The sequence below is a fragment of the Quercus robur genome, chromosome 6, assembly GCF_932294415.1.
Source record: "Quercus robur chromosome 6, dhQueRobu3.1, whole genome shotgun sequence".
In the NCBI taxonomy this organism is placed as follows: domain Eukaryota; kingdom Viridiplantae; phylum Streptophyta; class Magnoliopsida; order Fagales; family Fagaceae; genus Quercus; species Quercus robur.
Genome location: NC_065539.1, coordinates 50,759,167 through 50,831,255, shown reverse-complemented (window position 1 = coordinate 50,831,255; position 72,089 = coordinate 50,759,167). Strand labels below are relative to the sequence as shown.

Below are 72,089 nucleotides of genomic sequence, written 5' to 3'. Positions count from 1 at the left end.
AAATGAAAGATAACCTCCGGATCTTGTTTAATGTGGCTAAGGTGTGGCATGGAATCTAGTTAAGTCTATCCTTTAAGCAGAGAAGCATTATAAAAAAAAATTTGTAAATATCTATATACATGCATGTGTAGTGCAGAAAAATGAAAATGGTTGATGAATTGATGTATGCGTTTGGTATTAACTTATTTAGGTTTTTGCTGTCCGTGATTTGGCTGAAAGTTTGGTAAAATATACTTATATTTTAAAGCGAGAAAAAAATAAAATTTTAAAAAACTGTACATAAAATTTAAAAGTTGAGAACTAACTAAATAAGGTTGGACTCAAACGGACACGGATGTTGAGTACCCATAATTTTACTCTCACTATTCAATGTTATACACACTAGTGTTTAGGTCTTTAAGCAAATTCCTTTGGTTGCATGGCAACAACATCCAAATGTATTTTGGTAATTCAATGGTTATAATGGAGAAGAAGGAATTCGAACCTTGAAGTTAGCTGACTCATGACACTTGTAGTGTCAGATGTACTACAAGGCTCATGGCAACAAAGCCTAGATGCTAGGTTACTCTAGGTTTTAGCTATTATATGCACTTAGAGCATTCCCATCGGGCATTGTAAGAGAATATTATTTTGACACATCAAAAAGTTACTTTTTTCTATTTTAACACACCACTTTACAATACACCATACACCAGATGTTCTATTTTTTTACCACTTGATTTAAATATTCTTTCTTTATTATTTGTTCGCAACGGTCATATTTACTGTTAAAATATTAGCATTGATACACTATGTTGAATATGCTAGTATGGATGCGGAAGCGAAAGCATAAAATATAAAACACAATAACACACAAGAGTTACGTGGTTCAGCCTAACGGCTTACATCCACGGAGGAAACCCTAAAGGGCTACATCAATAATATATTATAGTGTAGTACAAATCCTGTATTACAATGAATTATAACATGTGTATATATAGTAGACTAAACCTTAGACTAATAGACTTCTAGTACAAGTAGGAGACTTGGCTTTCACACAAAGTAGAATTAGGCTTGGGCCTATGTTAATGGGCTAATATATCTCTAACACCCCCTCTCAAACTCAAGATGGAAGCTTGATGAAATCTTGAGATTTGATAAGGTTGAGAAGATCCCTTGAATGAAGTTTGGCTCTGTGACGGTAGTTTGAGGAAGGCAATGGTCTTGCAGTGTTGATGCGACTTCTAACGGTGGCTTGACTATACCATAGAGTTTTGACGGCAGCAGTAGAAAGCCAAAGAAGATGAACGCAGCGAAAAAAACACCGAGGAAGACAAAGATTGCTCTTAAATATACCGTAAGGATAGAAAACCATGGCCACAAGAAGGTGGCTCTGATACCATGTTAAAATATTAGCATTGATACACTATGTTGAATATGCTAGTATGGATGCGGAAGCGAAAGCATAAAATATAAAACACAATAACACACAAGAGTTACGTGGTTCAGCTTAACGGCTTACATCCACGGAGGAAACCCTAAAGGGCTACATCAATAATATATTATAGTGTAGTACAAATCCTGTATTACAATGAATTATAACATGTGTATATATAGTAGACTAAACCTTAGACTAATAGACTTCTAGTACAAGTAGGAGACTTGGCTTGCACACAAAGTAGAATTAGGCTTGGGCCTATGTTAATGGGCTAATATATCTCTAACATTTACAAACTCAATAAGCTAAGATGCTAGATGAAACGGTAATGCTTTGCTCTGAGATGAACTAAACTGAACCAAGTAGCTTCCGTGTATGAGATAGAAAAAAGAGGAGAGAGTGAAAAAATAGGAAAAAATAAAACGGTGAAGGAGATTTTATAGTGATGATGGAATTTGTGAGATAGTAGAGAGGAAATTGGTGGTGGCTTATGAATGGGAAGAGAAGAGAGCAAAAGGGTAAAGGGGAGAATAAAAGAGTCTATGAGAGTGGAGAGGGTGAAGTAGTGAACGTGTACCTCAAAGTAAAGATAAGAAAATATATTTTATTTGAGATGAGAGAAAGATAAATAAAAAATAATAAAAATTAAAGGGCATTTCCTTCCATATCGTTTCAAAGATAAGATTCTACTGTAGCAAATGCCAAAACTTTTTGGCATTTAACACACCTCATGATAGTCTATTTTTGGGGTTTGGTATGACAAATACTAAATATTTGGTATTTGGCACACTTGAAGGAAATGATCTAAATAATGGAAAACTCGTCATCCTGAGTACTTATCTCGATTCTTGTCTCATCCGACATGACACTTAGAGGGAGGCTTTTGAAGATGTTATCTATTAACATGGCGTTCCATATTGCATTTCCTGATTCTATAAATTTGCTCACACTGGCATCCTCAAGAAGGATTATTTAGAATGAGACGATTTTATGCATACCAAAGGTTTGCACACATTTGTCACTCCAAATTATCAAACCATAACCAACTATGAACTATCCATACATAATACATTCCTTCATTTATGACGTGTCTTGCCTTTATCATACTTTGTCTTGGCCTCTATATATATGGAATAATTTTCCCTATATGTGATGGACCCTCAAGGAAAGAATGTTGTCCCAATTGGACCTTGTATATTCCTTTGGTCATTTGGATGTCCCCACCAAAATCTATTTATTATAGGTTTTATGACTTTATCTTGTGACACAAACAAATCAGCCACAATTTGGGGCATTGTTAATTAAAATATTTTATTTTTAATCTCCTAACCTTTTGATGTCAAAATTATTAACGGAAAAATTATCGGATGTTATAAGGGTATTGGTTTATGAAATATTTAAAAAAAAATTATAAAAAAGTAGAATTGATTTTTTTTCATAATTTTTTATACTTCTTATAAAAGTGATATCAAAAATTTTCTAAATATTTCATTAATAAATGCATTAAGGGCACCCTTTAATATGACCCAATTACTAATTATGTTTTATTTTGTTTTTAATTTCATTTTACTTACCTCCAATTAATAATTATGTTTTATTTTTATTTTATTTGCCTCTAATCCCTTGTTCCTCCCCCTTAAAAAAAATCCAAACAAAGTTCAACGGATGCTACACTTCTTTCCCCTGCTCTCCTCTCCTCCTCCTCCTCCAAGTTAAAAAGAAATGCCTAACAACTTGTGACCATATCATTGAGGATGCACAAGGGCAAGCTAGGAAGGTACTACGGTGGAGCTTTGAACATGTCAAAGAAACAAGGCAACTCTATGGCTCATGCATTAGCTGAGAAAACACAACATGTTAACAGACTTCAAGATTTGGATGGAAACCAAGCTAGGCTTCATTATACCGAGTCAAAAAAATAAAGTTTGGCTACAACAAAGGGACATGCGATAAGAACACATGTTCACTCCGTTTGTTCTAATGGAAAATATTTTCTTATTTTCAGGTGTTTGTTTGTAGGTACTATATAGTGAAACTTGTAAATATTTTATGTTGACCATAAAATCTTTTATAAAAAATTGTAAAATTTAATACTTTTGAAAATTTGGTAAAACATTTTCTAAAAACACACAATGACTTTTCTTCCCCCATCTGGTCACTAGGTCATCGATCTGGTGGCCGAAGACACCACTACGGTGACTGGTGCCAGCGGTTTGGTGGTCAGAGACTCCACTTTAGTGACTGATGCCAACAATTCAATGGTAGAAGACACCTCACTAGCGATCAATGCCAGTAGTTCGATATTTGGAGACACCGAACCGTTAACTAATGTCAGCAGTCCAGTGGCCAAAGACACTACATCATAAACGGTGCCAAATAGGGGTGTTCACCAAACCGCAAAAACCACACCAAAACTGCCCGCAAAATAACATAATCGCACCGCACCGCACCGCAAGTAATAGTGCACCGCACCCTCTCTATATATTAATATTTTTAATTATTTTTAATATTAAATATATTATTAATAGTTTAATAAACCTAGTTTTCCAAAAAAAAAAAGTTTGATAACCCTAGCAAGTGTTGATTAAGAAAGCCTGCCCAAAATAAAGAAAAACTAACTCAATAGTTTAAAACTTGGACCAAAATAAAGGGAAAAATTAGTTTTATGCTGGGTAGAAAAAGCCTAAAATTTGAAATATATACCAATTTCAAATCATTCAAACCGCAACTTATACACTGCACCGCATATGTGACCGCAAAAATGAGGTGCAATGCGATTATGATTTTGGCTAAATTTAAAACCACACCACACCGCATATGTGACCGCTGTTGAGGGGAAAATTTCTGGTGTTCCCAAATAGAATATGGGGTAGCCAAGCCGAAACTCAATGATGGGCCCTTGAAATAAAACCCAATGGCTATCGGTGTGGTGTAAGTCCGCCCAGGCAAGAGATAGAGGCTGCACCCTAACAAGAAGACAATAATAAAGCCCAATAAACACGTTAGTATTGTTAGTTTGTTATATTATTAGTCTTTTTACGGCTTCATAGTTCAAATCAGTCCTCTAGCGGTACAGTATTATCTCCAACGGTAGGGGTGAAATTATACTTAGAGTCCAGTAGTCAATGATTAAATAAATTTAGGAAAATGTTCACTCCTGGGGGTCCTTGTGTGTCTTGGTCAAGGGAATTTATAGTACTTTCAACCATCATTACATCAATTGTGAGGGAAAAATTCAATTACAAATACATTATATTCTTCATCATAATAATAAACAATGATTAAAGGCTCCATAGCTACAAATAAAAGAGGAAAAATAGGATGGAATGAAGGGAGAGAAAAATCCCCAGCTTAGTGCAGCAAGTATTAAACTAAGATTTTGGTGAGTGTATAATTATAAGGCATGAATGAGGTGAATGTGGGCTATTTTGAGTGAGTGAGATGAGATTAACACTGAGATTGAAGCTTTTTGTGAGTAATGGGCTATTTGTGTCTAGTTGGAGGACATTTTTGAGCTGTGGTTGTGTAGAAGGGTGGGAAGAATATCTGGGATTAGATGAGTGTAGGCTGAAGATGATGAGTGGCGAGCTTAAGGAAAGCTAAACCACGAGCAAAGTAGTAAAAAGACCAAGGGTTTTAGAGGGAGTGGCTGTCCTGGTCAGTTATGGGACGTTTATGGAGTAGGAAGATGTAAGCAAGGTGGTGAATGTTGATGTTATGGTGACTATAGGCTGAGAAAGGTTGTGAGTGAGCTCAAGAGAGCTTGGGGAGCTTAAAGAAAGCTTAATAGGGGTTGAATTTCTGCAAAATGTAGTCAATGACAGAAGTTCTTAGAAAGGCTTCTTCCTCAATGGGCTAAGGTGTGTATGTTTTTATAATGGAGCTTTGGAGAAGCATTGATTGGCAAGAATCCAAAAATGCATGACTCATCAAGGGTGACAAAATCAAGGTTTAACTTTCTTGAGATTTTTGATCAGAAGTAGGAAAATCCACTTTGAGGGGTTGTCTTGCTTCTTTTGGTAATGATGGAATTTTAGAGTTTTTTGCATTAAGTGCCAAGATTTTCAGGGCTGAGCTTAATTATTGTGTATCAAGAGTGAATCCTAATGCTGCAAACTGAGATTTGGTCCCCCAAGAAGTAAGATTTCAACACCCCAAGCCAGGTGTGAAGCTTTAGTCTACTTTGGGGGGTTTCGCTGGAGATCCCTTTATGCCCTCCAAACCACATGTTCCCAATTTTTCTCCTTTAGGATTCATGGGCCTGGTACATGAATCATGTCTTGATTGTTTTTAACATTTATAGCATCAATTTGTTAAAGTTTGGATAATTTGCTTTCAGCTCCCCTTCCGCTGGAGGTACAGTCTTGAGGAAGATGATGGAATCCCTTCATCCTTTTGATTTCAGCTGATGTGACAACCCTTAGGCACTGTTCACGTCAGGCAAAGGGTGGCAGAAAACTGATGGGACAGCCCTTAGTCCATTCTCAAAGGCTTGGTTCCCTTGTATGAGTCTTTAGTTGCCTTTTGGTTAGTTGCTTGTGTTTTTTGCTTGGGCTAGCTCACATGGGCTGGGTTGTGTGCACATGTTGCCATGGGCTTTCATTCCTCATGGACTTTTATTAGTAAATGTTTTTGGGTTTTTCATAAATACTTGCAATGGGCTTTTGAGCAATTAGTTGTAATGTTTGAAACAATAGGACAAGTTTCAAAATACTTTTGTAAATACTATTTACTTTGATGAATTCCATGTTGCAATAATGTTCATGGTTTCTAATAATCGCATCATAACTTAAATGATGAGCTTGTGGGTTTGAATGTTTACCATGAGTGTCAAAGGCATATATTATGGATGTCGCGATGCAAATGATGTCCATGTATTTCATATGTTTATAACAATAAATATGTGTCATGGGTCTAACAATCATAACTTTCCATGGGCTTTTACAAGATGATTGTCATGGGTTTTGAGAATAGATAATTCATAAATTCCATGAGCTTGTAATATTGTAATAATATGTTTAAAAATTTAAAGTATTGTTTATTATCGGACTTTTAAGTGAAATAATTATGATAAAGTATTTTGCCGAGTATTTAATAACCTTGGGCTTTTGATAGAATAGTGCCAAGTAGTTAGCTTGGGCTTTTAATAGTGCCAACACAAGTTGGGCTTTTGATATTGCCAATGAGAATTGGGCTTTAAATAGTGCCAACGTAAGTTGGGCTTTTGATTTTGCCAATGAGAATTAGACTTTGATGTTGCCAATGAAAATGGGGTTTTGATGTTGCCAATGAGAATTGGGCTTTGGATAAACAAATTGTTATGGGTTTAAATCATGGGTTTTGATCATGGATTTGAATTCTATTGATAAAATTGTTTTGCCATAGACTTGAATCATGAGCTTCTCAAATATTGCCAAGTATAAGTATTCTTAGACTTTAAATAGAATATGATAATAAAATCGGATAAAATATGAGTTTTGGGGCTTTTTTGTAATAGTTTATATCATAACCCAATTTAGATAATGAGATATGAAACATTTGTGATTAACATAATAATAGAGCAAAAAAAATTATATATTTGGGAAAACTCAATAACTTATTAGTGGTGTTTGAAAATAAATAGGTTGTCCCCAAATAAAATTAGGTGTAAAAAAAAGTACCCTAACATTTAGCCCCCCGAGTCAGGTGTGATCAAGTTATTAGCAATACTATATTTTTTGAAAGAAAAATATTAGGATCACACGTGCGAGTTTTTTTTTTTGAAAAATGGTGGCCTATTACAGATAATGAGATAGGAAATATTTGTGGTTCAATGAGAAATATTCATGGAGGCCCAAAATAATATGTGGGTGATATTTTGGTATTTTTGGTGAATAAATAAAAGTGATTAAATAGGATTAGAGCATGTGGCTTGAGTGAAAAAATTGTACCTCAACCTTTAGCCCCCTAAGTATGTGTGATCAGCTTGCCTTTGGTCACATATTGAGTTTGAATGAGTCCATAAGCCTGTGTTGCATGGGTTGAAAGAGAGAGAGAGATGGTGAGCTCGAAAGAGAGAGCTTCTTCCTTTTTTCTAAGACTATAAGAACCCTTTTATCTTAGTCCAAACTTCTTCCATCCTCCTTTTCTAGTTCAACTCTTCTTGATTGAGTTTTTTCTTTTGCATTTGTAGTTGATAAAGAGATTTTAGTTGTTGGTGGAATTAGAGCCGTTGGCAAGGTGATACGAGTCCTTCAATAGTAATTGAGAAGGATAATCCAATTAGTGCACCTCTGAAGTGGGTGCTATGAAGAGATATTCTAGTGACGAAACTGTATGGGCTCCAGCCGCTACTGATGTTTTGTATCCAGTGATAAGAGCTTCTACCAGCTCCCATTCAATTTATGGGTCTTTGGGGGCCCATTATTGATTGGCTTAATTGAATAAGTTGAAAGATTGATAATAAAGTGTTTTGTTAACCTCTTCATAAAGCCAATATCATTGGTGATGTGATATTGTTCCGCTATAAGATTGTATTCCATAATCTGATGTGTCGCTGGAGTCTAGAGATGCTGAATTCAATAGTTGTTTTGTTCATGGAGGAGATATCCAAACACTGGATTAAGAGAATAACACTGTGGTGGAAGCCCCCAAGTTTAATCTAGTGAGAATTCCAGCCGTGATGAATCTAAACCCTCCGATGATGGTTATTTAGATCAAACTGTTACTTTTGTTAACCGAACTATTGGTTCCATAGGTCCGACTGTCATGATGAAGCAATTTAGGGGAAGACCATTGCCGGTAGGATGAAGATTTATGAACCTATGGAAGAGGTTTCTTCAAGAACTCCTTATCTTCTTACATCCTTTCTTTCCTTTCTATTCCTTGTCTTCATTCACGGCCTTGCATTTCTCTGCCCTTATGGTTCCAGTAGCTTGGTGATAATAACAAGACATAGCCGAGGAAGTATTATGATGAATTTGAGGATACGGATACACACTTTATGCCCCTTCCCTTTTTCTTATCATGAATATATACTGTTGATGCATTTTCACTTTAGGTTTTGCCGTTGAAGTCATAATGGCAATTGACAAAAGCCTTAATGATTCTGTTATGGCTTGAGAGACTGCTTTTGAAGAGTTCCAACCATGATTCTACCATATCTTCACGATGTTCCTTATAATAAAAGAATCTCCAAGTATGATCTGAAATTGCTTATACTGCTAGAAGGAATTATGTCTTGATACTGTTCATTTGCTCTTTTATTGTTATTATTGTGATAGGCCATAAACTGAATGACCCCTTGTGATAAAAATTAATTAATTAATTAGCCAAGTTATTAATTAATCAATTTATCATGCAAACGCGTGGTAGCACAAATAAATCACCAATAAACTAATAATGCAGTGAAAAATAAATAACACGGTGATTTGTTTACGAATGGAGAAAACCTAACGGCAAAAACCCCACCGGGTGATTTTCAGGTCACCACTCCCGAAACTCCACTATTATCACAACAAGCGGTTACAAGTAAAGGAATCCAAGTACCTTACCAACCTACAGTTGAACCCTTACCCTAATACCCAATTGGACTTGTTCTGTAGTGACAGTTCCCCTTTCAGATGCACGACTCCCAGTACATGACTAACCAATTGCGCGGATCCCAGTACGCGACTTCAATCACCAACTAAGAAGGTTGTTGGTTGCAAAGTTCTTCAATTCATCCAAACGATGAAGATCAAGAAGATGCTTGGTCACAAAACCCTACGGTGCACATACACAGCAACTTCTTCAAGAGAAAGAGATGAACTAGGGCAAGAACTTCGTCCCTGGTCACAATTTACTTGAACAGAGTTTGCTCAAAACTTGTGCAACTTGTGAACTCTTTGACGGCCCTTAAACTGATTATTTTATATGTCTAGGGTTATGAGAAAAGAAAGCCCAAAAACACATTCACGGATCCCAAGAAAATCATATTGAAATTTTGAAAATCTTAAACCTTGACAAATAGCAGGTGTCGAGCAGCTGTCGAAAAGGTGTTAAGCACACCGAATGAAGAACAGCTTCCTTAAGCTCGATAGATGCAGCTGTCGAGCCAGCTGTTGAGCTTTAATGATTTTGCACTCTGAACTTGTTTTCTTGAACAGACTTGAAAGTTTCAATACTTGATTTTGAAACAAGGTTTCTTGAAGTATTTAAAACATCCTAAATCTACCCAAATACAAGTAAAGTGCGTTTTGTCAAAGGATAAACCAATTACATAAAATCATGACATATGTTCTTAACAAGTGAAACACATATGTCCTAACAATCTCCCCCTTTGGCAATCCGTGACAAAACCACAACAAACAAATGAACATATGAGAGAAGTCATAAATCACTCAACTCATATTCACTTGTTGAATACAATAAAATCTATCCTAACACAAACTCTTGAAAAACTTTGCAAGAAGAAAGTTTATGGCAAGTAGACTTTGACAACCTGTATTTCTGAAACACTTTAAACAAAACTCATCAAGGCATCTTTGTGTGAAACAGAAATAATAAATTGCATACAAGTATAAGAAACATGTGTATAAAGAGAGAAAAGAAACAACACATGAAAGGATAGGTGAAAGAAAAAACATACATCAATATAAATAAAGAGATAAGTACAATGTATGTCTATAAATGATCACAAAACCTCATGTACAAGAGTAATGTATCTAAAAGGAAAGAAAAGAAAAGATACATACTATCCTCACTACATCCCTCAAAATGTATCAACACTCCCCCTAACAAAATGATCCTATACTAACTCTCCCCCTAAGATAGACTACTCTCATACCAAAACTACTTCTCCTTTTTGTCACGAATGACAAAGGGCAAGAGTGTCAAGTAGACATCTCATCGGCAGAGCTAGCATCTCCATCAGCATCATCTGAAGCATCATCGTCATCACCATCATCATCATCCTCATCCTCAGAAGCAAAAGCCACGGGAGAAGGTGGTGAAGAAGTAGCCTCAGGAGCAAAGCCACCCATAGACGCCTGCCGTCGTGCAATACGACCGACATGAACGTTCACCTAATACAACTCTGTAGAGAGTGTATCAAGGCGAGCATCCATGCGCTGCAGCTGTGCCATGATATCTCCTAGAGACACATCGCCCGAAGAAGAAGAAGGAGCCGATGTGGATGGAGCCGAATGGGATGGAGCGGAACGGAAGGAAGGAGTTGCTGAATTTGACTACCGTGACTGGGCCTCGCTACGTTTAACGGTAGCGTAATCTATGGCACACATGACGGTAAAGTGGTCGGAAAAGGGAAAAGGAACAGAAAAATGGCGTAGAATCCTCATGATAGCGGAAGGAAAGATGAGCTTATCACGGGACGCCGAATCTAGATGAACATCTATAATAAACAGAATGAAATGAGAAGAGAAGTCTATGGTAAGATGCTCAAGAAAAGACAACAAAAATCGAGCACGAGACTCTATGATGGAGTTATAGTGAGAGAGGGGATGCAAAACAAAAGTCATAACCATGTTCATGAATCTAAGACCTTTAGCAAAAGGTCGACATGGTGTAAAAAGACGCTCACCCCAAGAAGAGAGGCGCTCACAAAAAGCAGACATGAGCTCATCCCTAGACACAGTCCTCAGACACTCACAACTAGGATAGTCAGGAAACTCTATCCTAGGGACCCGAAGCACAACCACAACCAGCTGCGGTGTGATAGGAATGCGCGTACCTCGAACGTGAGTGAAGAAAAGAGGTACAGACCGATCAATCCCGTGCATGTTGGAGTAGAACTCTTAGATAAGCACGAAAGGACAGGTGACCGAGACGTCACACAGTGACTCCCATCCCCTACTGTGAATGACAGAGGAAGGTCGGTGTCGGCAAAGTCCGTCAGAATGACTTGGCATTCTGAATGAATGCCTCGTCTAGAAAAGTTCTCCGAAAATGCCTTAAAGGCATCATCATCACGGAACCAGATATGAGATAGGGTAGGATCAGACGAAGAAGAAGCACCAGAACGAAGAGGGTTCCGGGCTAGAGTGGATTTACGTTTAGGTGCCATAGACACGACTAACGTAAACAAACAGAGAGGGAGAGAAAGAAAGACAATCAGAAAAGTCCCAAACATTTTCAAATATATCAAATATATTGAAAAGAAGTACGTATACATGGGAAATGCATGAACATGTGACACGCAAAGGAAATAGCATCATGGGCTCAGCCCAATCCAAACCTATCAGCACACAAACATCTAGCACACATCTAAATGCATGGCAATACCATTATAATGCTAATGTGATGCAATGTATAAGGTTTTAAACACATTTAAGTGAAAACCCAACCCAAAATTTCAATGAAATCTCATCAATTTTCAAAAACCCCAAAAACTAGGTTTCAAAACATGAAATGCATGAATGAGAAAGGATTAGAAGCTTACCAAGTGAAGAAAAACTTGAAAAACCTTGTAAAATCCTTGAGAACCAAGATAGAAGTGAGATTGGAGTGTTTTTGGGAGAGAAACAGAGAAGTACCGAGAGAGAGATCGATGGAAATGAGATTCGGATCGCGTATAGGCTTTATATAGGAAAGCCAGTAAATCTTGACAAATGCAGGTATCGAGAGGTATCGAGCTAAGGTGTCAAGGAAATACTCATCGACAGCTAAGGTGTCGAGGAGGTATCGAGGATCAACACACCAGAATTAAGAACAGAAGCTCGATCGATCCACCAGGTATTGAGAAGCTATCGAGCATACATACCCAATCTCGATAGATCCACCAGGTATCGAGGTACAGGCGAGATTGTGATAAGAAAAAGCTTAAGGAAGCTCGACAGATAGCTAGCTATCGAGGAGATATCGAGGAGGTGTCGAGCCAGCTTTTAAAAATAGTTTTTCGAGATGTGAAAAACACAAACATGAATGCAATCCAACATGCAACTCAACCAACGATCCAATCAACATATTAAGCTCTCAAAAACATCTCTCAAATGAAAAAATTAAGCACATGGATCTTCAAAAACACACACACACACACACACTAAACACGTCTAACCAATTTTATATTTCAAAATAAGTTCAGACAGTTTAGTGAGCATACATCAACACATGTAAAACCTTGTGATGGCCAAATCACCTTGTACCTGCACATGTATCAAGAATAGCAAATAATATTGCGTGTTGTGTGTGAAAAACATCGCAAGATTGCATAAGTGTATGCATGTTATGATGATTTGAGATATGAGAAAATCACTTTAACTCACACACAATCATAACTGCTTGATGGGAACTATCACCTTTAAGGTACATTCTATAACTCCCACATCTCCTAGAATACACGCTTGCAATCATGTTTAAAGCATTTTTGATCTTTTTGCTTTTGATTCTATGCATATTTTTCTTTTAAGCATATCATGCATGGGCATATTAGAGAAAGAAAAGAAATACCCAATGATATTTGACATTCTAATTTTGCTATGCCTAAGCACACAAATGTCATTGACACTGCACTTTTGCTATGCCGAAGCATACAGGTGTCAAATTATGATTGGCGGGCAACAGTGATGAGATGGTTATTTATGCCTTTCTCTCAGGATTTTTTAGTCATTCTCGTCAAAAAGAGTGATATGTGTGTTAAGATTAAGAGACAACTTAACCGTACTCATCACAAACACGAGCCACAAAGGTCACATGCTTAGTTGTGCATAGAGATGCTCATCTAAGCTACAAATGATACAAAGTTTAGAAGACTTTGTTTCAATGGCCATCCAAGGTACACAAGTACCAAAGTACACAAAACACATACTATTTTTGTATTTTTTTTTTTTTTATAAAGAAAAACAAAACAAAGCAAAAACAGAAAACTAACCAAACAAAAACATGTTAAAAAAACAAATCATAAAAACTAGACTGACTCAAAACATGAAAGCAAAACCCATAAGTAATGCACACATAAAAACAAGAAGAGAGAGAGAAAAGTGACAAAATCACTTGGAGCCCTTTTCCTTCCACACCTTGGAAGAACCTTTCCGTCTAGCAAACCCTTGAACCAGCGGTGAAGGGGAAGAATTAAAACCGTTCAAGTTCGAAAGAAACATGAGGACTTTGAGAAGATCACCAAGGGGAGTGAGAGAGGATTGAAGTTGATTCTGGTTCCCAGATGCTATCATGCCGTTGCTCTGTTGAGTGGCAAGCCACTTGTAGCAATTTGGTCGAGTATGACTGGCAGCTCCACAATGATGATAGAGATACTGCTTCTTTTGTTTAGGCTTTTGAGAGTTAGCCTTCTTAGCCCTAGGGTTTTTAACATCTTTCTTCTCAAGCTTAGGGGGTGCTCCTAAGATAGATTTACCCTTGTCTAATTTCTCACTAGCTAATTCAGTTTTAATCACATTGTTCTCAGTTTTAACATTATTAGCAAGAGGAACAAAAACAGTAGTACTAGAAGAAGCAGTATTAGAGGAAGAAAGACCATACCTTAAGCCTGTTCAATCTGAAGCAGATTTCTAAATGCTTAGCATCTCATCCATCTTTGCGCTTGAAGTCCTCTCCAATTGAGCTCTGACTTGTAACAGCTCCGCTTCAAGCTTCTTGGTCTTCTCAGCCAAGAAATTTTTCTCGAATTTCAGTGCTCCAATAGTCTGATTAGCCTTATCAAACTTTGTGGAAAGCTCCTCACAGTCAAGTTCCACATCACTGAGCTTCTTGGTGGTTAGCCTATATAATTTCTTATGCTTCTCAGAAAGCTTATACAGCTTCTCATAGGCTGTATGGATGTCATCTTAATCATCCATCTTCTCAAACTTAGATTCCACAAGTTCCTCTTCTTTAACCACATCTTCAACAATCCCATCAGTAGGATTGACCGTGACCGTGAAGGTATTTAAGATTCCGTCATCCTCATTGTCGGAATAATCCTTAGGCTCAGTGTCGCTCAAGGTAACAGCAAGTGCCTTGCTCTTCCCAATGCTCTTGAGGTATGTAGGACACTCATGCTTCATGTGACCGAAGCCTTGACACCCAAAGCACTTAGGTCCTGAGGGAACAGTGTACTGACCACCTTCCTTAGCATCCTTCTTCCCTTTGTCTTGGCCTTTAAACTGAGAAGAACTGGATTTCCTACGGTCCTTGTCGAAACCCTTTCCATTGGCATTCTTCATAAACTTCTTGAACTGCCTAGTGATGTAGGATTTTATCTTGGAATCTTCATCATCAGAAGATTCATCTGTTTCATTGCTCTTGGCCTTCAGTGCCATACTCTTGCTTTTAACCGACTTGCCTATTCTTGTCAACCCTAGCTCGTAGGTCTGCAAGTTTCCAATCAGCTCAGTCAGAGGAATCTTGTCAATATCCTTCGATTCCTCTATTGCCGTAATCTTGGCATGAAATCTCTCGGGTAGAGATCTGAGCACTTTCCTCACAATCTTGGGTTCAAGAATGGTTTCCCCAAGATTGAAGGTTGAGTTCACTATGTCCTTTAGCTTGGCATAGAACTCATCGAGAGACTCATTCTCCTCCATCTTTATCTCTTCAAAGCTTGTAGTGAGCCTCTAAAGCTTTGAGTCCTTGACAGCCTTAGTACCCTCATAGGTTGTCTGGAGAATGGTTTAAGCCTCCTTGGCAGTTTCAGTGGAGGATATCTTCTTGAACTCCTCATTGGTGACAGCACTGAACAATGCATTCAAAGCTCTGCTGTTAAAGTTTGCCGCCTTAATCTTGGCATCATCCCAGTCGGCTGGCGCTTCTGTAGGCTTAGTCCAACCTATCTCCATAGCTTGCCACACTTTCTCATCTAAAGACTGCAAGAAAGCTCTCATGCGTACTTTCCAGTATGCATAGTTAGTGCCATCAAATAAAGGAGGTATGATTAATGAATGTCCTTTATCCATGACAAACAGGGGTCAATGGATCAACACAATAAAAATTAAACCCTAATCAGAGTGTGCCCGTTCTGATACCACTTGATACGCCACAAACTGAATGACCCCTTGTGATAGAAATTAATTTATTAATTAGCCAAGTTATTAATTAATCAATTTATCATGCAAACACGTGGTAGCACAAACAAATCACCAATAAACTAATAATGCAATGGAAAATAAATAACACGGTGATTTGTTTACGAACGGGGAAAACTTAACAGCAAAAACCCCACCAGGTGATTTTCAGGTCACCACTCCCGAAACTCCACTATTATCACAACAAGCGGTTATAAGTAAAGAAATCCCAGTACCTTACCAACCTACAGTTGAACCCTTACCCCAATACCCAATTGGACTTGTTCTGTAGTGATAGTTCCCCTTTCAGATGCACGACTTCTAGTACGTGACTAACCAATTGCGCGGATCCCAGTACGCGACTTCAATCACCAACTAAGAAGGTTGTTGGTTGCAAAGTTCTTCAGTTCATCCAAACGATGAAGATCAAGAAGATGCTTGGTCACAAAACCCTACGGTGCACATACACAGCAACTTCTTCAAGAGAAAGAGATGAACTAGGGCAAGAACTTCGTCTCTGATCACAATTTGCTTGAACAGAATTTGCTCAAAGCTTGTGCAATTTGTGAACTCTTTGACGGACCTTAAACTGATCCTTTTATATGTCTAGGGTTAGGAGAAAAGAAAGCCCAAAGACACATTCACGAATCCCAAGAAAATCAGATTGAAATTCTGAAAATCTTAAACCTCGACAGATAGCAGGTGTCGAGCAGCTGTCGAGAAGGTGTCGAGCACACCAAATGAAGAACAGCTTCCTTAAGCTCGATAGATGCAGCTGTCGAGCTTTAATGATTTTGTACTCTGAACTTGTTTTCTTGAACAAACTTGAAAGCTTCAATATTTGATCTTGAAATAAGGTTTCTTGAAGTATTTAAAACATCCTAAATCTACCCAAATACAAGTAAAGTGCGTTTTGTCAAGGGATAAGCCAATTACATAAAATCATGACATATGTTCTTAACAAGTGAAACACATATGTCCTAACACGTTGGATATTTAACTATGGTCTCTTACTTCATGGTGGTGCAGGGAAAATTTGTTGTCATTGCTTTTGAAAAGATTGATCGTCAAGGGTATTTGGAGATATTGGAAAGAAACATTCTAGCTTCATGGTTGGATGCAAGATCGGTGTTGTTATGAGAGGACTATTGCTCTAGTTGTAGTCATATTTATTGTGCCATTGAATCATGTATTGTTTGTGATGATGGAGATAGCTGATCTGAGGAGAATACTGCGTTGATGATGGCTGAACTTTATCCTTTGATCAGAGGGATGAGATCCTGTGTCTTTCAATGGTGTTTCTCCTCTAGTGGAGATCTTTAGCAATGACTTTGTTGGAGTAGATTCTTATATTTTCTTAGGTGTATCTTTTTTCTTTTCAAAAATTTACTTTTGTGATATATTGTGATGTAATGTAATGTAACGTAATCATTATGTAATGTGAAGTATGTTGTAAGCTTATACAACCGTAAATGTTGTATTATATGTGATGTTTTGAAAATTGGTTCAGTCATATATGTTGTTTTTTTTTTTTAAATGACTTGAAGCTGGTTCAAACGTATAGGCTATATTTTCTTTAATCATAAATTTCTTTTGCCAAGATATTTTGATTGTCAAAAGATTACAATTTTTAGGCTCAGAAAATTAAAGCATTGTCATAAAGGTAATATCTATTTGTGAAATCACTTGCTAAATGCATGACCATTTTATTTTGAAGAGTTCCAACCATAAAGGCTATCTTCAATTTTGAATATGTAAAGGTTTGAAATATGAAAAGTGTTTTGATCATTGAAAGATTGATATGATTGAGCCGAAATACAGTCATGGAAGTTGAACAATTTATTTTGTAAATGTCAAGTTGCAAAAGGTTTGTCCTTGCAAGTAAGTTTGAAATACAAATATCTATGTAAAAATGTATCTTAAAATATTTATAGTTTTGAAATAAATGTAAGATATTCATGAGTAAGGATAACGCTTACTCTCTATTTCCAAAGCATTTTGCAGAAAATATGATTATTGAGTTAAGTATGACATAGCTCCAACCATTTGCCATTGATAGGTTCCATGAGATTTTTTCCTTCTGCCATGGTACGGCTTTGATGGTGATAATAAAGCTTCTTTGATGACCTCCAATTTGCTTGGCTCAATGGATGATTCAGAAAAACTTTCTTTTATTGATTGGAACAAGATTGGTGATTCCAGCAGCAAGGAGTTATTGAATTTCATGGATGATTCGGGATTCTATATTGGGATGAAAAATTCTTATGGGTTTTATGCCTTGAAAGTTCATGGCTCCAACCGTATATCAATGAACTTATGGCAGTCCAACAGTGTAATGACATGAGTACAGCAGTGGAAAGTCCATATGCCATGGCTTGACATTGAGAGCATGTATCACCAAGTCAAGATATAAACTGAGCATCATGTTGTACTCCTAAGCAAAGATGTCAATGTAATCACTATGTGAAGTGAAGCATGCGTGGGGCTGCCATGACTTCAATGGCAATAAAGCTTCTTTAAGGGATGATTGCCAATCTACTTGGTTCAGTGGTTGGTACAAGAAGGATTTCCTTTAGCGATTAGGATAATATTGATGATTTTAGTTGCAAGGAGTTATGATCAGGGATTTTATGCCTACAAAATAGACAAATTCCAAGATATAAGAAGCATAACGATGGTTGAAACAAACAATATGTTTCACATAACAATTTTCGATCAATGGTTGCAATAATGGTAAAGATAAAGCAATATATATTTAACATGATAGCTTTAATTGAATGATGAATGTGACATAATATTAAAGTAATTTGTACTGAGTGATATGAGCATAGTAGAGTAACATATACTCAATATAAATTTTAAGATAGCGACGTAATGACTTATCTTGAAAGTTCATGACCCCAGCCGTATATCAATGAACTAATGGTAGTCTAGCAGCATGACGACATGAGTACAGCGATGGAGAGTCCATATGCCATGATAAGTCTCTCCATGGTTTGACATTGAGAGCATGCATCATCAAATAAGGATTTGAATCAAGCATCATATCGTACTCCAAAGCAAGGACATCAATGCATTCTTTGTTAGATGGAGAAGATAGGTTGGGTACTGCTGGAAGTTCCTTGAATGGTTCAGCTATACTACTGGACAAGAATTCTTCTTCCATTAGATGTGTTCTCTTCTGGATATAGCCGTAAGTTTTGTACTAGCTTCATTTGACTTAGTACCCTTCTATTTGAGGCAACTAAGCCTCACGCGTCATCATGAGTAACAATATATACTTCCATTTCGTAGCCGAGTTTATTCACATTGTGGTTGTGATTTGCTGCTGGATGCTTCCTTGTGCTTTCCTTTCTTTTGGATAAAAAAAATTCTTTTAAACTTATTTTGGGTTCATACTTGATTGGCTCAAAACTACCGCTACCTCATGCATCACTCATGATGGTGAGATGAAGTTGGCTGAGCTTGCAGTGAAGATTGCAAATTTAGAGAAAGCAATTGCAGCAAAGTCAACGAAACTATCCCTTTTGACAAGTCAAAAGAATTCCATCATGCTGCCTTTACCCACCAACGGTGGCTCATCCTCCGCAGAAACCTTTGGTGGCTTATTGGATTAGGCTACTCATGCTTTAGTTTATTTCTCAAGTGGGCAACTCTGTTGGGATGTAATATGTATCTAATGTGTTACTGCAAGTTTTGAGACTCTCTAGTTATAAAGACTTTCCTTTTTATTTGTCCATGTAATAGGGGGAAAAAACTCTCCTAGCGGTAGGCGTTGTTACTATTCATGTATGCGAAACTGTTAAGCTATATATATACATAAAAAATAAAATAAAATAAAATAAAATAAAACTTATTTAGTTGTGATTTGTCTAGTTGTAAGCGTTGTTATCTGTACAAAAGGTCATTCAATTGTGGAGACCAACATCTCATGTGAAAGAAGGACTAGTCAACTAGGGACATTGTCTTGTAAAAGGGTTCATGCCTAAAAGAAGTTTTTTTTTTTTTTTTGCATAAAAGCTAATTTTTCTGCATATCAAAAACTTTTTCTGCATAAAAGAAAACTTTCTGCACAATTTTTCTGCAAAACAGAAAATTTTCTGCATAACAGAAAACTTTCTGCATAACAGAATTTTCTGCATAAAATAATTTTCTGCATACAAGGATTTTCTGCATAAACGAATTTTCTGCATAAAAGAATTTTCTGCATAAAAGGGATTTTTCTGCATAAAGAATTTTCTGCATAAAAGGATTTTCTGCATAAAATGGATTTTTCTGCATAAAAGAGCTGCCCAATGTTACCTTTTATGCATGCAAAAGGTCATTCAATTGTAGGTACCAATATCACACGAGAAGGGAAAACTAGTCAACTATGGGCATTGTTTTGAAAAATGTTCATGCCTAAAGAAACTTTCTGCATAAAAGGAGTTGTCAATTGCCACTTTTTCATGTGTGCACATGACTTTTCTCACTGTTCATGTGGGGATATTGCACTGTACATAGCAGGGGACGCCTCTAGCCGTAGTTGTAGTGCCCTTTTTTTTTTTGCAAGAATGATTTTTTGAGCCAAAAGGGAGGGGAAAAAAAAAAGTTTTGTGATAAAATAGTGTTTATTCATCTATGTATATGTATATACATGTATACTAACATACGTATCTGCATCATTCCCCTTTTGTTTTAGCCATTTGCGTGTAAATATAGTACTTTTCATGGCAAAGAACACCCTTTAGCCGTAGCTACTGTGTTCCCCCTTTTTTTTTTCCGCATAAAACCATTTTTGAGCTAAAGACAAAGTAAAAAGTTTTGTGATTTTGAAAGAAAACAAAAAGTGCCCATTCTTCTATGCATGTATATAAACATACATATGTGCATTGTTATCTTTTTCCTTTTGACTAACCATGTGTAAATATTGTACTGTTCACCTTGAGGACACCTTTTAAAAAAAAAAAATTCTTTTTTGAAGGAAAGAAAATAGAGTGTTCACTTGTATATTCATACGTGTGTGTATATATATATATATATGTATACATACTTATATATATACATAATGTTAGCTTTGTAGAGGCTGCAGCAAGGCAGTAGAGGCTGCTCTTCTAAAATTTGGCATCAAGTGCAGCTATAGAGTGCTAACTTTGTACCGCCGGGCTAACATCATGTTGACTTGCTTCTTGTTGGCTTTTATGCAACCTCGAGGGCACGATAGACTTTCACTATGGTTGGCTCCCCAGTGGAGTCGCCAAAATGTTGAGGGGAAAATTTCTGATGTTCCCAAATAGAATATGGGGTAGCCAAGCCGAAACTCAACGATGGGCCCTTGAAATAAAGACCAAAGGTTATCGGTGTGATGTAAGTCCGCCCAAGCAAGAGATAGAGGCTGCACCCTAACAAGAAGACAACAATAAAGCCCAATAAACATGTTAGTATTGTTAGTTTGTTATATTATTAGTCTTTTTACGGCGTCATAGTTCAAATCAGTCCTCTAGCGGTACGGTATTATCTCCAGCGGTAGGGGTGAAATTATACTTAGAGTCCAGTAGTCAATGATTAAATAAATTTAGGAAAATGTTCACTCCTGGGGGCCCTTATGTGTCTTCGTCAAGAGAATTTATAGTACTTTCAGCCATCATTACATCAATTGTGAGGGAAAAATTCAATTGTTACAAATACATTATATTCTTCATCATAATAATAAACAATGATTAAAGGCTCCATAGTTACAAATAAAAGAGGAAAAATAGGATGGAATGAAGGGAGAGAAAAATCCCCAGCTTAGTGCAGCAAGTATTAAATTAAGATTTTGGTGAGTGTATAATTATAAGGCATGAATGAGGTGAATGTGGACTATTTTGAGTGAGTGAGATGGGATTAACACTGAGATTGAAGCTTTTTGTGAGTAATGGGCTGTTTGTGTCTAGTTGAAGGACATTTTTGAGTTGTAGTTGTGTAGAGGGGTGGGAAGAATATCTGGGATTAGATGAGTGTAGGCTGAAGATGATGAGTGGCGAGCTTAGGGAAAGCTAAACCACGAGCAAAGTAGTAAAAAGACCAAGGGTTTCAGAGGGAGTGGCTGTCCTGGTTAGTTATGGGACGTTTATGGAGTAGGAAGGTGTAAGCAAGGTGATGAATGTTGATGTTATGGTGACTATAGGCTGAGAAAGGTTGTGAGTGAGCTCAAGAGAGCTTGGGGAGCTTAAAGAAAGCTTAATAGGGGTTGAATTTCTGCAAAATGTAGTCAATGACAGAAGTTCTTAGAAAGGCTTCTTCCTCAATGGGCTGAGGTGTGTATGTTTTTATAATGGAGCTTTGGAGAAGCATTGATTGGCAAGAATCCAAAAATGCATGACTCATCAAGGGTGACGAAATCAAGGTTTAACTTTCCTGAGATTTTTTATCAGAAGTAGGAAAATCCACTTTGAGGGGTTGTCTTGCTTCTTTTGGTAATGATGGGATTTTAGAGCTTTTTGCATTAAGTGCTAAGATTTTCGAGGCTAAGCTTAATTATTGTGTATCAAGAGTGAATCCTAATGCTGCAAACTGAGATTTGGTCCCCCAAGAAATAAGATTTCAACACCCCAAGCCAGATGTGAAGCTTTAGTCTACTTCGGGGGGTTTCGCTGGAGATCCCTTTATGCCTTCCAAACCACATGTTCCCAATTTTTCCCCTTTAGGATTCATGGGCTTGGTACATGAATCATGTCTTGATTGTTTTTAACATTTATAGCATTAATTTGTTGAAGTTTGGATAATTTGGTTTTAGCTCCCCTTTTGCTGGAGGTGCAGTCTTGAGGAAGATGATGCAGTCCCTTCATCCTTTTGATTTCAGCTGATATGACAGCCCTTGAGCACTGTTCACGTCAGGCAGAGGGTGGCAGAAAACTGATGAGACAGCCCTTACTCCATTCTCAAAGGCTTGGTTCCCTTGTATGAGTCTCTACTTGCCTTTTGGTTAGTTGCTTGTGTTTTTTGCTTGGGCTTGCTCACATGGGCTGAGTTGTGTGCACATGTTGCCATGGGCTTTCATTCCTCATGGACTTTTATTAGTAAATATTTTTGGGTTTTTCATAAATACTTGCAATGGGCTTTTGAGCAATTAGTTGTAATGTTTGAAACAATTGGACAAGTTTCAAAATACTTTTGTAAATACTATTTACTTTGATGAATTCCATGTTGCAATAATGTTCATGGTTTCTAATAATCGCATCATAACTTAAATGATGAGCTTGTGGGTTTGAATGTTTACCATGAGTGTCGAAGGCGTATATTATGTATGTCGCGATGCAAATGATGTCCATGTATTTCATGGGTATATAACAATAAATATGTGTCATGGGTCTAACAATCATAACTTTCCATGGGCTTTTACAAGATGATTGCCATGGGTTTTGAGAATAGATAATTCATAAATTCCATGAGCTTGTAATATTGTAATAATATGTTTAAGAATTTAAAATATTGTTTATTATCAAACTTTTAAGTGAAATAATTATGATATAGTATTTTGCCAAGTATTTAATAACCTTGGGCTTTTAATAGAATAGTGCCAAGTAGTTAGCTTGGGCTTTTAATAATGCCAACGCAAGTTGGACTTTTGATATTGTCAATGAGAATTGGGTTTTAAATAGTGCCAACGTAAGTTGGGCTTTTGATGTTGCCAATGAAAATTGGACTTTGATGTTGCCAATGAAAATTGGGCTTTAAATAGTGCCAACGTAAGTTAGGTTTTTGATATTGCCAATGAGAATTGGGATTTGGATAAACAAATTGCCATGGTTTTAAATCATGGGCTTTGATCATGGATTTGAATTCCATTGATAAAATTGTTTTGCCATGGACTTGAATTATGGGCTTCTCAAATATTGCCAAACATAAGTATTCTTGGGCTTTAAATAGAATATGATAATAAAATCGGATAAAATATGAGTTTTGGGGCTTTTTGTGATAGTTTATATCATAACCCAATTTAAATAATGAGATATGAAACATTTGTGATTAACATAATAATAGAGCAAAAAAAAAAAAAATATATATATATATATATATATATTTGGGAAAACCCAATAACTTATTAGTAGTGTTTGAAAATAAATAAGCAATCCCCAAATAAAATTAGGTGTAAAAAAAAAGTACCCTAACAACCGCAAAAATAAAATGCGATACAGTTATGGTTTTAGCTAAACCGCACCGCAAAGTGCGGTGCTAAAAATGACCCAAAACCGCACCGTGAACACCCCTAGTGCCAGAGGTCCAATAATCGAAGACGTCATTTTGTCAACTAGTGTTAGTGGACTGCTCGCTGAAGACACCGCTTTGACAATGATCATTGGCAGTCTGGTCGCTGAAACCACCACTCTTATTGCTGGTTCTAAAGGTCTAGCTCCAGCATCATCAATGTTAAGCCATTAATTTTTGTAATTTACTTTAAAAAAATTTACTTATTATACCAAACACTCAAAAATATTTTACTGAAAATATATTTTTATTACATGTAAAATATTTGTGAGGATATCTTCGTATTGTTGATGGAAAAAATAAGTTTGTAGGCAAAATTTGTACCTATGGAGGATGTCCCTTTGCGGCTAAAAGTACGGACCACGTAAAGAGTGACCATAGAGAAGCAAATTCCCGCGACGTGACCTTTCACGATTCACCCACCCACCAAAAAAAACTAAACTCTACACGATAGCAAACCCCGAACACCCTTTCCAAATAACAATAAATATCAAAAAATTTAGTTAGTTGTCACATTTCAAAACAATGCTGAAAACTAACATCTCGAGTGTCTAAAACTCGAGTTTTTAAGTCTCGATTTGTATGTGGAAATCGAGTTTTAAAGACTCGATTTCTATAAATTGCATAAAAACGCCGCTATAGGGCTTTAAAACGTCACTATAGAGCTTAAAAACGCCACTATAGGGCTCCTAGAACCTGGTATGGGGTGATCACACTTATTAAAAAAAAAAATTTGCAGGAAAACGCCGCTATAGGGCTTTAAAACGTCACTATAGGACTTAAAAATGCCACTATAAGGGAAAATTCTTTTGCATGGAACTCGAGTCTTAAAGACTCGAGATCTATGTGACATTTTCAGTTCAAATCGTCCAGCCAAACACTCACAAAGCGAGTTTATAAAACTCGGGTTTTAATATGGATCTCGAGTTTCTAAAACTCGAGATGTTATTTTTCTTAAAATTTTGAAACGTTGCCTAACTTACTACTTTGAATCCCTATTAACGGCTATTCTGCACATTCCCTCAGCGAATCCCTATATTATATAAATCATTTTTATATGGATCAACAAATCAAATGCAAGCGATAAAAACGGAAGGGATATTAATATTAGTTTTAACACTGGATTCAGACCCCATTTCCAACAGATACAGAGCTTCTTCTGTGAGTTTGTTGCCTTTTCCTTTTCCTTTTTGTCCTTTCCAAATAATATTTTTGCAATCCTGTAAATTCGCGTTACTTATATGAATAATCCGATCCTAGTTATTATAAAGTGATTGTTGAGTAAATTTTTTGGTATGGGTTATTTCTGTTTTATGTATAAGCTTGCCTTTTAACTTTGTTTTTGGATTTTTATCAATTACCCAGATGATAATTTGGCCTCTTCGTTGTGTTTCTTAATCACTTTTGTGTTGTTTTTACTGTCTCGCTTAGATTGCTGTTGTGAAAATTGTTTCTTGGAGTCAAAAATTCATAAAGATATTGTTTTTTTCCCATGGTGATTCATAAAGATACTGTTTTTTTCCCTTTGTGATTCATTTGCTATTAGACAATCTTGCGTGCGTGTCTGCGTGTTTGGCTTATTCAAAACATGTTTTTCAAGTAGTGAAATAAAATGATGATGTGGGTTTTGGAAATGTAGTACTTATGTCACATTCTTAGTTGTTGTGACAGAATGGGGAATCATTGAATTTTCGTTCTTATATTGTGGGACAACATGACTCTATTGGTATGGTAGGAGAAACACACGGTTAGCAATTTTGTGCCTGAAACTTTTTGGAGAATCACAAATTAGCAACTTTATGCCTGTTTTATAGGTGAAAAAGAAGAAACAAGTGTATAATTTTCTCCTAGTTGACAATGGATCAGTTTGACGAATCCATCAGGAAACAAGTAGCAGCGCTTTTCCGAGTTATAAATCTGCAAGATGCATTAAAGATGACAATGTTCCGTGCAAACTTGAAGATGTGATTGAAATTTGGGTATTATGATCCAGTTTGGTGTTTTTACTGCTTAGTTACTCAGCATCTTGGTTTTGTTTTCATTCTATCCTTTAACCTTTGCCTGCTACTAAGGTTGTTTTATATGTTTCTTCTTGATTTTTCAGGGTCTTTTCTTGGGTTCTGTTGGTGCTGCAAATAATAAGGATGCATTGAAAGCCTTGAATATCACACATGTATTGACTGTGGCTAGTGCATTGCTTCCAGCACATCCAAATGATTTCGTATACAAAATCATCAATGATATGAAAATTTTTCTTCTTTTTGTTGGAAATGTGTGTTTTCTAAATTCTAACATAATTTTTATGAATTGATGCCACCTTAAAGTTTTTTAGTTTTCTTCTCTCTGTATTTAAAATAAATCCTAATAGATAGCAATCTGATCAAAATTTACGCAATTAGGTGACAAAATACCGAAATTTACCAAAAATGGCAAAATTGAGTTAAATGCAGAATCATAAACTACTGAACTTAAGGGTCGTCCCAAAACAAACAGGAACTTATTCTGACTTTTAAACTAAAAGTTATTAAGGAAAAACAAATATTTTTATAAATAGCAATTTGGATCAGAATGTCGTTTCCCTTCAACCTACCAAATTTCATGCAATTCTGTCATTGTCACCCCGATGGCCTCTATAGGCACCCCCCTTTGATCTTGTGTTGTGACTTCCTGTGCTCTTGCTGCTCTAAGAAGGCATGTGCTATCTGTTCTACATCACTTTAATCCCTTTTGTTTATTAGTTAACACTTTTATGTGCAATTCTTGTGACAATGCCGCTTGCCTTTACCACAATACATGTTGACAAGAGTGGCAGACTTAACCCCCATCTTAAATCTGATCAAGTCCAAAACCAAAAGGGAAGCCAATCTAGATTTGACACGCCGCGACATAAAAAATAAATATAAAAAAAAAGGCCCCAACAACAATTATGTTTAATTCATCGTGAATAAAACCAATTTCCATAGCCTTCTGTTTTTAAAACTAAATTTGATAATCATGACACAAGGATTGGATGATGGTTATCGAGCATTTAAATTGGACGGTAGTTATTATCGAATAATGCTCTAGAAATACAGTAGTATTTTGGAGATTAGCTCCATTAAGTGGGGAAGCAAACCAGGAAAGACAACCCAAGAGAAGAAAATGGCACAACAATAGGTCATGTGAAACTTTTAATTCTTCCGACAATCATTTCAAGGTTATCGAGTAATCAACTTAAAATCTTAGATACTTTTGCGACTCCAATGGCAACTAGACCAACACGTTATTGCCTCTTATCAACTTTAAAGTAGTTGATTTTGACTGAGGGAGAAATAGTGTGTGAAAGACCAATCAAATTTGGGCGATCACACAGGAAATGATGATCTCAATCCCTATATGTATGCACTTCTTTTATGTGGGAGAGCAATCCTGCTTGTGTGTCCAAGTCCCAAAGTGATCACTAGAAGGGCTTGGGCTTGGAAATGATTTAAAATATTTTTCATGCTGAAAAGCCTGAAATTTCAAATCCTATGAATTTCTCTCTATATATATGTAACACACCATTTTTCAAGGTTACTTTAACAAAAAAAAATTAAGGGTAAAAATATAATTTTACAATATATGGGTAAAAATATCATTGATTGTTAAATGAACAAAATTTTAATTTACCAAAAAAAAAAATTAATCACAAACAAAATCATAATTCCTAACTATTGAAGTGATATATTAAAAGCGGAAATCGGATTATCGGATCAGGAGATAAGCCAAATTAAGTTTCGAATGACAAAATTGAAGTGAAAATTTGCAAAACTCGGCCATGCTCCTATCAACCCTCACTTATTGGCTAGATTTTCCATAATAATTTTTCTTTTTTTGAGAATCTTTTCCATAATAAATAATGCAAGCATTTGCACACTTGCATGCACCATAATAACCAAATCATGCTAAAATACCAAATTTTGTCCTAGTGTGCGTGGGTCATCAATTTGTAGTCTCAACATCTCTAAGTTTATAAAATTTGGACCTGACGATCCTGACTTGTATTATAATGGGCTCGATCTATCCAAACCTGGCTCTATGTATGCACTTCTTTTATGTGGGAGACTAGGAAAGCAACCTTGCTTGCATGTCCTAACTACCGTGATCACTATATGGGCTTGGGCCAAAATGATTTGAAATAGCTTTTTTGCTTTTTACTCAAACCCAAAACAAACAACCAACCTTCACCTCAAAAAAACAACTACAACAACAACAACAATGTGACTAACTCGCATTTTATGCGATACTAGTCTCTAGCCAACGAGATGTGCTAAATTTTTTTATTAATGTGATAATACATATGGACTTTAATTAAAAAAACATTTCTCCATTATCCAAAAAATTAGAAATCCAAAAAATGTTATGAATGAATATAAAAGAGATCTCTCATCACAAGATAAATGAATACAAATGTCATGACTGAAGTGAATTGAATTGAACTAAAAGGACTGAAGTGAATTGAAATGGACCGAAGTGGATTAAAATAGATCGAAGTGGACTGAAATAGATCAAAGTGGACCAAAATTACCAAAGTAGACCAAAGTCGACTGAATAGGACCAGAGTGGATCGAATGGAAAGAAGTGCACAGAAAGAGACTAATTGGACCAGAATGGACCGAATTAGACCTTTTGGATTGAAGTGGACAAAATGGACCAAAATTAACCGAATGAACTGAAGCAGACCGAAGTAGACTGAATTGGACCTAAGTAGGCCAAATGGACGGAATTGGATCTAAGTGGACCGAAATAGACTTAATTCGACCTAAGTAGACCAAATGGACCGAATTGGATTTAAGTGGACCAAAATAAATCTAAATAAACTAAAATTCTACATTGATGTGACTTAACAAAAGTGTTAGAATAATAAATACTATGCTAAAGCTTTTAGATACTATATATATATATATAGAGAGAGAGAGAGAGAGAGAGAGAGATGATACTTATGTGAAATTTTCTTTTATTGGTTGGTGGTCAGAGTTTTAATAGGCAACAAAAATTGAATTGAAAATTAGCATAACATGCCATTACTTACAATCTCACATATTGGCTGGCTTTTCCATAATAATTCATGCAGGCATACGTGGATCTTGTCCTGTATTAAGATAATTACTTCATCTTATCCTTTGTAATTTAGTTCTGTTGGCAATTTTGAATTATTGTCATGTTTATCTGTTTTATATTTCACCTTGTATCCTCAATTATAAATCCAATACACACAACATTCAACAGATTAGTGTGAATGATAATTCATTACCTTGTGTTTAAATTTGGCATAAGGGCCTCTCTTTATGGCTTCTAACATAACTAAATTACAACAGATAAGATTGATTAACTATCTCAATATATCAAGTGCACAGGTCATCAATTGTGCGAGGCCACAGGACCTGATGATCCTGGCTTGCATTGCAATGGGCTGACTCGAGATGCAAAGGTATTGATAAGTCTATGCGAGTACAAAGGGCGTGAGAGATCAAGGAATTAAACCAAAAGATATATTTATTATGGATGGCTCCATAAAAACGATAATTTTTTTAGTGATTACTGATTAATTAGCTATATTAAGAGGCCAGGGAAAACAAATCTCTTCTCAATAAAAAATAAAAAAGAGGGAAAGCAAATTAAGAAAAACAATCCAGAAAAAAAAAATGACAAAAATAGGTCCCTTGAATAGTAAGACACAAGGCCTAGTAGCCAATATATCTGGTGGTAGGAATAGTGTATGAAACACATTAGATATTACAATTAAAGAAGCGATAGTACAATCCATGATAAAAAGAATATAGTAACATGGTTATAGAAAATGGCACAGTGAGCAGTGAGCCATTGATCTAAATTACCTTTGATCTGGAAAACAATGGCACAAATGGTTGAATGTCACAAGCCTTATAATATATGGCCATCACTAGCTAGCCTCGAAGATATTTCTCAATCAAGGGTCATTACATAGAGATTCCATCTTATCCGGTCATTCTGCAAAACAGACAATCAATTGAATAAATTCATAACGCTACAAGGGTGTGATTGATAAGGAAAATGCAACCATTGTAATTACAATTTCTTGCAACATAATCAAATTATCATACCTAGCTCTTCTCCTCCCCTTCTTTAATTTATGAACAATGTCTCTAATTGCATTCATTTCGTTGACAACAACATTTATACGAATCCGCTCATTTGGTGAACTTGCAGAACATGACAATCCAATTTGGAACACTGACATCAAGCAATCTATCATTCTGCTACTAACATTGACATGCAGATTCTCTTCTTCAATTATTGCTCTTCCTTCTACGTCTTCTTCATTTCTTGTATCATCAACTTCTTCTTCATCCTCTTCAAAGAACATTAACGGGTCAATTATATCGATGACATGTTCAGGCAAAGCCATTGCAACGAACGTGTGAATGTTCTGACCATCTTTAAACACTTCATCGGTAGGTCTTTTCCCAATGAACATCTCTAGCAAGAGTATCCCATAGCTATAGATGTCTCCAAGTGTAGAAACTTGGCCACCCATCCCATATTCTACAATTCATTGACACATTTTTAGTACCAAATGGAAGTATTATGAGCTTAGAACATAGCCACTAATGCATCATGCACAGTTTGCACATATGGCCCTTCATAACAGACATTTATTTCAAGTTCAATGGTGTCAAATATTTTTTTTCCTGATCAGGAAATGGCGTCAAACAGCAGCATAATATTTTAGTCTAATATTAAATTAAATGTTATGCAAGAAATGAGGTGAGCTTTCATTTGGTTGAAAAATTACCTGGAGGAATGTACCCAATGGAACCCTTTAATCCACAAGATAAGGTTTGAGTATTGGAGAGATTTTTTGATGCTTCAAAAAGGAATTTCACTAATCCAAAATCGCCAACATGGGCTACCATATCTTCATCAAGGAGTATATTGCTTGGCTTTAGATCGCAATGAACAATTGGCATTTGGGAATGGTGATGGAGATATTCTAATGCATAAGCAACATCGATAGCTATGTTCAATCTTTGAAGGAAGTTCAAATTCTTCCTTTGATGTTGCTCATCACTTTTAGGATGCAACCATTGCTCTAGACTTCCATTGCACATGAACTCAAAAATTAAGCTCTTAAAATCATTCCCTTCATGATCCACGCTTGAGCAAACAGAGATAATTTTAAGGAGATTACGATGACGTATATCTCTCAAAGCATTGCATTCATTAATAAAACTCTTCAAAGCTCCTTGTTGTTGAAGATTTAATACTTTAACTGCAACAATTGCTCCATTTCTAGAAAGAACTCCTTTGTATACAGAGCTAAAGCTACCTGAACCAATCAAGTTGTTCTCAGAAAACCTGTTTGTTGATTCTAAGAGTTCAGCATAAGAGATAGGTAATTGCCAGACTTCAAAAGAAGACGCAGTTAAAGCTCCCTCCCTTGAATTTTTCACAATAGAACATGTAGGGAAAAAATACAACAATAGAAGTACAAATATGATTATACTAGCGATAGGAATGATCATTCCAAGTGCAAGAAGCTTCCCATGCAATTTAGGATGTTTACTTGAGCAAGAAGATAAATTTAATTCTTGGACACCACCACATAACTTTTCATTTCCAAAGATTGAAATTGCGCTTGCATTTGCAAAAATTCCTTCACTTGGCACTTCACCCTCAAAATCATTATAAGAAATATTGAGATGCTTAAGTGCCAAAAGCTTGCTAAGAAATTCAGGAATATTCCCAGACAACATATTATGAGAAAGATCTATATCCTCTAAACCTCTTAAGTGCCCCAAGGATTGAGGAATTGCTCCCTCAAATGAATTACTATCCAAATACAAGTGCTCCAAACTAATACAAGTCCCAAGGGTGGTGGGAATTCTACCTGATAATCTATTCTTTGAGAGATCTAAGTTGGCAAGATGTATTAAGTTGCCCATTTCAAAAGGAAGTGCTCCTGTTAAAAAATTATAAGACAAGTCCAAAAGAATTGAAAGGGATGAAAGACTCATAACCTGTTTTGGTATGGTGCCAGAGAGATTGTTATGAGAAAGGTTCAGAAAAAGCAAATTTCGGCAGTTTCCTAGGCTTGGGGGTATCCTTCCCTCAAATCGGTTCCCATGCATATAAAGAATTGTCAGTGTAGATAAGTTACCCAAGGTGGAAGGGATTGGCCCAAAAAAATTGTTTTCATCCAAAGCTAATACATTTAACTTTTGAAGCTTCCCAAGAACATGAGGGAGAGTACCTCCCAAATAGTTTTGTTCTAATCCAAGAGCGTTTAAGTTAACGAGGTTCCCGATCCCAATAGGGATGTCACCCCGAATCATATTGCTACCCAAAGCAAGAGCGTTTAGCTGGGTGGAAAGGTTGGCTATAGAGCTAGGCAATACTCCTCCAAAATAATTATCAACAAGACCCAAGCCCTCCAAACTAGAACAATTAGCCATGTAACTAAGAAAATCCAGGTCACCATCCTTCCCCTTTCCAAGGCTATTGCTTTCAAATTCAAAAAGAACCAAACCTTGCAAGCTTGCTAGATTTTGAGGCACTGTCCCAGTTAGACCATTTAGACCGAAGCTAAGAATCTGAAGTTGAGAAGCATTTGACAATGACACAGGAATAGGTCCGGTGAAATTGTTACTACTGCCAATAAACACTTGAAGGTTAGGAAGAGTAAGACCAACATCTGGTGGAAGGCTTCCATGTAGCTGGTTTTCAGTAACAGAGAAATAGTATATGGAAGAAATATTAAAAATCAGGGGAGGGATGATACCGGATATATTATTCACAGAAAGCCGAAAATATCTCAAGCCTGATAGACGGCCAAGTTCACTAGGTATGCTTCCTTGCAAATTGTTCCGTGCAAGACTAAGAACATACAAAGACGTAAAATTTCCAATCCAAGCTGGAATATTTCCTGTAAGGTTGTTCACAGCAAGATTTAGGTTCTCCAACTTTGACAATGAGTTGAGGTGGTCTGGAATCTGCCCAACAAGTTTGTTATAAGAAATATCAAGCACTATAAGTTGTGCACAGTAGCTCAGATTAGTTGGAATTTTGCCACCAAAGGAATTTGAAGTCAAATTAAGATGCTGCAAGTGTTGTAGACGCCCCACTTCTTGAGGAATTTCACCATGGAAGCTATTCTTTTGTAGCATGAGCCTTGTGAGATAAGTAAGATTTCCTATAGAGGGTGGTATGAGGCCAACCAATCTCTTTGCTTCAAAGTCCAAAATAGTGACTCGTTTTCTAGAAGGGCTACAAGTAACACCTATCCAGTTGCAGAAAAGCATGGAGTCATTCCATGAGCTCATGATTTGAAGTGGGTCATGAGTTATTTGATTCTTGAAGTCAAGTAAAGCCAAGCGATCAGTCTCATTTGCAAAAGCCAGAACTGTTGCAGATTTCAAACCCGAGCACATACACATTAGAAGAATCCCATGAAAGAACATTAGCAAAACCCACTCATAACTCAAACAAGATTGCGTCATTCTGTTGGGGTTGCAAGTTTGAAGTGAAGGATAGGATCTGATAACAGCACTTGCTTTCTGTGGAATGCAAAAAATTCAATTAGAGTTAACATAATTATATGTTAGTAGGACACATCATTTCTGTGGAAATCCAAGACCTTAGCCCCACTTATAGATAACAACATAATAGCATGGATTTTTCTTTTGCTCATCACAAGAGTGAACATCACGTAGATAAGAATGACCCAGAAGATAATATTTTTGGTATAAGAAACGGCCATTTTAACAATGACTTGACTGTCAATTCTGTTAAAATATGTCCGATACTATGACTTTGATAAGTTAATTGGAAATTTCCGTGGAAAGAATTGGTAGAATTCAGATGCTGCTATACAGTTAGTTATGAGTGATAAAATCTCGTTTCTTAAATTTTTTTTTTCTTCTTCTTTGACTGAAGCAGTTAACCTGTACTGAGTTTCCAGCCCACATCTAATTTGATTAGTTTGAAAAGTTGTGGTATTGTAAACCACATGAACTTGAAAAGGACTCCTAAATCAACACGTCATTGACCAAAAAGCTATCCTAGTTCAGTAGGATTTGTGAGGACGTGAGGTTCAAGAAATAAACAGCAATAGCAGAGGATTTCTGGCTAAATAGATAGTCGATTCTCTAACACTCAATTTGATAATCATGACAAAGGATTGGAGACTCTATCTCTATGGTAGTCTAGAGGCAGTAAAATATAGACCAATTAATTCGGAAGATAGTTATTATTGAATGCTCTAGAAATACAGTAATATTATGGCTTAACTAACTGTACCCTATTTTTCAACTGTCATTTAACTTAACATTAAAATTAAAACGTAAAAAGATAATTTTAGAATTTAAGGGTAAAAGAGATCATTTAGACTGTTAGATGAACAAAAGATTAATTTCCAACAAAATCATAATTCTAAACTTTTAGAATGATATTGAGTGCAAAAATCAAACCATGGGGACGGACTCATCACATCACAATCCTCCATTGTTAAAACTATCAATTTATTTAATATATATACACACACTTTATTTGTTAAAATATCTATTCCTTTTGAGAATAAAAAAATTATCTTTCAATATGATTATCAAAGTGTGGAGTAGCCTAGTGGTTGATGCTAAAACTATAGAGCATTCACATCAGTAGTGCTAAAAAATATAGTTTTTAGTATCTCAAACACCTACTTTATCTATTTAACACCACATTTAACAATACACCCAATATCTCATCTTTTACTTCAGCACATCACCGATTAAAATAGTATAAAATATCCACCCGCAAAAGAGAGAATGAGAGGCTGAGATGAGAGAGAGAGAATAAAACCAATAAAAGCAATGTTAGAAATACGAGGTTAAATAATTAAATTTACCATATTATAATAACTTAAACTTTTGGAACAATCAGTAATTTAATATGGTAATTTAATAAGCAATTAGCAACTTGCTACAGTGGATTGCAACTAATAGCAGTTCACTATAACAAGTTGTTAATTATTTTTAAAGATTTTACAGCTCCAATATAGTATGCATTTTAGTGTTTGTAGTGCTAAAAATAACTTTTTAGCTATTTTAACATCGCCAATGTGAATGCTAACCTCTCTTTTTCAGGGAGGGGGATTCAAGCCTTAGTTGCATTTAATTTTTTAAAGAAATCAACGAGTAACAACACCGGTGGGCAAGAGGGAGAAAATTTGACATCAAATTCAGCAATTCACTTGAAAATTTGGTGTCAGATTCTCTCTCCTCTCCTCACAAATTTTCGAGCGAATTCAGCACACAAGTTGCCAAATTCTGCTTCTCTCTTCATAATGCCAATAAACCTACATTTTTACAATATTTAGCCAAAAAGACTCCAGGAATTAGGGTACGTAAAACTATGGAATATCTGCCCACAAACATTTCTAAGTAAGGAAGGGTAAGGCCAAGCCCAATTGGCTAACTTCTTGATGAAACAACATGAATAGACAAAAATTGTAATCTATATTCATTTTATTCCATTAGTGTTAAATAACCGTAACAATCCCCCTTTTTTTTTGAGGAAAAATAATAGTAACAATCCTAACAGAGCAATTGATGTTCATTTAAATTTTAAGACAATCAATTTTGATAGTTCTTTGAGGCTCCAATGGCAACTAGACGAACCCATAAATGCCTCAAGTTAGGAGAGAGTTCCCATCTATGACTGTAGGCTTTTTTGTGGGGGGTTGAATTACAAGAACATTAAAAAATAACCAAATAAATTTTAACATTTTTCTTAATTAAAATATTAACCCATATTAATAATAAAATAAATAAACAAATTCTAATCATCTATCAAAATCTAATATAAACGTAAACTATAATTTACTTTTTCATACTTAGTTTAGTTAACTACAAGTGTATATTTCATATCATTAAAATAAAGAAACACAAATAACTAATTCATAGTTACTAACAATCAAAGTAAGCATTTATCTAAATACATAAATTTTAGACATCTAATTTTTTGCTCAAAATAAATTGAGAAAATAAATCAATCTAAATGTGAAAAGTTGTATAGTCCCAATATCTTGATTGCTTTTAAAAGAATATGTAGAATTCAACATTTCTTTCTCTATTTTTCTAAGTTCTTAAATGGCAAAAAAAGGGTTTACTAAAAAAAATACACTTTAAATTTGTGATAAAGTCAAGAGATGGATGAAAATTAAAAAAATAGTGGAGGCTTTAGGTTTATAATACTCTAATTGTTAACTCGTGCGATGCATAAAAAAGCTATTAAATGTAAGATTCGAAAAATAATGTCGTGCACTTTTACAACATAAGATATCAAAGAGATCATAAAACAAATTTTTTGATTATTTTGGTGGCCATCACCTACTCAAAATGTTAAAATCAATATATTGAAGAAATAAAATTTAAATTTAACAATTATTAACAAAAAAGAGAAATTAATAATTATAATAAAAGTTGCTATGGATGGTAGTTGCAACATGATTCATTGAATGTGTTATAATCGTTTACTGTTTACATCACCTCATGACATTGCTTCATAATCCATGTTTGCACACCAAATCGTTAGTGAACTTCTATCTTCGAAACCCCACAATATCAAACTACAATTCCCAATCTGCCAAAAAATCCATAGTAAAAGGGACAACAATAAAAATCATTTAATCCTACAATATATTAAACATAAATTGATATCAATAGAAAAGGAGGATAAAGAGAAAGAAAAATGTGTTTAAAAAACCCAAACAAACTCATGAAAGCAATTCAGACACAAATCCAGTAAAGCCAGTTATTCTGAGGAGTATATATGATGTGGGAGATGCAAGAAAATTATTATTTAATATTATTTATGTTTGCAAGTCAATTGTATTTTTATGTTTTAGGTCCTAGACTCTTAGTAGTTTATTGGGCTTTTAGTATTTTAATTTAGAAGTAAGGTTATTTTTGTAATAAGGCAATTAGGGTTTCCTAGCCAATTAGAATTAGGGTTTAGCAATCTTTTATAAGAGCATCAGCATTGAAGAATGCTACTCTATCCTATTTTACCATCCCAAAAAGCTACTTTATCAATTATACCATACCATTTTACAATACACCCTACATCCAAAAACTCTATTATTTTACTTTTTCATTAAAATATTATTTTTTTAATCTTTCTTTATTATTTCTTTCACATCATCACTTTTTTTCAACTAAGGGGTGGAATAAAATATATATATATATTTTTTTTAGCATAGTGCTACAGTACAATTCTAAGTTTAGAATTGTATTGTAACACTATTGCAAAAAATTTTACAATAGTGAGGTATAGTATTTTTTGATGCAAATGTTTTTTAGCTATGAAATGCCAAAAAGACCTTAGATATGGCATTAACATTCTTCAATGCTAATGCTCTAAACAACCTATTGTACTCCTTGAGGAGATAGTTGATATTTTGATGAATGAAAACAATGGCCGTTTGGTCTTTCTTTGGTCTGATGCTGACTCCAGGTCTACCCTAGATGCTGACTCCTAGTGGTTCCCCCACTTGGTGCTAACTCCAAGCAAGGCCTAGGTGCTGACTCCTAGGTCATATCTTTTATTTTACCACTATTTCAATTTTGTTCTGGTTGTCCTGCGTCAATATATATTTGGAGATAGGAAGAACCTAGAAAATAGAAGAGAGAGAATTGGAGGCTTGGCAATGAAGTGAAGGCAACCTTTAGGGTTAAGGTTTGATAAACTTAAACCTAAACCTAAGGATGCGTTGGGGTTGGTAGAAAGAAAAAATTTGTGAGCCTACAAAATAAAAACAAAGCTAGTTATTCCAACTCCCCAGCTAAGAAAAATTAATTAAAAATAATAGCAAAAAGAAACACAATCACCATTAAATAAATTTAAAAAAAAAAAACAAAAAAACAATTGGAGAAAAAAAAGGACCAATTAATTGAAATCAGAGATCTATGGGCTGGAACGTTGCTTGAGAAGATGGTGAACTAGAATCTTTAACAATATTTGTATGATCCAATCTATTTCAAACCTATTGTGTCCGAAATTTCAACTAAAAATTTTCTCAAATTTGAATCACATAAACCCAAATATTCTTTCAATGGCAAAGCTTGGGTTCAATGTCTAATTATAATGGACCCGTAACGAAAAATTAGCTAGATACATACAATTCAAAAGAATTCAAAAATCTATGCCTGAATTTGGGATACCATTAAATAATGTCAAAAATTATTTATTAAGGATACTAAAAAATTTATATATTTATTTTTCAGTAAAATACAAACCTAAATTCTGAAATTAGAGATAGAAATTTAAACATAGCAAAAGTTGCAATATAGTTTTTTTTTTTTTTTTCCTTATAATGATGCAATACAAATATATATGTGTGATATGCATAAGGGCTTTGTGTGATATGCACTTAGTGGGAGAAAATAAAGAAATAAAGTCCCCAAACAACAATGAAAAAAAAATCCCAATTTGACTTTGTCTAATATGCATAAGGGCTTTCTACGTGTTTTTTTTTAATAGATGTAATTTTATAGTCAGGTTTTCAAAACTTGCTTGTACGGTTTAGAATTTTAAATAAATTAAAAAAATTAAAAATGATGTGTAAAATTGTGAGAGCAACAAAGTTTATGTGTCAATATATTATGAAATCAACAAAAAGTCATAGGTTTCGGTTTTGTAGTGTACAAGTCGCTAACCCGTGCAATGCACGGGCTAGTTGTGAAATTGGATTACTTGTAAAAAATAACTTACCTAATTTACTTAAAATTTATTTACGGAAAATCAATCCTAATTTGATCAAAATTTATTTAGTATTGGTCCTGTTGGATTAATAAATGAAATAATATACTTGCATTTGTTTATAGTGTAATATGAGGCTAGTCATACCACATCAACCACTAAAAGAAGGACATTATCAAACTTTTCAATTCAAAATTAACAATAATACTTCAGAAAAGAACTCATAATCTCAGCCAAAGAATAAATGAAACTTAGAAACTCATATGGTCCAGGCATATTTGATAAATCAAAGGATATACATCCCTAAATTTTTTTTTTTTTTTGATAAGTAATAAGATATATTGATACCAAAAAGGAAGCACCCTAGTACACAGGGAGCGAACAAGGGACAACAAATCAAATACAAAAATTGCAAGAATCTAGGAAATCAATAAAAGAAGGAAATGATTGGTTTTGCAAAGCAAACAACCAATCCAATAAAGTTCTAAAAAAGAAAAGCTTGAGGTCCGGAATAGATCTCTCCATATCTTCAAAACAACGACTATTTCTCTCCCACCAAAGACACCACATTAAGCCATGAGGAACAATAGACCATATAAACCATTTCGATGACGACCAAAGCTACCTTGCCAACACCCCAACAGCCCCAAAATAGTATGCGGTATAACCCAAGATACTCCAAATAAACCCAAAACCATAGACCATAGATCCATAGCAACAGGACAGTGAAGGAAGAGATGGTCAACCGATTCAACCCTAAATTTGCCATGGTCATGTTTAGTTTAGGCCAAATATATAGGTTAAATTTGTTGTGTGGATTCTCCTAGATTAATTCTTGGAGAAGCATATGCAAGTGAAAAACTCATAAGCAACATTTCAAATCGCATGAATATGGTCTAAGCATATTTGATAACTCAAAGGATATGCATCCCTAAATTTGCCTTGGTCATGTTTAGTTTAGGCCAAGTATATAGGTTAAATTTTCTTTTGTTGTGTGGATTTCTAGATTAATTTCCTAGATAAATAAAAGAATTACATGAAAAACTGATAAACAACATTTCAAATCACATGAATATTTTACAAATAAATAAAAGAATCACAATGCAGCATACTATGCAACTTTCCTTTTTCTACATGCATTGATTTAATAACCATTCAAAGCACAAATCTCGTTGATTCAAGTGAAAACCAAAAAATTGGTGGCATTAAGTTAGTATCATTCATGTATTTCATACTCACCCTAAAGCTATATTGTTTAGTTGTTTAATATTCAATAGTCGTTTAATATTCAATGTACCTACCAATCACTCAACTCTTCTACAAATATTCAACTTTCTTATCTAAGTTTTATTTGAATAAATTTTCATTGCTCCAGTTAATTGTATACTTTGATATAGATTTTCTATTTACACTCAATGAAGGCCAAACACGAAAAACATAGTCTTTCATGACTGAACAAATGATACTACAATTCTATCATCAAATTCCTCTCATTTCCTAAATTATTAAAGCAAAATTTAACAATTATTCAAGCCTTGAATAAATTAAGGAGGGAATCCTAGAAAACAGCATTAATGGACAACTAATATCTATATAAATGGTAACCACAAACCTAATTGAAGAATCAAAGTCATGGGTTTCACTTCCCAGATTTATTGGCAAAAAAATTCATATTATGACCATCCACTATAAGCCCATCATATTCATGGGCGGTAAAAGTAAAGAAATAATTTATTTTAAGAACAAATAAACCATAAAGAATTAATAGCTTTATTGAATTATTCACCTCATACCTTGAAGAATGTTCACAAATTCTTCACTTAGTTATTTCAGGCCTTGTGAAGAAATAGAATGTTGAATGGAGGGAGAGGTATAGTGCAGAAGCCAAGTGTAAGGAATAAGCTCCACCGCTGGAAAGAGAGTTTCAAAGAACAATTGCATGATTTGGCAAGGTGAGATTTTACAAGGACACTTTAGTAGGACATATAAACATGACCATGTTCCTAAAATTGAACTGAAAGATATATAAAACAATCCCTACAATAACTGAATTTTATTTGTTTATTCTTTTAAAAAAGCCATTAAAACAAATTGCATTGTTCAAACATATTATGGTGCAGACAGTCCTGCATCATACATACACATGCATTTATTTTTTGTTGAAAATGTAACTTGATCTAAAATATAACTCAGTTAAATATGATTATGCAGGATGAGAATGGCATTAGATATTATCTTAAAATAATTAAGATTGCAAGATTAAGTAATTTCTACTTGGCTCAAGACATATATTTCAAGATCAAAGAAGGTATTGTTGTTCATCTATTTGAAAGCTTATAAGATGCAAAGATAAAGTGCGTATAGTGAGGCTAAACAGTCTACAATACAAAAAAAAAATGAACATAGTGGCATAACTTTCATGAATATTTTAACCTCTGTCCTAATACCTATGAGCCTATCTAATGTATATCAAAAAAAGAAAAACATTTTGTTGTTGCATAAGAATGTCAACAGAGAAATCAATGACTCATGGTAGGTAATTAGCAAAACGGGGGAAAAAATTAGTTATTTTACCAATATGAATTTCAGTCTCAGCCTTATTGGAAATAGATAGATAAATACCCAAAAGGGGAAAAAGAGAGTTATTTTAGCAATATAAATTTAAGTCTCATTTCACTGCATTATTTGAACATGGTAGAAGAGAGTTCACTATTCTAATATGCTTTAACATGGTAGTAATTTTGTTTTTAATGGTAGTACTCAGCGCTTGATCTTTTGTCCCAATGAATCTTATGTAAAGGTCTGGAATTTTGAAATAAGGAACCATACAATTCAGCGTGATCCAAAATCTACAAACTAAAAAGGGCGATTGATGATTTAAACTATAAAATATTTTTTGAGTCTATCAAAAAAACAAACATATATGTATCAAAATCACAACACAAATAGGAACATAAAAATACAGTGCATCCAATAATTTGAATTATCAAAACCTTCTACATCCAACTCATCAGTCTCTGAATTCAATTTCTAATTCACCCATGATCCAATTCTACGCATCACATATGAAAATAATAAAATATAACAATAATAAGAAAGTGATGCAAATCAGAAACCAATAACCAAAAACTAAAGAAAAATATAGAAGAATCTTCAACCTGTAGAGCAGGGGCTGCGACACGTTGAGGCCAGGGTGGTGACCTGGAAATTTATATATATATATATATATATATAATAATTTAATATTTTATATTTGTTTGTACTTAAAAAACAAATCGGTGACCACCCTCAGTTTTTTTTATACCCAATAAAATTATACTTTGATCCATAATTTGGTCCACTTAATAATATATTGGGCCTTTCAAGCAAAAAGAAAAGGCCCAAAAAATATCTATTGAACTAAAATCTGAAAAAAAAAATTACAATTATAGCAAAACCAAAAAGAACTCAAGGTCTCTCAAAAAAAAAAAAAAAAGAACTCAGGGAAAAAGCCCAAGATCAATCCGGACCTCACGCATTACTCAAGCATATTTTTAAATCAACAAAAAATAATAATTATTAAATTTCTATAAAATAATTAACTAAATACCCAATCAAATTTTAAACCAAAAAAACTCCTAACCTAAAGGATATAAGAACCTCAGGTCCTCAACAGAAGCGACTCAGCGAACGGCCACACCCAGAGCAGTCGACGGCGAGATCGGAGATTCCCTTACCCAGATCGGATATTGCGAGATCGGGAAATAAGAACCTCAGGCAACATCAAGGTATTTCAGTTCTCTCTCTTTTTCTCTATCTCATCTTTGCTGCAAAACCTCTGACTGAGAGCGGCGTTCTCTCTCTCTGTTTCTCTATCTATGGCTTGTGACTATTTTTTGATAATGCAGTGTATTGACTTAGACTTGGACCTCTTGACTATTTTTTTGTCTTTTATAATCTCTCTTTTTCTCTGCTCTGACTTAGACTTAGGCTCTCCTCTAGTTCTCTTTGGGCTAAATTGGCTTTTTAGCTCTTGTATAAGTGTATACAGGTAAATATGTAATCGTGTATTTGTATTGACTGTTGATTGGCCATTGTCTCTTGAGTGGGGTTGGGGCCGTGACATTGGATTGGGGCAGTGGTCTTGGTTCACTTAAAACCCAGAACAAGAAATTATAAAAATAAATAAATAAATAAAATAATAATAATAAGATAAAAATGCAAAACTAATCTCTAATTTTCAGTCTTTTTTATTTCAGTCCTCTAATTTTCAATTTTGTCATTTCCAGAATTTCGTTAAAACTCAGTTAAAAGCTGCCAGTTTTGGTTTTTTTTTTTTTTTTTTAATAGATTTCAGAATTTAAGGAAAAAAAATCTGAAAAAAAAGAAAAAGAAACCGAACTCCATCACCTGAAGCGGTATCTTGTTTTCGTATCCATGAACGCGTTGACGACCTACTTCAGCTACGGCTTGCTCTTCGCTTTCGGTCAGCTCCGTGACTTCTTCAGAAATAAATCATCGATTTGATTTATTTCGCTTATCGTTTCGAAAATGTTGAATTTTGATTTTTGTTTTGTGTTTAGGGATACGCGCCGATCTGTTTGGGACTCGAAGATTTCTACATTCGTCGTCTCTATCTTCGTATTCAGGTTAGGAATTCTTTCGTTTCAATAACTTTGAATTTTTTTTTTTTTTTTACAGATTTTTTTTTCTTTAAATTTTGAAATTTATTAAAAAAAAAAAAAAAACCAAAACGATGTCGTTTTGGCTTAATTAACGGCAGCCCTTAACTGAATTCTAATGGAGTCTGCATTGACATGCATTAACAAAAATTGAAAGTTAAAAGACTGAAATAACAAAACTGAAAGTTAAAGGTCTGAAATAAAAAAGACTAAAAATTAGAAGGTCAGTTTTACATTTTTGCCTAATAATAATAAACTATGTTAGGCAGTGGGTTAAGTTGGGTGAATGATGCAGTGTATTTTTAGTCTTTTACATTGTGCAAAGCAAGTGCTAGATTGCTAGTGGTCAATAAAGAAGAATAATGAAACAATTAAACAAAAATAATTAATAATTTTATTAATATTTCAAATGAACTTATAGTTAATTGTTTATTCTTTTGTTAGTTGTTATGGACAAATATTTGATAAGGAAACCATGTATCCAAGATTCATTTCTTGTGCAAGATTCATTTTCTATGCAAAATTCATCTTCATTTTCTAAGTGAATTCATATTGATTTTAATTTAAAAAATCTTCGTTCAGATATGAATTTACGTGTTTTTTTTATTGTTGTTAGCGTTAATATATGAATTTATCTTTTTACTAGATTGTGTAATTGATGCTTCTTAAAGACCATCCTGAAAAAAATCCTGAAGCGGCCAATGTTTAATCTATAGCTCCCTGAGTAGATTTTTCCATTGTCCTCTCTTTTTATCTAAGTAATTGTTTTTGTGTTAGCTTAAAGAAATTTTTTACTCTATTTCTCGCATTGTAATGTGTCTCTTATTTGTATTTGTCATGATTTTTAGGTTTTACTCTAATGGTACATACATGCATCCCAACAGTAATTTTTTAAACAAGTTTCCCCAACACCTTTTTTTCGTGTGGATTTATCTCACAGTGCTGCAATTTATTTCCACGTTGAAGAAATTGAACTTGATGTTAAATTGTGGTTGACAAAAGTGGATGATATTTTGGGAAAAGCCAAGGAACTGAGGAAGTTCTTGACAATGAAGATAAAATAAATATGAGCTCTTCTCAAATGGCATGTCCAAATGTGAAGTTAAGGCATAAGCACAGTAAGAAAGCAAAGAACATAATGCAAGAGATTGATGAACTCCTGAAAAAAGACAAATTTGACAAAGTTTCCTACCGTCCTACTTCACAGGGGTTAGTGACCACAACAAATAGGATTGGGTGACGTTTGAGTTAAGAATGTCAACTATGAAGGAGCTTATGGAGTCACTACAGGATGCTAATATCAACAAGATTGGGGTGTGGGGCGGGGGCTGGTGTTGAAAAGACTACACTAGTAAGAGAACTTGCTAGTCAGGTAAAGAAAGAAAATTTATTCGATGAAGTGGCTATAGCAACTGTGACGCAGGGACTAGACGACACTGGTAAGCTAGTAGCTACGAATTCAAGGAGAAATCGCAGATAAACTAGATCTAAAACTTGAGAAGAACAGACAATATAGGTTAAAGCTCACTCTCTTTCTCTTCTCTCTACGAAAAAAATAATATGTATATATATATATATATATATTTTTTTTTTTTGAAGAAATGATGAAAAATATGATGACAAGACCACTAACGTGATCCAACAAAAATGTAATAATAATAAATGATATGTTTCAATTTTTAGATATTATTATATAAATATAAATACAAATACGCTTTTGAAAATTGAAACTTAGCTTGCTATAACTAAAAAAAAAAACCCTTGTAGCGAGACTAACTTGTATTCCTAAGCAGAAGGGAAGAGCTAAAGCTTAGCTTTGAAGATGCCAGATCAAACTATATATTATCCACCAACTGATGATGTCCCCCAATAACAATGGAAGTTCTCAGCTTCGATCCACCATCCACAACTCATAAGCGTTGCACATTTTCCTTGACCTTCACCATCGAATTGGCACCATAAATCCTCCAATACACACTCTTGCTTTGCTGTACCAAATCAATAGTTGGCACCGCTGGTCCTGTCTTAGTGCTAGCCATCTTTGTGCTGAAACATGCTCCAAATGGTGCCACAGATTCTACTCTAGTAATCTTTCTTGATGCTGCCTTGTTGACAAAATCTTCAATGACAGCCTTACATATGGAAGTATGTAAATGGATAGCAAGGAGATCTTAAAATGGACAACTTTTCCATCTATTTTGATGGACGTTACACCAAAGAAATATTCATCAAATGGTTCACCTTCTGTATATTCAGGGGCTGTGCTTACAGGGTTGATTATGAGTGGGGTGGTGATGAGCTAGCAATTCTGATACATTTTTGGTACAAGAGGAGGCATGTAATAACTTAGTCCATCACCAAAAAACATGACCCCAAATCCCGACTGGGATGAAGAAGGTACACAGAGAGCAAACTTACGCTCAAGTTCAAATGCATTTGCGAGCTGCATTGGTAATGCAATCTGTGTCCTTCTGACTCCTAGAATACCTTCAGTACCTCTAGCAAGGCCATTTAAGCTGCCTGAATCTGCACAAGCAAAAGAAAATATAGGCGCACTTGTATGCAGTAACACAGTTCTCCCATCAGTTTCATAAACATAAATGGCATCTTCTTCAAAGTGAACGATTGAATGGGTTATACGAGTACAAAGGGCAAGTATTGTTGGTGTACCCTGGCCTAGGTGGCCCACTGCAGCCAAGGCATCCTACGTCCTTAAGTGAGTTTACATTTAAATGAGCCACAAGGAACCGGGTTGTAAGATTAGCGAACCTGGAACAAATTCAGGCAGATATTCAAGACGCTCATCTGCTTGTAGAATAACTTGGGAGACATATCCGATGATAAAATGAAGACAAATTATACAAAAGTGGACATTTACCTTGACAATACACTAGAGACTCATACATACATATATGTCTGGTGGTACTTATGTCTCACATGCTATTACATGTGTGAAATAAATTTTTGTACGGATAAAAAATTGTGAACTTACCTAAATATTTTTTTCTTTTTTAACATTTGAAAAAGAAATTCTCACATACAAAATGGGAATATATATATATATATATATATATATGTATGTATGTATGTATGTATGTATGTATTATATAAATAATTATAAGCTTATCAAATAGAAATTTTGAGGGTCAAATACGACTTGAATTGCAAGCGGTTAATAAAAAAGTGAGATGGAACCTGAGTTTCAACACGCAACCCCACGCTCCAGAGAAGAAGAGGAAGAGATTGACAGAAGCACAAAGAAGTTCAAAGACAGTAGTGGAGATAATCCTTTCATTCCAACTCGTGGCCAGGTAAGTTACAAAGATAGTCTTATTGGTGATATCCCAGGAGCCTATGCTCAAGCTTTTAGCTTTGAGAATGAAGAGGCTCTTGAAGCAAAGTCTGACTCTGAGTTAGAAGAAATTACAGAAGGTCTGGTAGAAGTTAAACTTACAAAAGAAACTAAGAACCGTATCAGGGCACCATGGGCCAAAGCTTTGATAGTGAAAGTGTTTGGTAGAATTGTTGAATACAACTATCTCACTTTCAAGATCAATGCCATGTGGAAACCCACTGCTAGAATGGATTGTGTAGATTTCGGCAAAGATTTCTTCCTGATAAAATTCTATGACAATGGGGACTATGACAAAGTTTTACGTGGTGGTCCATGATTTATTGGCGGACATTTTCTGGCAATCAAACCTTGGGAGCCATATTTTAAAGCTTCAGAGTCTAGTTTCTCATCAATGGCTGTCTGGGTTAGATTTCCAGAGCTGCCTATTGAGTTTTATGACAAGTCAGTCCTTATGGAAATAGGCAAAGCCATTGGGCCAGTCCTTAGAATTGAGTCCTATATAGCTTCTGGTTCAAGAGGCAGTTATGCTCGTTTGTGCATACAAATTGATCTTAAGAAACCACTAATAAATACCATTAAAGTGGGACGGTTATACCAGAAAGTGAGGTATGAAGGATTATCAGCTCTATGCTTCTGTTGTGGTAGAGTTGGACATAAATAAGAAGCCTGCGGGTATCGTGTACAACCCGAGGAAAACACCTCTTCACCTAAACCACCACCTATGCAATCAAAGAAGAAGACTCCTCAAAAGCTGGACCAAAAATTTAGGGAGTGGATGTTGGTAACTAGAAAGAAACGGCCAGTCAAGAATGAACGTGTAAATACACCCAATCAAACGAACCAGAGTAGTTTGTTAGATGCAAAAGGAACTAAGGGTATTTTCGGAATCCCAAAAACTAGCCTGACCACCTTTACTGCTGATAAGACATTCCTTTTCAAGGCTGGGACTTCACGTGACTATGCCTCAGTTGGTGACAATGGAAGGAAGACACGTGTAAATAGCGTGCATAATATGCCCAAAGACCGAGTAGAGATTCGGGTAGGTGGTATAGGAAGTTATGGGCTGATCTCGGGGAATGAATTGGGCTGCCACTTAAGCCAGACAGATGAGACGGTTAAGAGTAAAGCCAAAAACTCAAGGTCACCCCAAGTTAAAAAAAGTTCCAATACCAGAGAAACCAAGTCCTTAAAACGCTCTAGTCCTGAGCCAAGCACAAAATCGTCCAAGTCCACTCCTTCAACCTCAACTTCTTCTTCCTCCAGCTCCCTCCATGAACTGCTCCAGCAGAAGGCCACCACCCTTCCCTCCCTCGGGCTGGGCAATGTGGCACAAGAACAAGGCAGTAGTTATTCCAGACGAAGTAATTGCTCAGATTCGGTCAGCTCCCATGATCACAATGGGCGGAACCGAGGAGAATCTTTGCACAGCATGGAAACACATATTTCCAATCACTCCAGAGAGCATGAGAACAGGGAATCTGGCATTGGATCACTTAGCGTGGGGAACAACACCAAATCCTTGGTGGAAATTTCTCACAGACATGCCATTGATCTCGGAAGTGGAAACGGAGGTGTTGAACAAGCTCAGGCGGCCATTAGTGCCGCCCCACTTGGACGAGTCGGGTTGGCTGATACAGGAGAGAAAAGTAATAGATTTCAGGGGTTCTGCAACAGCACACTTGGGGAATTTTCCCACGTTGAAACTGTTCCAAGTGCTCAAAACGGTAATGAGTTGCGATCTCCTGGTTTGCTGCAGAGAGGAAGTGAAGGGGATACTGAACTACCTAACAGTATGGAAACCAGATTGGACAGCTTCCAAAGACCTTCTTTGGAGGATGGGATGGAGCATGATAGCAACATTAATGATGGGAACTAACCCAATGGAGATTCCAAATAACAATTGCTCCCAAATGAATGTTCTATTGTGGAACTGTAGAGGTGCTCTTAATTTGGATTTTAAGATGAGAGTTTTTGAAATGGCTGTTAACCACTTTCCATCCATCATGTTCATTACTGAGACTAGGGTTGGAGGTGATAGGGTTGCTAGAATCTGTGAGGATCTCCCTTTTGATGGTTTCTTTGTAACAGAGACCATTGGATATGCAGGAGGATTATGGTTGCTGTGGAAAAAAAAGGAAGTGGATGTCTTTGTGCTGTCCTCAACCGAACAGGAGATTCATGCCACTGTTAAGGTACGTGATTCTGACCTTACTTGGCTTATTTCTCCTATTTATGCTAGTCCTAGAATAGCTGAAAGGAAAATTCTATGGGAAAATTTAACCCAAGTTGCTCAGTTGCACAATATGCCCTGGTTGTTACTGGGGGATTTTAATGAAGTTCTTAGCAGTGAAGATAAATTTGGTGGTAGGAGTATAAATCTTAATAGAGCTTTAGATTTTAAAGAGTGTCTGGATACTTGCAGCCTCCTGGATTTAGGATTTTCAGGACCTAAATTTACATGGTCCAATCTCAGATAAGTTTCGGACTTAATCCTGGAACTTATTGATAGATGTTTTGCTAATCCGTCTTGGAGACTCCTTTACCCTGAGGCCTCTGTTACTCATCTCCCCAGGGTTTTCTCGGATCATTGCCCCTTTCTTTTAGAGCTCTCCAAGCCCCCTCCTGCCTCCATTAACAGACCTTTTCGCTTTCAAACTATGTGGCTGCATCACCTTGACTTTCATGATGTAGTTAAAGGTGCCTGGGAACAGGAATCAATTCTTCCTTCTGCTATTAAGTTATTCACAAATAGGGTCACCAATTGGAATAAAACAGTGTTTGGTAACTTGTTTGCTAGGAAGAGGGGGCTACTTGCCAGGATCAATGGAACCCAAAAAGCACTTTCAAATGGGCCAAACCAATTCCTGGTACAATTAGAACAAGATCTGATTAAGGAATATGCTGACATAAGGCTTCAAGAGGAGGAATACTAGGCTCTTAAATCTCACATTAACTGGGCTGCCTATGGGGATCGTAATACGTCCTTTTTTCATGTGTCCACGCTGGTTAGGAGACATCGAAACAGGATTAAGAGCATTAAAAACTCCCTAGGTGAATGGGTGACCGAAGAGGAGGAGGTTAAAAATGTTATCTTAATGGGGTATATAGATCTTTTCCATACAAGCTTTTCATCATCGAATCGCCTCTCTGATATTGAAAACTTTTCCTGTTGCTTTCTCTTGGAAGGTGATCGGGTTTCCCTCTGTGCACCGGTGTCAGAGGAGGAAATAAAGCTTGGGTTGTGGTCTTTGAAGCCTTTTAAAGCCCCGGGAGCTGATGGGCTTCACGCTGGGTTCTTCCAATATTTTTGGGCTGATGTTAAGGCTTCAGTGTGTAGGGAGGTATGTAATAGTTTTAAAGCTAAGACTGTTCCTAAATATTTAAATGAGACCCTAATCTCTCTAATTCCAAAAACTCAAAGCCCGGAGAGCCTCAACAATTATAGGCCCATCAGTCTATGTAATACAATCTACAAAGTGATCACCAAAATTATAGTAGGCCGAATCAGACCACTTTTGGACAAACTTATTTCCCTAGTTCAAGCAGCCTTCGTCCCGGGAAGAAGGGGTCTAGATAATATCATCATAGCACAAGAATTAATTCACTCCTTGGACAAGAAAAAAGGAAAGGGTGGGTTCATGGCAATCAAAGTGGATTTGGCCAAAGCTTATGACCGAATCGAATGGAGTTTCATCCATAAAGTTCTTAAAGCATTCCACTTCCCCCAAAATTTGATTGAATTGATTATGAGTTGTGTGACCACCACTAGCATTTCAATTCTTTTCAATGGAAGTAAGTTGAACTCCTTTAAGCCATCTAGAGGAATTAGGCAAGAGGATCCTCTCTCTCCCTACTTGTTCATCCTTTGTATGGAATACCTTGGGGCCCTCATTGAGAAGGAATGCGTTGCCAAAAGGTGGATTCCGATAAAAGCTTCTAGGGACAATGTTGCCATCTCACACCTTTTCTTTGCGGATGACTTAATGTTGTTTGCTAAGGTGAGTAAAGAAGGGTGTGAGGCCATTAAAGATGTACTAGATGTGTTTTGTGTAGAATCTGGGCAGAAGATTAGTTTAGAAAAATTCCAGATTTATTTTTCGCCAAATGTTCAATCCAATATTAAGGACAAAGCTTGTGAATATCTGGGGATTCATGAAACCACCAATATTGGGAGGTACTTGGGTTTTCCCTTGAGACACAAAGGGGCAACCAGGAGACAGTTTAATTTTGTGGCAGAGCGGGTAATCTCTAAACTGGTTGGATGGAAAGTCAAATTTTTGTCTTTTGCGGGCAGAACCGTATTAGTAAAATCAGTCATGACGGTCATCCCCAATTATGTTATGCAAGGGGCTGCTCTTCCAACACATCTCTGTGACAAACTAGATAAAATTAATAGGGATTTTCTTTGGGGCTCATCTCCAGAGAAGAGGAAGCTACATTTGGTTGGTTGGAACAAGATCATCAAATCAAAGGAGGAGGGTGGTTTGGGGATCCAAGAGGCAAAGGCAGAGAACATTGCCTTACTAGCAAAACTAAATTGGCGGCTATATCAGGAAAAAGAATCATTATGGGCAAGGGTCATTTTGCAAAAATATTGTTCAAGCTTAAGAAGAAACTCAAAAGACCCAGACAAGTTACCATGCTCTCCTTGCTGGTCTGCAATTAAAAAAGGCTTTCCCATTTTTGAAAAGGGAGTGTGTTGGAGTGCAGGAAAAAATTCTAAGCTAAATTTTTGGGGGGATAAATGGATTAAAGGCAACTCACTAAGAAGCTTGGTTGAAGGCCCCCTCACCCAAGGTGAAGCTAAATTGACTATAGATGATATGTTCCAAGATGGGAATTGGAGATGGGATTTTATATCTTTTGATCTACCGAATGAGGTAAAAGACAAGATTTATGCCACACTTATGCAAATATATGGTGAGAGGAAGGATTCTTTGTTGTGGAAGTCTTCCCATGATGGTGAGTTTAATATGACATCGGCATATGCGTCTAACTTTACTGCAGAAAATAACCCCCAAGTTTTTATGGGTAACTAGGTTTGGAAGTTAGACATATGGCCAAAAATAAGCTCTTTCCTTTGGTTATGTCACCACAATAGTGTTCCAGTAAGGCAAGTGGTTGCTGCACGTGGTATTGATTGTGATACTACCTGTCCTTTATGTAATAACCAAAAGGAAACTATACTGCATCTTTTGAGAGATTGCCCCTTTGCTGTCTCCTTTTGGCAAGCAATCAAAACTCCTCTCTCTCTTCTTAATTTAAGCCATCTGAACTTGGCAGAATGGTTAAAAAAGAATTGCCTTGACAGCAACCAGTTGAAGGCTAATGGACTGCCATGGAGCACACAATTTTTTTTCGCCATTTAGGGCCTTTGGAAACATAGAAATCGGGTGGTTTTTGAAAACACCCCTCTGAATTTTTGCCTCCACAAATCCTGCATTCAACAAGCCATGGAGTATCACTTCTGTGTGAGCAAAGTACGCATTCCCAAGCCTTGCTCCACCAACCTAATACGTTGGAATAAACCAAAGGAGGGATGATTTAAGTTAAATTCAGATGGAGCATCCTTAGGGAACCTGGGCAAAGCGGGAGAGGGTGGTGTAATTCGCAACTGTAATGGCAACTGGGTTAAAGGTTATAAAAGAAGAGTTGGGGTTGCAACAAGCATCATAGCTGAATTTTGGGCTCTCAAAGATGGTCTCATTTTAGCAGACCAACTGGGAATAACCCATCTTGCTGTGGAGCTTGATGCTAAGGTTATTGTGCAGCTTGTACTTTCAAATAACAACTCTAATAGAGCTTATTCCCCCCTCTTAAATGACTGCAGGTTCCTCCTTAGTCGTCTCCAGCACTTCAAGGTCAACCATGTCTTCAGAGAAGCTAACAGAGTGGCAGACAAGCTAGCTAAGGAAGGCTGTTCTTCCCCTTTTGATTTTGTTATATTAGAAAATCCTGACTCTGTTGAACTATGTAATATTCTAAGTTCTGATGCACAGGGTCTGTACAATCTAAGGCGCTCTGCCAATACTTCTGTTGTTTTGGTTTGATAATGACATGGTTCCTTTTAACCCAAAAAAAAAAAAAAAAAAATTGAGGGTCCGTGCAAAAAAATTTCTATATTTTGTAATCTTCTTTTTTCATTTCGTGTCATTAACTATCTTAACATTTCAACTTCCCTCTCTTTGGCTCATCGTAGTCTTTGGCAGTGGAAGATACACACTCACTCCTTTGTGAGTTCTCAACCCTTCTGATCTGATTCCTATCAGATTGCAGTAAGGGTCGGGGGTTTTTTACCTCCAATTTCTTCTAATTTTTTTTTTTTTTACTCTTTTACCCTTTCCTATCTCTCTCTACTGGCAGTATGGATGCAACCTTGGAAGAACTTTGGAAACGTTTCAAGTTTGTGAAGAAGAAAGAGGAGTATTGGCTGTGGAGTCCCATGATGTAGCTGTTTCCAAACAGCAGGCTAAGTTTAGCATTTTGTTTAAATTGCAAACTAACAAAGACTTCAACAAGGATGCCTTCAAGTCAACATGTGCGAATCTTTGGCGTGCATCTCACGGGGTCAACACCAAAGAGGTTGGACAAAATTTACTTCTTGCTATTTTTGTTTCAGAAGAACACCTAGAGGTCGTTTTTTACAAAGGCCCTTGGTCCTTTGATAAAACACTTATTTTGATGAAAAGGTTTTCTGGGGATGTCAGTCCAGCCAAGGTCACATTTACTCATTCTGCTTTTTGGATTCGTATCTTTAATATTCCTATTAAGAGTATGAGCAGAGAAGTGGGGGCTAAGATAGCCAATGAGGTGGGTGAGCTTATCACTGTTGACGCTCCCAAGAGTGGAGTTGCTTGGGGACCCTTTCTTCAGATTAGAGTGAATATTGATATTACCAAACCGCTTATGCGTGGTAAAATGATACAGACTGAAGATTCAGAGGCTGAATGGGTTGTTTTTAAATATGAAAGGCTTCCTATCTTTTGTTATCGTTGTGGAATTTTGGGTCATCAAGATCGAGAATGTCCTCAATTGAAAATTGGACATTTCTCTTCCAATGATGAGGATTTTCATTTCGGACCTTGGCTTCGTTCTACGGCTCCAAAGGGACTGCAAAAAACTGACCCAGGTCATGATCAGTCAGAAACAAGAGCAGAGGATGATGATGGTGTCCATTCAGTGGCTGAGGAACCTAGTGAATCCTTGCATCACCGACATATATCGACTGAATTACCACTAATGGTTGAGACCAACTACCCAGTAGAGGAGAAATTATAAGGTCCACGTAGTGGACAAGTGACGTGGTCCACCATTCCACTAAAAGACTCACACCTATTTAAAATTGTTGAGTTAGAAATTTTTTTTAAAACAGAAACTGATTACTTACTCAACAATTTTAAACAAGTGGGATTCTTTTAATGGAATGGTGAACAAGTGACGTGGTCCATCAAAGGACTATATAATTTCTCCCAGTAGAGCCAGCTATGCCCCCTGAAGGTAATTTGAATTTTTTTGGAGCAAGAAATGGTTAGGATTCCTAGTAGGGCTGTAAACAAGCCAAGCTTTGTCAAGTAATGCATGTTCAAGCTTGGCTCATCAGGAAAAATCAAAAGCTCGAGCTTGGCTTGAGCTTGTGACAAGCCTAAAAATAGTGTTTGAGCTTGAGTTTGTGGGAAAGCCAAAAAGCTTGAGCTTGACTTGGCTTAGTTTGGCCTGATTAATTAGTCAAGTCAAACTCAAGTTTAATATCAAGCCCAAACTCGAGCTTAAGTCAAGTTTTTGAGCTTGAAATCTAAAAAAATTACATTATTAAATGCTTAAATCTCTAAAATTAAGAAAAAAGAAAAAGAAAATAGTATACTCATTTTATCATGCATCTAGTCTTACTTATGATTAGCTATTATTCAAATTAATAATTTACATAATTAAATTCATTCTTTGTCTACAGCTTCAATAATTGTTCAAAATACAATTTTTACATTCACGTAGATGGTGGAGGACTAGAAAAATACATGTTTGTAACTATTATGAATAAGAAAATATTAACATCTTACTTTAGATGATTGATAGGGAAAAATCATATGTGGCCTACTTAATTATTTATTTATTTTTAAATGTAATTATAGTCTAAAGTAGTTCTTGATCAATTTAAAGGGAAGGAAAAAATTAAGGTAATATAGGTAGTGGTCTCATATTGGCCATGTCATTTTTAAGATATGTATAATGAGTATATTTAGCTAACACATATAAACTTATAAACTTGAAACGTTATGCTTGAATTGTTATGTATTAAGCCTAATAGCTCACGAGCTTGTTCATGAACAAATTTTTTTGCTTGGACTTGGCTTGTTTATTAAACGAGCCTAAGACTAAGGTTTTAGCTTGGCTTATTTATAAACAAACAAACATGAACAAGCTTTTTATCGAGCCGAGCCCGAGTTGTTCAAGATCGGCTTGGTCATTTACAGCCCTAATTCCTAGTCCGAATCAGATTTTGAATTCTCAAAGAGATGAGGCAAACTTGAGATCCAGTTTAATCTCTAAGTCAGATTCTGATTTGAATTTGAAAGGGAGAGATAAGGGTGAATCTACTAGCAAGTTGGAAATTGGAGATAAAATCGAAATTCATAGGGGGGTCCTGATAGACTCCTCTTCAAACTCAAAGTCTAGCCAACTTAAGCCTTCTGGCATGAACCTAACCGAAGAGAATTTCGAAAAGCCTGGAGAGATTCACTCTAAAGTTAGGGAAGATATTGAGATGAGCACAACATCATTTGAATGTACCGAGAACTTAGACTTGACAAAACACTCTTTACGCAGTTGGAAGTGTATTATTCGAGATGATATGGTTTTGAATTCAAATCAGTCTCCCAGTCTGAAGGTGTTGAGCTCCAAGCGGCATGTTGAAAATCATGATCCCAATCACTTTGTAGAACTGCATCCACATCAGAAAAAACAAGCCATTGATCCATCTGATACCCATTCTTTCTTTCCTCTAACTGGGGTTGGTACTCAATCCCCCCCTTCTCTTCCATGAAAATTCTCAGCCTTTCAAATCCAATTAAAAAAAAAAAAAAGAGTAAAAAAAAAATTGACAACCATTGACGATGCTTCCAAGGACAACATGGCTTCAATCTCTAATCCAACTGAATCATGTATACACTTGTTGCGAGATTGTTCCTTTGCACAAGTCATTTGGCTTCATGCTCCTTATTGGAATTCTTTCAAGCCGGTCATGCATGTTTAGGTGTTTTTAGAAGTTAAATAAATTGATCTTAGAAGTCTATGTTATTGTACTTCTACCTACACTACCTTACACTATGGAGTTCATGGAGGTCAATGCAATCAAGATTAGATTGTATTCTTTGGAAGTGGTTGGTTAGATCTTGAAGGATATTAAGCTGATTTGCGAACAATTTGTTAGTATATATATATATATATATATATTTTTTTTTTTTAGTTTCTTTTAAGATGTAATTGTGTTGCTCTAGCTATTGCTAGTGTTGCAACTTGCAAAAGAGAATGAGAAGGCCATTATTTTGACCCTCTTTTCTCTTTTTCCATTGTATACCATGATATTGAATGAATAAAGTTTACTATCGTTTCTTCTCAAAAAAAAAATAAAATAAAATAAAATTTTTGAGGGGGCGTGGGCAAGATAAGACTAGTACATGTTTAAAAGTTTTGAATATAAAATTGATTGGAAATAATGCATAATGCATGACTAGAAAAATAAAATAAAAGTCTTTGTAGAAATATTCAAAACACTCACCTACTTGTAGAATGATTTACAAGATTCAAGAGGATTTAAAAGAAAGATTTGATCAAACATGAACTTTCATCAAGACCTCTCCTTATCACGACTATTACTTTCGCATTAACAAGTGTATGCGGGACTTATATAAACATATGATTTTGGTGATATTTATGTTTTTCATGTCTAATTATTTGCGAAGTAAATTTTCATAGTACCAATTGATGTAAATATTATTTTGCAAAAAATTTTGAAATAAAAAGTACTTACATGCAAAATAAAAATTAATAAAAACAATTGTAAGCTCATAAAATAAAAGTTTGAATTAAGAAATTCAATGTCAACTGTATTTTAGCAATAACAGACTTATAGCATGCTTAACAATTGAATATAAAATTTCTTGGAAACCAGGAATAATGCATCACTATAAAAAAAACTGAAAAATCGGGAAAAAAAATCTTCGTATAATTAACTTTTAAAACACTCACTTTTTTTTTTTTAAAAACACTCACTTGTTCGTAAAGAAAATTGTAAGTTTTTCTAAGATTAGTGTGAGGCAGAATTAAACAAGCATAGTTTTATATCAAAATAGTTCCTATCACAACTATTACATTCCCATTTATAAATTTTTTTGACACTTATATAAACATATGTAAATGATGATGTTTATGTTATTTATATCCTATTGCATGTAAAGTAGTCATGCTTAAAATAATCATGAAGAAAATTTTTAATTATATATTCTAAAACATTTGAAAAAAATAAAAAGGTGACTTGCAAAATAAAAATAAAATTTTGAAAAAATAAATTAACAGCCAATTGTATTTCTGACAAGATAAAATTAAGATATGCTTAAAAACTTTCGATTTGAAACTCATTGCAAATCATGCATAAAGAAAAATTAGTAAATGAAACAAAGACTTTTTTTTAAAAAAAAAGGTTTTAAATTGTCATTTACTTCTAGATACATTTGAATTGTATATCGAAGAACAAAACTGATCCTGATTGGATACTCAACAGTACTTTAAATTCTAACACAACTGCATTTAAATGAACTTTAATTTTGTTAAGAATCTCGTCAGTGTTAGTTGCCAATAACATCTTCAGTGTTCTGTACATTGTAACAATACAAGCTTATATATGTATAATGGTTTTTTTTTTTTCATGTACTATTACATATGAAGCAAATTTTCATACTTTTTTCTTAAAAAAAGGGTAAATTTTCATACTAATGTAATCATGAATTAATTTAAATATCATTTTTTTTTAAACATCTAGAAAAAAAATAATATAAGTACATAACATAAAGTTTTTATAATAGCAATGAAAATCAATAGTATTTTGGCAAAATTAGACTAAGACATGAGATTTGAATTCAAATATTATTGGTAATAATGCATAATGTAGCACTAGAAAAAAAAATTTACAAAAATTACAAAAAAATTCAAGATACTCGCTTGTAGAACAATTTGGAAGATTCTTCTGAGGATAAAATAAGAGAATTAAGTATGATTATCAAGAAGTCTACTACCACAGCCATAATTTTCACCTCAACAAGAGACACGACACTTATGTAAGCATGTTTATGGTGAAGTTTATGTTTTTCATTTTTTATATCTCGCGAAGTAAAATTTATTAATAACAACAGTAAAAAACCGCAAATTTAGTTAAAGATTATTAAAACTTACCAAGGTTTTTGAGTAAAATTGTAGTGTGTCTTTATGTTAGAACCCCTTTCCCTCTCCCTTATGTGTTTATGTGTGCATTTGTTTCTAAAAAAAAGGTTAAAGATAAATTTTTTTCAAAAATATTTAAAACAAAAATTACTGTAATTCATAATCAAATAAAAATAACTGTAAACTTATAAAATAAATGCTTGAAAAACTAATTAAAACCAATTGCATATGGCAAGATAAGACTTATGATACGCTTGAAAACTTGGGAGATAATGTTCTGGGGAGCAATGCATAATATAATACTTGGCTTTACGGAAATATTAATGACGCTCACCTGCTGGTATACGTATTTGGGATATTTGTCTTAGTATAAGAAAAAATAATCAAATAAACATCAATGATCATTTTCCTAGACATTTTCTATCTCAAATATGTTATTCACGTTATGAAACACAGTGTAACTTATATAAACAATTAAACATATGTGAATGGTTATGTTTATGTAAGTCCCAAGACAAACACAAGGCTCATTGATGCCCTCAAGCCCTCAAGTAAAGTCTGCAATTCACTACAGAACTTCTTCCTAATTCTACCATAAGGTTAACAATATACTCTATTCAACCACCATAGATTGCTTCAATCTAAATTTACAAAAAAGTATTACGTCTACAACATTTTCATAACAATTTCACAATAAATAATAAGTGGTAAGTTACCATTGGTCCTAAGTCAAACTTACAATTGAAATTACATTTTGGCCTACCTGTTACAACCAATAACAACTTACCACTTAAAATTTGTAGTAAAAGTGTTATGGATATATATACATATATATATATATATATATATCATTTCTGAAATTTACATACACACATATCTAACAATTATAAATAGCCTTATTTTCATCTTTGCTTTCCACATTGGAAGAATGCCTCGGGCTCTGCCTTATATTGACAATTTGATATACATAAATGCTCAACAATACACAATTTATTTTATTGAAATATTCACGTGTAAATATTGTAATTAATTAAGTAGTATAGTTCCACGATAGATGATGATGCCGAAAATAATACCACCAGTGAGTCAACTGATGATGCCGAAAATAATACCACCAGTGAGTTACACGTCCCTCGTACGTCGCAAATGGCACCTGCACAACGAAAAGGAATAACCTAGCAGAGAGTACCGGTGTGGTACCGGCCAAACACCCTCCGAAGGTCAAGTTAGAACTATTCTCACTGCTCTAAAGTGTTAGAGAGGGTAAATTATGCGTACCTTGGGTCACGAGGGTGCTCAGGTTTTTATAGTAGCGAGGGTTACCCCTCTTTCCCTTGGAGTAGAAGTCTTTTCCTTATAGGAGTCCTCTTGAGCGTATTTTTAGGGATCTTTTCCTTATAGGGATCCCTCGAATATTATCTAGCGTGGGTAGCAAGTAAACTTATGCTCGGTCCGTCAGCCTTAATTTACTTCCTTCAGCTTTTTGGGCGTCATCCAGTAATGCCGTCACTCTCGGAGACAGCTGATCCTATGACCGTCAGCTATAACACCGTCTGCTATGTCCGAAGGATTGCACTAAACCGTCAGTTTTATGTTCCGTGTGGCTAGGCTCTCCTTTTATCCTCATCAGTTGCCCCCTACTCTACATGCTCGACGCCTAAAACCGTCAGCATGTGGAGTTATAACTTAACCATCTTTTTGTTCTTAGAGACGAAAAAGAAAACGAATTATGAATGACTCCTCGAGCCGCGAGCTATTAAATGCAAGGTCACGTGGCGCGCAGTCGTTGGCCTCGTTCCTGGGCACGGGCGTCGCCTCGCCTTCCGTGCGTTTTTACCTCTTATATAAATACCATGCCCCTTGTCTCATTTCGCCATTTCAACCTTGCTAACTTTTCAAGAGAGAACCCGTCGCCCTTACTCACGATCTGTTCCGTCAGCTGTTATCAATACCGTCACTCCCAAGGTTGTTTCATCCATTCAAGATCCATTTCACCTGTAAGTTCTTCTTCCCTTTTCTTTGCTTTTTTACTTTTGCCTGAAAATTTTTTTATTGAGAACGTCAGTCTAGGAACTTAGAGTGTATCCGTCACTTGTAGGTAGTCAGATGTCAAGTGACGCGTCGAGTGATCAGTCGTCATTCCGCGATGGAGCGGGCTACGACGAATTTTTTGGCTCAGGTCAAGAGTCCGACGGCTTTTCTGAGTCGTCAGGAAAAGAAACGTCAGCCCAATCCCTTAGTATTGACGTAGAAGACCATGTCGAGGGAGTTAGGGAGAAAGTGCTAAGTGAGGTTGAGGTTGAGGGGAGAGACGAGGAAATTGTTGATGACGGGAACTAGGATGAAGGCGACGAGGAGATTGATAGTGACGGGGATAGGGATGACGGTGACGAGGTCAGTAGTAACGGGAATGAGGGTGAAGGTGACGAAGAGTCCTGTGAGGGAACTTCAGGGAGTTCTGGAGGTAACCGTCCCTTCATCCTTCCGGAGGAGTGGGCCGTCAATAAATTCCTTCCAAAGATGAGCAACAGAGTTTTTAATGAGTTACGTACCCGTTTCCAAATCCCAGACCACATTCCTATCCGTCTCCCTAGAAAAAACGAGAGGTGTTATACAAGGAGGACTGCTGATGTGGGGATGTACGATGCCATGTTCGCAGCAGGCCTTAGATTACCACTGACGGCTTTACATCGTCAGCTGGCGGATTTCTTGGGATTATCCGTCAGCCAGATTGCTCCGAATGCCTGGAGGATCTTCATTGGTGCTGAGATCCTTTGGGGTCGCTTGAGTGGGGGGAACCGTCACCTTTCGCTAGACGAGTTCTTTTATTGCTACAGACCCCAACATAAAGTATCCGCCAAGGGGACATACCAGTTTGCTCCTCGTGAAAAGAGCTTAAGATTAGTGTCTGATATGCCGGACTCAAATAGGAATTGGAAGAGTAGATTTTTCTTTGTTAAGGGGACGGACTAGGTGTGCCGTCCGGATGAGTGGGATACATTGCCCGGTGGTTATTTTGATAATACTTGGGCTTATATTAGGGAGTCAGGTTGCCCCCTTCTCTTTCTTTCTACCGTCTCTTTTCACTTACCAGGGAGTTTTCTTAACACCGTCTATTCCCTTTTGTTTCAGCTAGCGCTCGCCCGGAGATATCTGACGAACAAAGGGAATTCATCCGTCGGATACTTGGCATACCGCTTGAGCAACGTACGTGTAGGGATTTGATCACCCTAGACACTCTCCATTTGTATTATGGGGGTCCTGAGCCAACGGCTGAAGCTCGGAGGTTGGAAGAATTTTCTCGAAAACGTAAGTGGATGCCTTATTTAATCCGTCGGCTTATTTATTCCGTCTGCTCTTGCTGACCCGTCAGTTTATTTTGCGTAGAGATGGAAGCTGCGAAGCAAAGGGTGAGGGCCGCCGCTGGCCGAAGGCCAAGGGAAAAGGAGTGTCAACCCCTCATTCTTCTTTGAAGGGTTCAATTAAGAGGAAGGCTGACGGAAAGGATGATCCTCCTTCCAAGAAGGTGGCCGTCAGTCCTGGGGATGTGCCCTCCAAGAAGTCGCCCCCCAAGTCTAGTCACGGCGCTGGGAAAGGAGTGATGACCTCTTCTGGCCCCGTTATTGAGGGGCCCCTTTGCTTGTTGACTCACAAGGATTACGCTGTTGAGGGGGTGGAATCTCTCATAAAACAGACGGATCTGGATCCCTGTGCTCAGCTAGGGACGGAGGACCTGGGAGCGTCAGATTTCTTTGACATAGCACGGGTATGCTTCCTACTTTAAACAATCTGATCTTTGCCTTGCTTAATGGCTGACGGTTGTACTTCCTTTAGGCCTTGGTTCGTGTTAAAGCACTTCAAGACCGGTGCGTGGCCAAAGAAGGCGTCGTCTCTTAGGTGAGGAGGCACAACTCCAACCTGATGGATCAACAGGCGCAATATGAGGAGGCCGTCCGTCTCTTAAACTCAGATCTGAAGGATGTGAGGGAGAAGTTAAAAGAGGCTGAGGACCAGCAAAAGAAGCTTGAGGAGGAGCTTTCATCTTTACGTGTGCAAATAGAGACGGCTGGGGCTGACGCGGTCCAAAAATTCAAGACAACCCAGTCATTCATTGATTCCTGCGCTGATTATTATGGCACAGGTTTCGATGATTGTCTGAAGCAAGTAGCGTCAGTTTATCCGGAGTTGGATCTATCTGGAATTACCATGGATGCCTCCGTGCCGATGACTCCTGCTGGCGACACTGCTGCTGACAAAGATGACGAACCCCTCAATATGAACTTTTTGCTTAATGATGCCGGAGTTGTTTTAGCCCAGCCTGCTGTCACTACCCCTGCCGAGTCTTCAGATAAAGCACAAATTGCCAACGATAAAGCTGACGGGGTCTCTAAGGACGTTCCTGCCACTTAATCCTGGCTTATTTATTTTAATTTTTGAACAATGTTTTTAAGTGCCCTTACGTTTATTGGGCTTTTTACTTGTAACTCTATTTGCCCTTTTTATGGCGCTTGGTATCCGTTGCTTTGAACATGTATACTGATGTTTTTATTCCTTTGTCGACTAATTTCTATGAGACCGTTATCTTTTTGATTTTTAGCCTTTTTTGATTAGCTCGTCATCTCTACAGGCTTGTTGGTTTGAGAACCTCGTTTGTAAGTAGTCTCATTTTTTGGTCAGACCGTCATCAATTTGACCGTCAACCTTATAGGTCCGTTAGCTCTAGGACCTGGTCCATATGATGATATTTTCATCCATTGGACCGTCAACTTTTCAGCGTTGGCTTTTTCGGACCGTCACTCTCTTGGCCTTATCCTTGATGTTTGGCTCTTTGTTGGTCCGTCAGTTTTTATGGCATGGTCCATTTGATGATAGCTCATCTATTGGACCGTCAGCATTTTAGCTTTGGCTTTTCCGGACCGTCATTTTCTTGGTCTTAGCCTTGATGTCTTTGACACCTTCGTTAGTCCGTCAGTTTTTAAGGCCTGGTCCATATGATGATAGCTTCATCTGTTGGACCGTCAGCTTTTTAGCTTTAGCCTTTCCGGACCGTTATTTTCTTGGCCTTAGCCTCGATGTCTTTGACACCTTTTGTTAGTCCGTCAGGTTTTAAGGCCTGGTCCATATGATGATAGCTTCATCTATTGGACCGTCAGCTTTTTAGCTTTAACCTTTCCGGACCGTTATTTTCTCGGCCTTAGCCTTGATGTCTTTGACACCTTCGTTAGTCCGTCAATTTTTAAGGCCTGGTCTATATGATGATAGCTTCATCTATTGGACCGTCAGCTTTTTAACTTTAGCCTTTCCGGACCGTTATTTTCTCGGCCTTAGCCTCGATGTCTTTGACACCTTCATTGGTCCGTCAGTTTGTTTTTTTTTTTTTTTTTTAAGTCCGTGTGTTATGGACTTTGTCGTTTTGGCCGCGAACTTAGTGGACCGTAGAAAAAATACACTTCAGCAATTTCTGAATAAAACTCCTCTTATTGCCATGCATTTAAATAAAAGTAATTAAAACCAAATCCTGCCCCTTGGGCTAAAAAGTATTGTTGCAAAAAAAAACTAAAGTAAATGATAAATCTGAGTAAAACTATAATTTGCTGAAATAGAAAATAGGTTGGTCTTCATGCTGCCGCTCCTATTGGTAGTACTTTCGTAGGTGCTCGGTGTTCCATGGGTGTGGTAGTTTCTGTCCCTCCAATGTTTCCAGGTGGTAAGTACATTTTCTCTGCCACGACGAAACTCAGTAAGGACCTTCCCAATTGGGGCCGAGTTTCCCTTGGGTAGGGTCCCTAGCGGCGCCCATGACCTTTCTAAGAACAAGGTCTCCAACTTGGAAGTCTCTGTGTCGAACCCGAGAGTTGTAGTGTTTGGCCATGCGGTCCTGGTATCTAGCGAGCCTTTGTTCTGCTGCTGCTCTGATCTCGTCCACTAGGTCGAGCTGTAGTCGCATAGCCTCGTCGTTTTTGTTCTCATCATGGTTGTGTACCCTGTAGCTTATGAGTCCAACTTCGGCCGGGATGACTGCTTCGCCTCCGTACGTCAGGCGGAACGGTGTCTCTCCTGTGGGTGTTCTTGCCGTCGTCCTGTATGCCCATAGTATACTCGGCAATTCTTCGGGCCATATACCCTTTGCCCCCTCGAGCCGAGTCTTGATAATCTTGAGCAAGGATCGGTTCATGACTTCGACCTGGCCATTAGCTTGAGGGTGGGCGGGGGAGGAGTAGTGGTTCTTTATTCCTAACTGTGAGCAAAAATCCCGGAAGGGGTCGTTGTCGAATTGCCTCCCATTGTCCGAGACAAAGACTCTAGGAATGCCGAACCTGCATATGATGCATCTCCAGACAAAGCTCTGCACGTTCTTCTCTGTAATCGTGGCCAGAGCTTCAGCTTCCACCCATTTCGTGAAATAGTCGATGCCCACTACCAGGAATTTCAGCTGTCGTACGGCTGTAGGGAATGGTCTCATAATGTCTAATCCCCATTGTGCGAACGGCCATGGGGTCGTCATCGGGGTCAGCTCTTCGGTTGGTTGTCTAATAATATTGCTGACCCTTTGGCACTTGTCGCAGGCCCTGACATAGGTTTCGGCGTCCTTCTGCATGATGGGCCAATAGTACCCAGCTCGCACAAGCTTGTGTACCAACGATCTAGACCCTGAGTGGTTTCCGCAGATTCCTTCATGCACCTCTCTCATGACGTAATCTGCCTCTTCCGAACCCAAGCATCTCAAATATGGTCGGGAGAAACCTCTTTTGTAAAGGACGTCTTTTATCAGGACGAACCTCGCCGCCTGGACCTTAAGTTTCCTTGCGGCTTCCTTTTCGTCTGGTAAGACCCCATCTTTTAGGTATGAAACTAACGGTGCTGTCCAGTTACTGTCGGAGCATATTTCCTGCATGTTGCTGAGATCTATTAGCAGAGAAAGCTGCACAAAAGAGAGTACATTACCAGGGGTGACCATTTGTTCTGCTGAAGCGGCCTTCGCGAGGCGGTCGGCTCGCTTGTTTTCTTCTCTGGGAATTTGGACGACTTTGGCTTCTAGTTCATCCACTCTCGCCCTTACTTCATCAAGGTACTTCTTCATCTTTTCGCTCTTGCACTCGTAGTCTCCATTTATTTGGTTAGTGATGACCTGTGAATCGCAGTAGATGACTACCCTCGCGGCTCCGGCTGCTTTGGCAAGGTCGAGCCCTGCTATCAGAGCCTCATACTCTGATTCATTGTTGGTGGCAGGGAAGTCGAGACGAACCATACATTCAATGGTGTCTCCTTCGGGCGATCGTAGCACAATGCCGGCCCCTGTGGCTTGTCTGGTGGACGATCCGTCCGTATATATGCTCCATTGAGGGGACTCTGTTGCCCCCTTATCTTCGTCATGAGTGAATTCAGCTATAAAGTCGGCGACGATCTGTCCCTTGACGGCGGTCCGCGGGCGGTACTGAATATCAAATTCGCTCAGTTCTATAGCCCATAACGCCAACCGTCCCGCGGCCTCGGGGCTGCTCGTTGCCCGCCGTAAGGGTTTGTCAGTCAGGACGTTCACCGTATGAGCTTGGAAGTACGGTTTGAGCTTGCGGGCTGCCGTAACTAATGCAAAGGCAAGTTTTTCCATGGGCGGGTATCTTTCTTTGGCACCGTGAAGCGCTCGGCTTGCGTAGTACACGGGTTTTTGCACTCTCTCTTCTTCTCTGACCAAGGCCGCACTAACGGCTACGGGGGAGACAGCTAGATAGAGAAAAAGCTCTTCTCCTGGCTGCGACGGGCTCAGCAATGGTGGGGAGGAGAGGTAAGCCTTCAATTCTTCGAATGCTTGCTGGCATTCGTCAGTCCATTCGAAGGATTTCTTCAATGTTCGGAAGAAAGGCAAGCACTTGTCCGTTGCCCTTGACACGAACCTATTTAGTGCCGCTATCTTTCCATTGAGGCTTTGCACCTCCTTCACATTTCTTGGTGGTGCCATGTCCATAATAGCCCGAATCTTGTCCGGGTTCGCCTCGATTCCCCTCTGAGACACCATGAATCCTAAGAATTTTCCTGCCGTCACTCCAAAGGCACACTTCCCTGGATTGAGCTTCATGTTGTAGGAGCGAAGTATGTTGAATGTTTCTTTGAGATCTCCTAGATGATCTTCCTCCCTTCGGCTTTTTACTAGCATGTCATCCACGTAGACCTGGACATTCCTTCCAATCTGTTGCGCGAACATTTTGTTCATGAGCCTTTGGTACGTTGCGCCTACGTTCTTCAGGCCGAAGGGCATGACCTTGTAACAGAAGAGGCCTTGGCTGGTCACGAACGACGTTTTTTCCTGGTCGGCTTCATGCATTCGGATTTGGTTGTACCCCGAGAAAGCGTCCATGAAGCTCAGCAACTGGTGTCGGGCCGTAGAGTCTACTAGGACATCAACCCTCGGGAGGGGGTAGCTATCCTTGGGGTAGGCCTTGTTAAGGTCGGTGAAGTCTACACACATCCGCCATTTCCCGCTCGCTTTTTTTACCATTACTACATTTGCTAACCAGTCGGGATAGTATACTTCCCTAATGAAGCTCGCTTCCTGTAGCTTTCTGACTTCCTCTGCTATGGCTCGGTCTCGCTCGGGGGCAAACACCCTCTTCTTTTGTCTGATAGGTGGAAAGGCGGGCGATACATTCAACCTGTGCACCATGACTGAAGGATCTATTCCCGGCATATCTTCATGACCCCACGCGAATACGTCCCGATTGCATCTGAGGAAGGTTATAAGCTCCTGACGGACCGTTGGGTTAGCGAGCGTTCTAATTTTGGTCGTTCGGCCAGGATCGGAACTGTCAAGGGGTATCTCTTCTAACTTCTCAACCGGCTCCGTTACCGTCCGGTGCTCTTCTATGCTTAAAGCCTGAACCTGATCCTCCATTTCCATCATGGCTATGTAGCATTCGCGTGCGGCCATCTGACTCCCACGCAGCTCCCCTACCCCGTAGTCAGTTGGGAACTTTATCATCAGGTGGTAGGTGGAAGTTACCGCCTTCCATGAGTTGAGTGTGGGCCGCCCGAGGATAGCGTTGTAGGCTGACGAGCAATCGACTACCAAGAATGTCACGTCCCTGGCTATCTGTTGAGGGTAATCACCCACAATTACGGATAATGTGACCGCGCCCAGTGGGAATACTCGGCTCCCGCCGAAGCCAACAAGCGGGGCATTTGTTGGGATCAATCGCTCCCTGTCGATCCTCATCTGCTGGAACGCTGTGTAGTACAAGATATCTACTGAACTGCCATTGTCGATCAGCACCCGGTGCATATTGTAGTCTCCTACACGCAAGCTGACGACGAGTGCATCGTCATGTGGATGGTGAAGGCGTCGCGCGTCTTCTTCTGAGAATCCGATTACGGGACCTTCTCTTCGTGCTATCTTCGGCACGACTCCCGTCAGCTGAACATTTTGTACCATCCGAAGATAGGTCTTGCAGGCTTTCTTGGATGACCCGGCGGCAGCCGTTCCTCCTACGATCATCCTTATATCCCCGATCGGGGGCCTTGGTCGCTCATTGTCCCGTCGGGGGTGTTGGTCTTGTGCGGGGGGATCTGCTTTCTCCTTGCTAATGAATCTCTGCAGCTTTCCTTATCTGATAAGGGCCTCAATCTGCTGCTTGAGGTCATAGCAATCAGCCGTGTCGTGGCCATGGTCGCGGTAGAAACGGCAATACTTATCCCGAGAACGTTTGTTGGGGTCACTCTTCAACTTTCCCGGGAACGTCAGAGCCTCTTCGTTGATTTGCATAAGGACTTGATCTATCGGGGCTGTTAGCGGAGTGAAGCTCGTGAACCTTCCCCCCAGGGGCTTAGGGCGCCTTTCGTCCCTTCGGTCTCCTGTTCTTGCCTTCTTTCGGCCTTGGTCCTGCCGAGTGTCTTCCTGCCTTTCTCTTTTCCTGGGTCTCTCTTCCCGAGCTAACAGCGCATCTTCAGCGTTCATATACTTTGTGGCGCGATAAAGTACTTCCGACATGGTTTTTGGGTCGTTTTTGTATAGGGAGAACAAAAATTTACCCTTCTTCAAGCCATTCGTGAATGCTGCAACAAGTATCTTATCGTCGGTTTCATCGATCGAGAGTGCCTCTTTGTTGAAGCGGGAGATGTAGGCTCTTAAAGTTTCATCTTCTCGCTGTTTCATACTCATCAAGCAAGCCGTAGACTTCTTGTATCGATGGCCTCCAATGAAGTGTGCGGTAAACTGAGCGCTGAGCTCTTTGAAGGTGCTGATGGAGTTTGGCGCAGTCGGCTGAACCAAATTCTCGCTGCGCCTTTCAGCGTTGTAGGGAAGGCCCTACACATGATGGCGTCCGCTACTCCTTGAAGGTGCATTAGGGTCTTGAAGGTCTCCAGGTGGTCCAGTGGGTCCTTGACCCCGTCGTAACTGTCTATCTGTGGCATGCGGAACTTACTTGGTAATGGGTAGGAGTTGACGGTGGCGGTGAACGGCGAGTCAGTTCGGTTGACAAGGTCGTCAAGGTCGCTTGATACTCGTCCCTTGAGAGCATTCATCATAACCTCCATTTGTTCCTTCATAGCCTGCATCTCCGCGATAACAAGTGGCGGAGTGGTTTCTACGAGGGAGGGGATGCTTATGTTCTGTCGTTCCGGTTTGCTCGGGGCGTTGCTGGCCTGGGGTCCCTCCTGGTTTCTTCAGTCGGCGCTGGTTCCTTCCTGATCTGCTCCCTGGTTGTTGGGAGCTGCATTTTTCTATTTCAGTTGCTCTTCTAGGTCGTGGTTTTGTTTGGTGAGGCGCTCCACGGCAGTGGCGAGTGTCCTCACCTGTCTTTCAAGCGCAGTCGTAAGGGTTTCTTCTTCTTGAACGTCTTTGGTGGTCGCTATTGAGCGAGTGAGTACCATGTAACTCTTTTGTCTAGGAAGCGATAATGTGCTACGCTTCCCACGAACGGCGCCAACTGATGATGTCGAAAATAATACCACCAGTGAGTCAACTGATGATGCCGAAAATAATACCACCAGTAAGTCACACGTCCCTCGTACGTCGCAAATGGCACCTGCACAACGAAAAGGAATAACCTAGCAGAGAGTACCGGTGTGGTACCGGCCAAACACCCTCCGAAGGTCAAGTTAGAACTATTCTCACTGCTCTAGAGTGCTAGAGAGGGTAAATTATGCGTACCTTGGATCGCGAGGGTGCTTAGGTTTTTATAGTAGCGAGGGTTACCCCTCTTTCCCTTGGAGTAGAAGTCTTTTCCTTATAGGAGTCCTCTTGAGCGTATTTTTCGGGATCTTTTCCTTATAGGGATCCCTCGAATATTATCTAGCGTGGGAAGCAAGACAACTCCTTATACGTAGCGTGGGTAGCAAGTAAACTTATGCTCGGTCCGTCAGCCTCAATTTACTTCCTTCAGTTTTTTGGGCGTCATCCAGTAATGCCGTCACTCTCGAAGACAGCTGATCCTATGACCGTCAGCTATAACACCGTCTGCTACGTCCGAAGGATTGCACTAAACCGTCAGTTTTATGTTCCGTGTGGCTAGGCTCTCCTTTTATCCTCATCAATAGATATTAATGAGAAGAATAAATGGTTTATGTAGTTGAGCTTATATCAATTGAGTTTAAACTTGCTCCAACAAAAAACAAAGCTTAATATAGATTTTTGTATCGGATTGCGTCATTGAGCTCAATGACTTTTCCTTTCATCCAGCCTCACCTCATTTCTCTTCTATGCTGAAAGTTGAAACGCTCACCTTTTTGACTTTTTCCTTCTTCATGTTTTTTTCTTTTGGGTTGTTTTTTAGCCATTCGAGATTAAGCCACAAAGCCCTGTCACTAATTTCTCCATCAGGTCTCCTCTGTATTATAGGCCCACATAACGATTATTTTTCCATTTCTTCTTTTATGATCTTTCAAATGCCTCAAGGCTAAATAGCTCCAAGCTCAACTTTTCTCCTTCCAACGTTACGTTACTAGGCGTAGTTAGAGTTGGGTGCTCACTCATTAGTTTCTCTTATTGATTCCTTGAGTTAGTTGATGTGGCTTAACCACCAAAATCAAATCAAATTTTCTTTGGTAGCATTTACTTATAAAACATTTCTCATTCTCCTCCCCATAGTACACATTCTCCTTGGACTACTTTATTAGGATCTCTTTGACTAACCTTTAGTTGATTTTCTTGATAATAGTTTGCCCACCAATACCTTTTTGGCTTGTTCATAAGCTGACTATGCTAGTATTCCTTCAACGCATCTTTATCCCCTCGGTCTGAACCACTAGCTACAATTGGTCCTTATGAATATTGGCATGTTTGGTCTCAATGAAATTGGCCAAAGTTCAACAAACATAAATAGTAATAATCTCAGTGACCAAAGGATAAAAAAAATTTAAAAAATATTTATTTTTTGGATACGTATAGTGGTTCAAAAAATTGTACATGAAGCAAGGCTAAAATCAGGTATAATACGCATTTGAACCGAAGCTACAACTTCAAAATTTTCTGTAGTGAGAATAGTTTGTATTGTGAAGAAGAAGCGAAGAGCTAAAGCCTATCTTTGAAGAAGCCAGATCAAACACATATTATCCTCCAACTGATGTCCCCCAATAACAATGGAAGTTTGGCTTCAATCCACCATCCACAACTCCTAAGCATTGCACATTTTTCTTGACTTTCACCATCGAATTGGCACCATAAATCCTCCAATACACACTCTTGCTTTGCAGGAGCAAATCAGTAGTTGGCACAGCTGCTCCAGTCAAGGTGCTAGCAATGGTCTTTGAGTTGAAACATGCTCCAAATGGTGCCACGGATGCCACTCTAGTAATCTTCCTTGATGCAGCCTTCTTGAAAAAATCTTTTAGGACAGCCTTATTATAGATAGAAGTATGCAAAATAGTGTGAGGATTTATGGTACTAATTTTAGTCCCACCAACTCCTTTTTAGTCAATGGATAGCAAGGAGGTCTTAAATTTGACAATTTGTCCATCTATTTTGATGGACTTCACACCAATGAAATATTCATCAGATGGGTCACCTTCTGAATAAACAGGTGAAGTGCTTACGGGGTCGATGATTAGTGGGGTGGTGATGAGCAACTTTGACACATTTTTGGTATAAGGAAGCATATAATAAGGTCCACCACCAATAAAAATGTCCCCTAATCCTGACTGGGTGGAAGAAGGTACACAAAGGGCAAACTTACGCTTAAGTTCAAATGCATTTGCAGGCTGCATTGGTAATGCAATTTGAGTCCTTCCGAGGCCTAGAATACCTTTGCTACCTTTAGCAAGGCCATTTAAGCTGCCTGAATCTGCACAAACAAAAGGAAATCTAGGCACATTTATATGTAATAAGACACTTCTCCCATCACTTTCATAGACATAAATGTTATCCTCGCCTAAGTGAATTATTGAATGGATTATATGAGAACAAAGGGCAAGTGTTGTTGGTGCATCCCGGCCTAGGTGTCCCATTGCAGCCAAGGAATCCTGTGCCCTTAGCTATTTTACATTTGGATGAGCCACAAGGAACTGGTTTGTAAAGGACTGCATGTGCTTAGAAACATAATTTTGGGTAAAAGATGGCGCAAGTCAGTAAAATAATAGTAAACTCATTCAATAATATATTATTTAGATAGGAATACATGTACCCATTGTTTTGGTGGGTAAGAATAATTTAGAAGAAGAATAAAAAATTGTTAATAAGAGAAGTAGGTAGGCTAAGAGGAGTCCAACAGATGAAGTTGGTTGGACAACGCAGAAAGAGCAACATCCACAGCATCTTTGAATCCCAGGTGTTGGCCAGTGACAGTGGCATTGGGATGCGCGTAGGTGAGGGTAGGTATCAAATCAATAACCCTTTGACGCATTTTCTTCAGTGTTTTTGTGAATCTTCAAAAGCTCCTCTTCAATGCTCTCTGCAGTATGACCATCTTCTATATACACCGAGTACGTCTTCCAATCACTGGGTAAGTACCACGCATATTGTGTATAAGCAGTATGAGGCGAAAAGAACACTGGTATACAACCCGTTAGGAAAGCATCAAATGTTGACCGGCGTGTGAACGAGTCACCTGGTGCTTGTAAACAAAATTCAGACTTTCTCATCACATTTAACACCTCCATTGGCTTGTGGCACTTGTAGTTGCTTATTGCCCCACAATTCAACAACTCGCAACGACTTGATTGGTGACACTGTGAGAGAATTTTGTCTCTAATGGCGGCCTTGTCCGAACCATTACGTGGGGCCCCTATGAAGGACCACAAGTGGGGCCTCTTGGCTTCCCTCATCTTCTTCTGCCACCTCACCACTTCGTTAAACTTGCTTG

General features: G+C 37.4%; 2 protein-coding genes and 3 pseudogenes across 2 annotated transcripts; 1 reads left to right on the top strand and 4 right to left on the bottom strand.

Moving 5' to 3' along the window:
• Positions 1–29,248: 29,248 nt before the first annotated feature.
• LOC126689323 (putative receptor-like protein kinase At3g47110) lies at positions 29,249–42,341 on the bottom strand. Its single transcript, XM_050384483.1, has 6 exons — positions 41,978–42,341; positions 40,149–40,265; positions 36,144–36,237; positions 30,413–33,173; positions 29,721–30,162; positions 29,249–29,607 (listed from the first exon to the last, which is right to left on the bottom strand). The coding sequence occupies exons 3-6, from the start codon at positions 36,159–36,161 to the stop codon at positions 29,595–29,597; spliced, it is 3,234 nt and encodes a 1,077-aa protein (XP_050240440.1). The 5' UTR covers positions 36,162–36,237; positions 40,149–40,265; positions 41,978–42,341; the 3' UTR covers positions 29,249–29,594.
• Positions 42,342–44,788: 2,447 nt separating this feature from the next.
• On the bottom strand, positions 44,789–45,848 carry LOC126690337 (probable aspartic proteinase GIP2; annotated as a pseudogene).
• Positions 45,849–48,251: 2,403 nt separating this feature from the next.
• On the top strand, positions 48,252–48,848 carry LOC126690336 (uncharacterized). Its single transcript, XM_050385444.1, has one exon. The coding sequence runs from the start codon at positions 48,252–48,254 to the stop codon at positions 48,846–48,848; it is 597 nt and encodes a 198-aa protein (XP_050241401.1).
• Positions 48,849–70,251: 21,403 nt separating this feature from the next.
• On the bottom strand, positions 70,252–71,283 carry LOC126690335 (probable aspartic proteinase GIP2; annotated as a pseudogene).
• A 73-nt stretch (positions 71,284–71,356) lies between these two features.
• LOC126689319 (probable xyloglucan galactosyltransferase GT17) overlaps positions 71,357–72,089 on the bottom strand; it is a 1,926-nt pseudogene continuing 1,193 nt past the window's right edge.

Excerpts from the sequence above, each read along its gene's own strand:
- LOC126689323 (XM_050384483.1), bottom strand. Across the intron at positions 30,163-30,412 it reads CATTGGGTACATTCCTCCAG|AATATGGGATGGGTGGCCAA; the intron begins GTAATTTTTCAA and ends AATGAATTGTAG.
- LOC126690336 (XM_050385444.1), top strand. The coding sequence starts at position 48,252 with ATGGAGATTCCAAATAACAATTGCTCCCAAATGAATGTTCTATTGTGG.